The sequence below is a fragment of the Centruroides vittatus genome, unplaced genomic scaffold (genome assembly GCF_030686945.1).
Source record: "Centruroides vittatus isolate TY-2023 unplaced genomic scaffold, ASM3068694v2 contig_196, whole genome shotgun sequence".
Taxonomy (NCBI): Eukaryota; Metazoa; Arthropoda; class Arachnida; order Scorpiones; family Buthidae; genus Centruroides; species Centruroides vittatus.
The window spans coordinates 36,419-108,507 of record NW_027121205.1 but is presented as its reverse complement, the minus strand read 5'-3'; the positions used below and the strand labels follow the sequence as shown (position 1 = coordinate 108,507).

Genomic DNA, 72,089 nt, shown 5'->3' with positions numbered 1-72,089 from the left:
ATAGATATAAATCAATAAATAATTAAATTTCTTTATAAATATTTGTAACTTTTAGAAAGTTCAATAATTTATCAACATTTGGCCTCTGGCCCAAAATCTCTTTAATACCCGCATTTCCAAAATGTTGCCTACGAATCCGTTCAGAGGCAGTGCAATTGTTCAGTATGTGCTTAACACTTACATTACAATTGCAATACTGACATACAGGCTAATCATAACCCTTCAAAAGGTATTGATAAGTCAGTCGAGTATGTCCAATTCTCAAACGAGTAAGAATGACCTCAGATCTCCTGTCATAAAGTTTCTTCTGTGTCCAATTTTCTATCACAGGTTTGATCTCGTGTAGTTTATTGTGGACTTGTGCGTTCCACACATTTTGCCATCTCTCCTCTAGTCGTTTTTTAACAACTAGCTTCAAGTCACCTCCTTCAATATGCATTGTATGCTGAGAAGGACTTGCTGACTTTGCAGCTGCGTCAGCTTCTTCATTCCCTCTTATACCTACATGGCCTGAGACCCAACAAAATTTTATAGAGAAATTCCTCGCAAAAAGATGGCAAATCAGCTTACGAATTTTAATCACTATAGAGTGAAAACTAGGTTCATACAAGATCAAAGCCTGAAGTGCACTAACTGAGTCAGTGTAAATCACGCAGCAACGATGACCTTTCCTATTTATATACTTTAAGGCTAAATAAATAGCCTGCAACTCCGCAGTAAAAATAAAAGAATTCAATGCTATTTGTTCTGCCACGATTTCATCCTGGCAAACAAAGGCTAAGCCGACATAGTCATTTCATTTAGATCCATCGGTGTATATAGAAATTAAATTCCTGTCACGATGTTGAATTTCTGCGAAGAGCTGTCTATAAACGTAGTCTGGGGTGGTTTCTTTTAGAAACTGCTTTAAGCTTAAATCAACGTTTATCACAGGAATTGACCAAGGTGATATATTATCGACCTCGACCTGCGAAATGTTGCTTGCGTCCAAGTCAATCGTGCTGCTTACATTCTCCATTCTTATGTCAAATGTAGGGACACTACTTGGGCGAGCTGCAAATAATCTCCTCAGCTGACTATCTGAACAATCAGCTAAAAGTTTATTTTGAGATCTCTGTTTGATGTAATAAAAAAGAGACAAATGTTCTCTCCTAAGAGATAGTGGAGGCTCATGAGCATCCACATACAAACTTTGTACAGAAGAAGTTCGAAATGCACCAGTGCACAAACGCAATGCTTGATGGTGGATTGGATCCAGCATCCGAAGAGTAGATTCACGCGCAGAGCCATACACAACACATCCATAGTCCAGCTTAGAGCAAACAAGGGCCCTATAAATCCTGAGCATAAAACATTTGTCTGCTCCCCAGGATGAGCAGCACAATACCTTTAACAGGTTTAAAGCTTTTAAACATCTACTCTTCAAATTGCGCAAGTGTGGCAAAAACGTCAATTTATGGTCAAACACGACACCCAAAAATTTTGCTTCGTTGACCATTGGGATTTTAACCCCATTTAGGTGAATTTCAGGATCCAGGTGCAAACCACGCCTTCGGCAAAAGTGGATGCACGAGGTCTTCTCTACGTTAAAACTGAAACCATTGGTCTTGGACCAATTGTCTATTCGATTTAAGGAGGTTTGCAGTTGTCTCTCAATAAAACCCATGTTACTAGACTGACAGGAAATCTGAAAGTCATCCACATACAAAAAGTGTTTCACACTGGGATGGAGACAGTTAGTTATACTGTTAATTTTTATTAGGAACAAAGTTACACTCAAAATAGATCCTTGAGGGACACCCTCTTCTTGTGTGAAAGGGCTAGACAAAGTGTTGCCCATCCTGACTTGGAATCTTCGATTCTGTAGAAAGTTTTTTATAAAAATTGGCAAATTACCCCGCAATCCGAATTTGTGCAGATCACAAAGTATCCCATATCGCCAGCAGCGATCATAGGCCTTCTCTATATCAAAAAACACAGACACTAAGTGCTGTCGTCTAACAAACGCTTCGCGAATGGATGTTTCAAGATTTAGTAAATTATCTGTTGTACTTCTGTTCCTACGAAATCCACTCTGATGTAGTAAAAACTAGTTTTTTTTTTCTAAGAGGAACATCAGGCGTCTGTTTACCATTCTCTCGAAAAGTTTGCACAGACAACTAGTCAAAGAAATTGGTCTGTAATTAGAGGGATTCTTGCAGTCTTTACCTGGTTTGGGTATGAGAATAATAATTGATAGCCTGCAAGAGTCAGGAACAATATGTTCTGTCCATATTCTGTTAAACATATTCAGAAGGTTACTAAGGGAATTGTTGGACAAATTTTTTATCATGCTGTAGTAAATTTTATTTGGACCTACAGCAGTATTCCCCGAGCAAGCAATTGCTGTACATAGTTCTATTCTGCTGAATGGCACATTATATTCCTCATTAGATGGGAAGTAGAAGTTTAGATATTGTTTTTCAGTTTGGACTTTATAAGCCTGAAAATCCCTTGTATACATAATATTGCTGGATGAAGACGAAAATGTTTCACCCAACAACTCAGCAATACCTTTTATGTCACTGATTATTGTGCCATTACTTTCCAGCATGGACAGAGAGTGAGAAGCATATTTTCCATTGATTTTATGGATTTTATCCCAGACTGCTTTTGAGCTGGTGGAAGATGTTATGCTAGAAACATACTTCCTCCAAGAATCCCTTTGGCTTTGCCTTCTTATTTTTCTGGCATTTGCCTTTGCTTTCTTAAAAGCAACCAAATTGTTAGCAGTGGGGTATCTTCTGAAAATCCCCCATGCTTTCTTTTGCTTTTTAAATGCTGCCTCGCAATTCTGATCCCACCATGGTTTCGGATGTTTTGGATATCTGGTTGACGTTTTCCCCATTGTTTTTTCGGCTGCCTGAATAATACTGGAAGTGACAACTTCAACTGCATCATTGATATCAGCAGTATTGACCATTTCCTCAGTGACGTTAGCCAAAGATAAAAAAGCAGGCCAATCTGCCGTTTCAAGTTTCCAGCGTGGTAAACAGGCTGTTTCACAGCTTTCTGTGCCTTGGTATTTTAGAAATATTGGGAAGTGGTCACTAAAGAGTAAATTAGATCCAACCCCCTATGTAAATGCTGAAAACAAGTTCGAACTGGCTAATGAAAAATCAATGGCAGTGAATGTTCTTGTTGGGGCATGGAAGTATGTCACTTCTCCAGTATTAAATAAATATACTTACTGATTGCCTATAAATCTCTCAATGGCGCTGCCACGACGATTGATGTCGGGGCTGCCCCACATTCTATTGTGGCCATTAAAATCACTGAGTAAAAGAAATGAAGTTGGCAGCTGTTCAACCAAGTCATCCAATTCATTTTCATTGACTCTGACATCTGGTGGCAAGTATATGGAACAAACTGTGACAGTGACGCCCATAGATATTCTGACTGCCACAGCTTGCAGCTCTGTTGTTATTTGTACCGGAAAAGACGGGATGCGGTTTGAAACCAGTACAGCCACACCTCCACTGGCGCGAGTGTGGCTGTCGTCATCTTTACAGTAAAGATCGAATCCTTTTAAAAAAAGTCTTTCTCCAGGTTTTAAATGTGTTTCCTGGAGTGCCACGCAGAGAGACAAGGTAGAGTATGTCAAATGTTTAACGTCAGAAAAGTTGTTGCGGAAACCACGACAGTTCCATTGGATTATTTTATAATCCATTATGTGTTTGAGGTAGCATTCTTTGCGAGAGTATCCCTCTTTAATTTAACAGGGGGTCTCTCTTTTGGAGGTGACTTTGGTTTTGTAACCTCCGAATTAGTCTCTTCATCAGAAAAGTCAGAGAACTCACTCATAGACTGAGTCTCCGACTTTTTAGCTGATTTAGAGAGGGCAACTTTTACTTTTTGCTTGTTAAGTAAGTTTTTATTGGCCTTTTTTAAACCCACATTTCTTGTTATTACCCCTGTTTTAGGTAGGGGTGTCTTGGTCTTCTTGCTCTCCTTTTCTGGTGTTTGGGTAGATGGCAGTATTAAACATTTCGCATGGCGAGTAAAGGATTCACTTGGAGAGACAGAGATATCTGTTTGAACTGCACAAGTGTTTGTTGATTTCAAGACAGCAGCATAGGTCTTCTGCTTCAGTGGTGCACTTGAAGTGACCATGCGACGTGCCTCTGGGTAGGGTAAGTTGTTTACTGTTTTTACACGCTGTATTTCTTTTTCTCTCTGCCATGAAGGGCATTTCCGGGAGTATGCAGGATGGGCATCTTTGCAGTTCACACAGCATGGGGTACTTTTACATTCGGTACTCTCGTGACCTTCAGTCCCACACTGTGCACATACGCTTTTCCCGCGACAGGATGTTTGTGAGTGTCCAAACCGCTGGCATTTGAAACAACGCAGCGGGTTTGGGATATATGGACAAACTGAGCAACGTAGGTATCCTGCTGTAATTGAGGATGGCAATGTTGGCTTGTTGAAAGTAAGTATCAGGTGTTTGGTTGGTATCAACTTGCCATCTCGACGAATGGAAATGCGCCGAACAGCAACGACACCTTGATCTGAAAGACCGATCTGAATGTCTGATTCATCTTCAGACATCAGATCAATTTCAGATATCACACCACGTGATGAGTTTAGGCTTCCGTGTGGTGTGACAGTGACTTCCATTTCTCCCAGAGTCTTTGTTTGCAGAAGTTTTGCCGATTGTTGTGGGGAAGCTGTTTCCACCAGTAAATCTCCCGATCTTAATTTTTGTATTTTTTTCAATTGTCCAATAGTTGATTCAAACAATTTTTGAATCAAGAATGGAGATGCTTTAGATAGAGGTTTTTCTCCAGTCGCATGCACTATTAAGTAAGCAGGGTGGCTGGAGGTCTGGTCTTTGGTCGCTTGTTTTGTGGTTTTATGATCCATATTTAAGAATATATATTCAGCTCCTAGTGACCCCACCCACCATGGGGCCAACAAAAGGATGCCGTCACATGAGAGAATCCCATAGACCGTCACACCAGGGTTTCCCAGGAGCTATACCCTCACAATGCAGTCAAGTAGAGCACACCTTGTCTGACGTGTCTGCCCAATCTGCATCGATCGGTTGACTCCAGGCCGAGGTCAAGAATGACTCAACGACCAGCCGATTGACTCAAACAGAGCCTGATTTGAGCCTCCCGTTTATCCGAAGCAGGGGCCAAAGCAGTGTGTTGGGGACGTTATGTTGCCCCTCAACTACCAGAATCCCCCTTTCCGGCATACAAAAAACCACGCACGGCAAACACGTGGGTGAACGTTCAGATCCCAGGGATGGTAAAGAAGAGATACTAAACCATCTCTGGGAGGTCCCCTCACCACGGACAGGAACCCACATCAAGGGGCATGGACAGAGTGTGAAAAGCATATTTCCCATTAATTTTATGGATTTTATCCCAGACTTCTTTTGAGCTAGTGGAAGATATTATGCTGGATACATACTTCTTCCAAGAATCCCTTTGGCTTTGCCTTCTGATTCTTCTGGCATTTTGACTTTGCTTTCTTAAAAGCAATCAAATTCTCAGCAGTGAGGTATCTTCTGAAAATCCCCCATGCTTTCTTTTGTTTTTAAATGCTGCCTGGCAATTCTGGTCCCACCATGGTTTCAAATGCTTTGGATATCTGGTTGATGTTTTCCCCATTGTTTTTTCAGCTGCCTGAATAATACTGAAAGTGATGTTAGCCAAAAAAAAAAAAAAAATGCAGGCCAATCTGCCGTTTCAAATTTCCAGCGTGGTGAACAGGCTGTTTCACAGCTTTCTCTGCCTCAATATTTTAAAAATATTGGGAAGTGGTCACTAGAGAGTGGATTAGATCCAACCTCCCATGTAAACGCTGAAAACAGATTCGGAGTTGCTAATGATAGATCAATAGCAGTGAATGTTCTTGTTGGGGCGTGGAAGTATGTCACTTCTCCAGTATTAAATAAATACAGTTGGTGATTGCCTATAAATCTCTCTATGACCCTGCCTCGACAGTTTATGTCAGGACTGCCCCACATTTAATTGTGGCCATTGAAATCACCAAGTAAAAGGAATGGAGTCGGCAGCTGTTCAACCAAAGCATCCAATTCATCTTCATCAACTCTGACATCTGGTGGCAAGTATATAAAACAAACTGTGACAGTTACTCCAATAGAAATTCTGACTGCCACCGCTTGCAGCTCTGTTGTTATTTGTACTGGTAAGGACAAGATGCGGTTTAAAACCAGTATAGCCACACCTCCACTGGCGCAGTTATGGCTGTCGTCATCCTTACAATAGAGATCGAATCCTTTTAAAGAAATTCTTTCTCCAGATTTTAAATGTGTTTCCTGGAGTGCCACGCAGAGAGATGGGGTAGATGATGTCAGATGTTTAATGTCAGAAAGGTTATTGCAAAATCCACGACAGTTCCATTGGATTATTTTGCAATCCATTATGTGTTTGAGGCAGAATTCTTAGTAAACATATCCCTCTTTAGTTTTACAGCTGATTTTCCTTTTGGAGGTGAGGTTGGTGGTGTCACCTCCTTATTAGTTTCTTCATCAGAGAAGTTAGAAAGCTCACTCATGGACTGAGTCTCTGATCTCTTTGATTTAGAGAATGCTGCTTTCACTCATTGTTTGTTAAGTGGGTTCTTACTGGCTTTTTTAGAACCCACATTTCTGGTTGTTACCCCTGATTTACTTACGAATGTTTTAGTCTTTGTGTTCTTTTTTCTTCTGATTGTGTAGATGGGATCAATAAACATCTTTCATGGCAGATAAGATATTCACTTGTGGGTACAGAAATATCTGTTTGAACCCCACATGTCTTAGTAGATTTCAACACGGCCGCAAATGTCTTTTTTTGCAAAAGTGCACTTAAAGTGACCATGCGACGAGCCTCTAGATATGAGATGTTTTTCACAGCTTTTACCCGTTGAATCTCTTTTTCTCTTTGCCATGCAGGGCATTTCCGAGAGTAGGCAGGATGGGCATCTTCACAGTTTACACAGTGTGGAGTACTTTTACATTCAGTACTGTCATGTCCTTCAGTTCCACACTGTGCACATAAGCTTTTGCCTCAGCGAGAGGTCTGGGAATGTCCAAATCACTGACATTTAAAGCAACGCAGCAGATTTGGAATATACAGACAAACTGCACAGTGCAGATATCCAGCTGTTACGAAAGATGGATATGCAGGGTTGTTGAATATAAGAATTAAGTGTTTTGTGAGTATCATCTTGTCGTCTCGACGAATCGAAATGCGTCAGACAGAAGTGACACCTTGGTCTGATAGGCCGATCTGAATGTCTGATTCGTCTTCAGACATCAAGTCGAACTCAGATATCACACCTTGTGATAAGTTCAAACTTCCGTGTGGTGTGACTGATATTCCCATGTCTCCGAGAGTCTTCATTGACAAAAGCTATGCTGTTTGTTGAGGAGAAACTGTTTCTACCAGTATATCCCGACCTCAATTTTTGCGTTTTTTTTAAATGCCCAATGGTTCATTCGAATAATTTTTGAATCAAAAAAGAAGAACACTTGGCGAGAAGTTTTTCTCCAGTTGCATGTACCATTAACCCCTTCTGCTGCGTTTTTTTTTTAAATTTTTTGAGTTAATTATGTTTAATTACATTAAAAAATATTAAAAACGAAAAAAAAACGAAAGAAATGTGTTAATTTTGAAGAAAACACTTCAAAGTACAATTTCCTTTTTCTCGCCTTAGCGCGAAACTTGACACTGATGAGTCATTGTTTACACAGCTGGATGACCTTGAGAACAGCTGGTGTCGTGTTTCGCGGGACATTCTCATGAAACTCTCGGGAGGAGAAGGGTAAAAAGTAGGGTGAATACTAGATGGCTGGATATTTCAAAACTTTTTTTTTTAATTACGATTTTTATTGAAATTTCCGACCCCCCCGACTTAATTAAACGTAATTATAAAAAAATCTATTAATTAAAAAAATTAAAAAACTATTGGATGTTGTTTTTTACATCAGAAAATAGCTTTAAATAACTTTACCGAAGTAAAATCGGTGCGCTAGAAGTTTAGAAGGATAAATAAAGTTCTATAAAAAAATCCCATAAAAAAACAATTAAGCGTTAATTGCCCGTCATTAAGGGTTAATTAAAATCGCAATAAAATTTTTTCGCGCGGGAAAAAATTTTTCAAAAAATTTGGGGTCTGAAAATACATCCGAAAGTCCAAAAAAACATTTTTTTTTCGCCGATTTTTTTTCTCCGAGGGTCTAAAACACCATTTTCTGTGTAACGCTATGTAAACCAATCGAACTCAGTTCGATTGCGGGTACGAAGGGGTTAAGTAAGCAGGTTGGCTAAAGGTCTTTTCTTTGGTCGTTTGTTTCAATTCTGCTTGTTTTGGGTGTTACAATCGGCCGCTAGGGGTCAGAAGTGCTATGCTGTGTCTTACATGTGCTCCGGGTTTGATCGTCATTTTTTTAAATACCAAGTGGATTATTGCGGAGTATAACACATCATTGGTGTCAGGAAGACAAGCGCTCCCCGTAGGTACTAGTATCTTTTAATTTTGTGGACTTTTGACTGGTTTATTGGAGCCCGTATTTTCGGTCTCTTGCACCATCTTCCACGTGCTCGGATCGCCTTTTCTATTTCATTCTTCGTTAGCGGTTATTTCCTACGTAGTGCTACTGTAATTATCCTGACGGCGTGAAATTAATTAACCCTGAAACCCGATACGTTTCATCTTCTCCCCGCTGAACAAAGGGCTTTGTTCCCTACCACGTGGTAGGTGCAACCACTCGGCGGTGCCTCAACTCCTGGAGTTCTCACCGAAGGAACGTGCAACTTCTCTTTGGCGGCTCATCACAGTGACCTTCCACAGAACATTTCCTTCGGATTATAAAGTAAAATATTCGCAGTGAGTACCCCTGCTCTCTTGTTTCTGCTCTGTACTGCAGTTTACGCATAGTTGTTATTTTTTGGTGCCGGTCGTAAACTAGTGTGTTGGCCGGCTCTTCCATTTTCCTTGCGCATCTGGTGTAGAAGTGGGAACTGATTCACACTGTGTCTTAATCTGCAACCATGTCTGAGGACAATTTTTTAAATACTACCGACCAGCGGATGGCTGCATCCAAGGTCTTAGACGAAATCAAGGTTTATCTGGCTAATAATAAAGACGCCAAAATTGGCAAACAGCAACATCCTAAATATATCATCAGAAGCGTTGAACGTATAACAGACATTCTCGCCAACCACACTGGTATACAAAAATTAGAAGAAATTTCTGCCAAGCTAGACCAATTAATAAAAGACAAAAAGGACAGCAAAATTTTGGAAAGACAGGATAATATCCTAGAGAAGCTAAACACCATGGGGACAGCAAAGACAACTGCTTTTACCCAGCCACTATATAGGACAATGCTAAAATCAGGTATTAACGTAAACATGCCCTATAAAGCAAAACAAGCAACGCGTGCAGCTTCCAATAATGTCCTGCTGGTTCACAGCAAGGATGAAAACAGCACTAGTGAAAAACTTCAGAAACTGCTGCAAACAAAAATCCAGCCTTCTGCCTTGAAAATTGGCGTCGATCAGATTAGAAAGATCGCTGGTGGAGGTGTTGCAATTGACCTCGAAAAACAAGAAGATATAGCCAACCTTGAAATTAGCATTAGGGAAAAACTTCCTGACGTCAGTACTAGGCTCCCTAAGAAAAGGAAGCCTCACATGATTTTATACTCTGTCCCCAACCATGAGACAAATGAGTGCATTATAAAATACATGTACGATCAGAACGACCTCATCCGAGAAACATTCTCTGAAGAGAAATTTGGTCAACAACTTCGAATAAAATTTACCACTGGGAAAAAAGAAGCCGAATTTAAAAATCATGTTTTAGAAGTAACACCTAAATTACGAAAGTACCTGCTAATGATCGGAAAAATCAATATCGAATGGTCCCGCTGCAGGGTGGGTGACTTCTGCCCAGTCCTGCAGTGCTTCCATTGCTGCGCTTATGGGCATTCAACAAAAAACTGTGCCCACACTAAAAATACTTGTAGCCACTGCCACCAGGAACATTCATTTAAAGATTGCCCTAACAGAGAAAAGAAACCAGAATGTTGCAACTGCCTTCATGAGAAATCCGCCAACACTGATCGTAATGCTAGAGACAGCTCCAGCCCAGTCTATCAAAGAACCAAGCTAAACATTATCTCCAGAACCGATTATGGATCGGAATAATCAACAACAAATAAGTTTTCTCCAAATCAACTTGGGCAGAGGCATTAATGCCACTTCTCTCCTGACTGCCAACATCAACAAATACGACTTTATTTTCATTAAGGAGCCATATTGTCATAGGAACATCCCTGCTTGTCTTCCCACTTCCACTACTGTCATAAAATAAACAACAAACTATCCCTGGGCTATCTCTGTCATAAACAACAAAAACTTTCCAATTCTTCTTCACAGCCAGCACAGCAATGAGCACATTGTGTGCATTGAGACAAATATTAATAACAGCACCTTCATTATCATTAATGTCTACTGTCCCTACAATAACAATATTAACAGCTTCCTGGACCATCTCCGAGACACTATCAACAACTTTCAGTACAACAACCTTCTCCTTGTTGGTGATTTCAATTCACACTCCCCCGCCTGGGGGGCGAGCATCTGGATGACAGAGGGACTGCCTTAGGTGATTTTCTTGCCACCAATAACTGAATTCTCATAAATGATCCACATTCCCCACCAACATTCTACAGTTCTAGGGGCCACAGCTAGATCGACATTACTGCTGCCTCATTTCAGTGCTCTAATCTCGTCACGAGCTGAAGGGTCCTACAGGAGGATTCACTCAGTGAACATGCCTACCTCCACTTTACAATAAATAACGTAAGTACCACTGGTAACACCGACCTTCCACTACGTTATAATTTATCACGTACGGATTGGGATGACCTCACCAGCCTCCTTCGGACAAAACTCACCACTTACAACACCAGTGACTTCGATGACGCCAGTAATTTTCTTGACAGCTCTATTGAAAACATTAACATCGCCTGCAATCTATTCATTCCTCGTACCTCTCGTCACCACAGGGCTGTCCCCTGGTGGAATGCAAAGCTCTCCGATATGCGCAAAAGTGTTCGACACCTCCGAAAGAAATATCAATATTGTAGAAACGAACCAGAACGCAGCCACCTCAAAGAACAATACCTACAGAACCAGAAGATTTATAAGCAAAAAATAAAAAATGCAAAGATCACCTCTTGCAGGAGCTACTGTACAAAGGCCTCCAGCAACCCCTGGGGCTATATAACAAAGCTCTGCACGGGCAAGCTAAAAAGAAGCCACATCCTTGAAACTAGTAATAATGATAATTTAACAGACGTCATGAAGAAAAAATAAACACCTTCTGCCTCGATGACAACCCTGCGGATGATGACACATGGAAACAAGATATCAGAAAAGCAGACTACCATAATATGATCAATCCAAACACCACTCCTTTCGAACAGCATGAAATAGATAAGATAATCAGTGAGCTTCCTGCTACTAAAGCTCCTGGCATTGATGGCATCTCAGCAAAACTTGTGAAAAAGCTCTGGGACTCGTTCCCTACTTAACTGCTGCATATCTACAACATCTGCCTGCAGCATGGCATTTTCCCGAAAGCCTGAAAGGTAGCCAAGCTGGTTCCTATTCCCAAACCTGGCTCGTCCACGTGCAGGCCGATTTCGCTCCTTCCCATTTTGGGTAAGGTGTTAGAAAAGTTAATTACCACAAGGCTAACTTGGCACGTGGAAGCCACGGATAGGCTCCACGGGGCACAATTTGGCTTCAGACACCAAAGGTCTTCTACTGACGCAATCCATAATGTCACCACCAATATTCGTCAACTCCTCAACCAGTACAAATATGTCTTAGGCATAAGCCTAGACATCGAGAAGGCCTTTGACAGCGTCTGGTGGCCCTTGATCCTCAAGGGGCTCAACAACTTAGCCTGCCCCACCAACCTCTTCAATCTTATCTACCACTACTTAAACAACAAAAAAGCTATTCTCAATATCGGCAATCTCTCTCACCAAAAAACCGTTGTCAGGGGTTGCCCGCAGGGCTCTGTCTGCAGCCCCCTGCTATGGAATATCACGTTTAATGACTTTCTTAACTCTACATTTGGTCAGGATTCCCTAACCGTCTATGCGGACAATGTAATGGTCTTGGTAGGCGGCTCGTCCAAAGCAGATCTTAAAAGGAAGGCCTCTAGTATCCTCTATAACATCCATCATTGGGGCATTCGCCACAAATTACATTTCAACCCCCATAACACTGAGGGTATTATTTTCACCAATCCTCGCAAGCCCAATCTCTACAAAAGGACTCCAACCATCAAAATGGATGGGCACTCAATTAAAATTGAGAAAACCCTAGAATATCTGGGAGTCACACTAGATTACCATCTCTCCTGGGAGCAGCACATCAAGTATATCTGCGACAGGGTCAGCCTCATTTTCTACTCCTTTACCAGAATGGCCAAAAATAGCTGGGGCCTAAACTCAGAAGCTATGAGTATAATTTACGACTCAATTTTCGTCCCTATCATCACTTATGGATGCGGCACCTGGGGAGAGGCTGCTGCCAAATCCCACCCACGTCGAAGGCTCATCTCCGCCCAGCGGACAGCCCTGCTTCACATCGCAAAGGCATACCGTACCACCCCTAATGCCAGCCTTCAAGTAGTATGTAAAAAGCCTCCGATTGACAAAGTCATCAAGCTATTCAGCGACACATGGAACATCAAGTGGGGCAACAACATCGTCACCAGTACAGGTATAATTCAAGCCGACATGCTCGAGTGTCCTATTGACTTTTGTAAATCACCTTACCCGAACGAGTTAACTAACCTCTCCCACAACTCTCATTCTGAGCCTTCAATAAACATCTATACTGATGGGTCAAAAAGTGATAATAATGTAGGCTGAAGCTTTGTCGCCTATCAGAACAAGATGGAAATCTTTCATCACAGAGCCCGCTTGCATGGCAGCTGCTCTGTCTTCCAGTCAGAGCTGCTTGCCATCAAGTTGGCCATCAAGTGGTGCACCACGAACTACCATAACCTGAACGTCACACTCCATTCGGACAGTAACTCTGCTATTTCCCTCCTTCGTCGCAAGAATCTCCACCCCATCGCACAAGAAATCCACGAGGCCGTCAAATACACTGATAACTCTATTAGTATTACCTGGGTACAAGCCCACCAGGGCAACACCGGGAACGAGCAAGCAGATGCCCTGGCCAAATCTGCGACCACTGACGATACCTTACCAATCGACTACAGTAAATTTAACTTACATACCATCAAAAAGCTACTATGGACCGATCTTCACACAAACTGGCAAAACGACTGGGACTTAAATCAAAATATTACATATAAATTTTTTCCGGATATTTCTGCAATATACTCTTATAGATGGATCACACCCAACTTTCAGCTCACGCAATTTCTGACCAACCACGGCCGCTTTCACTCGTACCTTAAGCGTTTCGTCAACCCACAAAACAGTGGCCTCTGCCCTATTTGTAATAAGCAGGATGGCAGCCTCCATTACATTCTAGACTGTGTCATGCTGGAGCCTGAGAGATCACAGCTTCGCATCCTCATCAACCGCAAGCATGGCCACTGGCCAAATAATAATCACGAGTTTTTGAGTGACCTGATAAACGATATGGACACCTTCAATCAATTTGTACAACTCAGATACCAATACAACAGGAGGATTAACGTCCCCACTAGTAACTCAACTTCTAGGTAATATGTATTTCAGTTTGTATATACTGTACAGCCTCCCTTCCTGCTAATGCTGCTACATTTATTGTCGTATCTACCAGTACTGTGTTTTTTATTCTTTGTATTCTGTTTCCATCATTTATTCATTGTATATTATATGCTTTCCATTGTACATGTACTGTTGCTCAAATATCAACAATTAATTGTTACTTCATATATGCTTAATCATTCTACAACTGTATTTGCCTATTCTACGGCTATACTGACACGTTTTGTTCCTTTGTAAATGCCATGTATCATAAGTACTATTGCATTGTATTCACTAATTGCCCATTGCTTACTGTATCCACTTCAAAGTCCATATATTGCCCACGTTTACTTAATTATAAGAAATTGTCTATTTGCATTCTATTTTCTGTAACCCATGTCCAGTTATGCCTAGCAATGCTGGACATGAATTTTTTATGCATTAATAAAATAATTGAAATTGAATTGAATTGTTTGGGTGTTTGAAATCCATATTTAAGAGTTCATATTCAGCTCCTAGTGACACCACCCACCATGGGGCCCAACAGGGGATGCCGTCACATGAGAGACTCCCATAGACCGTCACACCAGGGTTTCCCAAGAGCTATACCCTCACAATGCAGTCAAAAAAAGCACACCTTGTCTGACGTGTCCGCCCGGTCTGCATCGATCAGTTGACTCCAAGCCGAGGTCAACAATGACTCAACGACCAGCCGATTGACTCAAACAGAGCCTGATTTGAGCCTCCTGTTTATCCGAAGCAGGAGCCAAAGCAGTGCGTTGGAGACAATATATTGCCCCTCAACTACCAGGATCCCCCTTTCCGGCATACGAGACACCACGCACGGCAAACACGTGGGTAGGCGTTCAGATCCCAGGGATGGTAAAGAAGGGTTACTAAACCATCTCTGGGAGGTCCCCTCACCACAGACAGGAATCCACATCAAAGAAACCACAGTTTGAAATAGCCCCCAAAAAATTTAAAGCATCACAACACTGGCTAAATAGTTTCCAGCAGCAAAGTGAACTGTCTTTAAGAAGATCCACAACACTGTTTGTAAGGAACTGAGTCTGAGCGTTATTTTTATTTTTATTATTATTTTTTCATTTTATTATATTTTGTTTGGGGCTTATGTTTATTTAGGACAAAGGTTCTCCACCACTCTCTTATTAGTAACGAAAAAAAAAAGATAAACCAACTCACGAAGGAACGAGCGCCGTAGGAAAAAAAATCTCGCGCACCTGCGCTGCCCAGCGGAAATGAACAGTCTGCAGAGAAAAAAATGGAGGGGGGGAATCCCCACACTCACTAGTAAAGAAATACTTACTAAACCATCATAACATCCCAGAAAATTGTGCTAAATACTTTGTAAACAATTTATAAGCTTTTGTTGGAAAATTAAAGCTTATAAAATGGTTGACTATTAGTCGATCGGTCGCGCAGCTCTGGAAATTGATCATTTGTTACGCCAGGACGTTCTATCTCTTAGCAAAGGCGTTTCAGGTGGACTGATCCGATTTGAGCCGTAATAGGGGTGAGGAAATCGAGCCGGAGGGACTTAAGCGTGCAGTCAAGCGCGCTGCAGGTTGACAAGACTAATCGCTCATCGCTTGCCTAACACTGCGTGTGTAACATTGGCCGTTTTTCTTTTAAAATTGTAAATTTTCCGCCACTGATTGTCAGAAATATGATTTTATCTGTTATCTTTATACTTTTCTTTCTGTATAATGTTTTATTTACGTTTATTTTCCTGTAATTTGAGACGATACAGCTTTAAAATAAACAGATCAGGTCTCACTTGCCAATAGATTATCTCAACTTTCACCGATTGTCGTCGGTTCCTTTGTAATCGGAGAGGAATAGGACTCTGTGACAATTTCCACTGTTAAGTGTTAATTGTTTTTGCGGTAATCTGAGTAGAGAGGAGAAGTTACTTAATAAACCGCCAAGTGTTTTATTACTGTTTAAACAACTGCTCCTTTCCCTGTCAGAAGTGAATCAAATGTCAAGGTTACTGTTTAATAGTATTGAACAGAATGTTGTCCTTGATATTTAACTATCATTTTGTCAGAACTCTTTATTTTGAATACTTTTCTTATAATTTATTTCCGCTTCGGTTATAAAATTGTTTTTATCATGTTTTAAATCCGCGCGTTTTATAATACACTTGTATAAAGTTACGAATTAAAATTGCAATGCACATTTTGTTGTTTTATAAAATATTTATTGATTATACAGAGTTTATGTTTGCAAAAATGTTTGCATATCTCTTCTTTGTCATTATATATATATATTAATAAAATATATTGCCAGTTTATAAACAGATCTTTTTGTATTCAATTATGTTTTCATTTTATCGATTATATATTCATATTATATTCGAATTGAACTTTTATACTTTGTAAATATTCACATATCACATTATATTTCATTTGTTTAATTCTATACTACTTGTAATTATGTAAAAAATATTTTTAAAACATTATTTTCTTTTTATGTTTTTAATTATTTTTTAAGCTTTTTTGACCTAATCTACGAACGGCAGTTTCATACGCATCACATAGAATTTCTATGGGAAAGCCATCATTGCACACGTAAAGTTGCCTCTAAAGTTGTTTATCCGGGAAAGATGCCATTCAGGAACCATTTTCGACATATTCAAACAAAATAAATATACACACTTTTTAAAATTTCTAATGAATATTTATTTCAATAATCAAAAGCTATACATTTTTCCACATCCCTCCTCATCAGTTTTTCCTTCTGAATTTTTCTTCTAAACTTGCCTTTTTTCCTTCGATACATTATGCAAATGAGCACTCATTTGCATAATGTGTTGCATTTATCAGAAAATTCGAGGTGAAGACCTGCAGTAATTAGAAGGAGACATACACAGTAAATAATGACAGATTTTTTTCTCTATATTATTTATGTCTGTTACCCTGAAATTAAATACAATTGCCGAGGGAAGCGATAGTATATAAAGCCTTTGCTGAAGTGCGGGATTAATACTTTCGCCATGCCGAAGCCTATAGTAAACGAAATTCGTCAACTGGTGATCAGCCATCAAGAGGATGGGAAGTCAATATCTGAAATAGCCGAATGCCTGCGTATTTCTCCAAGAAGCGTGTCGCGCATCTTAAAATTGTACAGAGAAACTGAGTCAGTGTCGCCTGGACACTCATCTGGCCGACCGCGCCTGACAACCTCCGCTCAAGACGAGCAACTCAAGGCGAAAGCCAGGCGGATCCGTTCGCCACGGCGTCAACCCTCAAGTCCCGAGTGAACCTGAACGTGTCAATAAATACAGTAAAGCGAAGGTTAGTAACATTTGTAGTATAATTTGTAGTATAATATTCCAACCTTGCAATGAAATATATTTCTATCGATAAGATGAACCGACAGACATTTCTATTAACATTCTCTTGCATATACAGAAATGTAGGAAGCAGGATAATACATATTTTTATTTTATTCATAGGTTGCGAGAAGCAAACCTCTTCGGCAGAATAGCTGCCAAGAAACAAGCCTTAAGCATAGGCAATCAAATGGACAGGGTTGGGTTCGCCCAACAATTTTCACAATGGACCACGGCAGATTGGTCAAAAGTAATATTTTCCGATGAGAAGGTATTCTGCTCGTGCAGCAGTGGGCCAATTTTGGTGCGTCGCCCATCAGGTGCTCGACATGATCCGAAATACGTGTGGCGCACCCAAAGAAGCGGGCGTTTTTCGTTAGGTGAGTGTTTTTAATGTGTTTTCGTGTATATATGTCATTATCTCTTTGAACATGACAACTTATCTGCTTTTTCTGTTTACAGGTGTCTGGGGATGGATGAGCGATGCGGGTCCCGGGGAGTTGGTTCGCATAGACGGACATCTCACCGCCGTGCAGTATGTCGAGATCTTAGATCAAGTATTACTGCCGACGGTGAGGGCCGTCTACGGTAATGACCGTTTTTTTTTTGTTCACGACCGCTCCCCGGTGCATACATCACGCATCGTTAGGCGGTGGATAGACGAACATCCACAAGTAGTGGATATGGGATGGCCGGGGAGAGGGGCGGACCTCAACCCAATTGAACATCTTTGGGCGAAACTCACCAAGGGCTCCATTCAGGCAGCCAATCCCAACGAACTTTGGGACATCGCCTCTGTTCGTTGGGAGAGGCTTCGCAAGGGCACGTTTTGTCACACTCTTGTGGAAAGCATGCCTGAGCGAGTGAATGAGGTCGTTGAAAGAGTTGGATTGTGGTCGAGGTTCTAAACCTCTCCCCTCCATCTGCGTTTTTTTTTTCCTTTTTTTTTTTCTTAGCGGGAGCTAACACAGATTTGTTTTGTTACGTGTAATTGCTATGTTCTGTTAGCAATTAAGCAACATTTTGATTCGTTATGTTCTGTTAACGAAATGTTTGTAAATAAAGTTAATAAATGTATTTACTCATTTCTAATTTGTGTTTTTCTAATTCTAATAAGTCCCAAAAACACTTAGCGCGTTGTTGTCATTTAGGGTGGGGAGTGGGTGGCAGCTCAGATGACACTCTGTTGCGAAAGTAATAAACTTTCACTGACCTTGACACACGATCTACCCCTCTTCAATTACTAAAAATAACAACTGGGGAGCAGTTGTTTAAACAGTAATAAAACACTTGGCGGTTTATTAAGTAACTTCTCCCTCTACTCAGATTACCGCAAAAACAATTAACACTTAACAGTGGAAATTGTCACAGAGTCCTATTCCTCTCCGATTACAAAGGAACCGACGACAATCGGTGAAAGTTGAGATAATCTATTGGCAAGTGAGACCTGATCTGTTTATTTTAAAGCTGTATCGTCTCAAATTACAGGAAAATAAACGTAAATAAAACATTATACAGAAAGAAAAGTATAAAGATAACAGATAAAATCATATTTCTGACAATCAGTGGCGGAAAATTTACAATTTTAAAAGAAAAACAACCAATGTTACACACGCAGTGTTAGGCAAGCGATGAGCGATTAGTCTTGTCAACCTGCAGCGCGCTTGACTGCACGCTTAAGTCCCTCCGGCTCGATTTCCTCACCCCTATTACGGCTCAAATCGGATCAGTCCACCTGAAACGCCTTTGCTAAGAGATAGAACGTCCTGGCGTAACAAATGATCAATTTCCAGAGCTGCGCGACCGATCGACTAATAGTCAACCATTTTGGTCGGGACTGTACATAGTAAATTCTATTTACTAATTAAATATATTTGAAACTTTTTTTGCTTTGACTTGATATTTGTTGCTATTCTTACTAATTTTTTTAGTGCATGCGTAAAAGCCCAGGCCTGGCAAACTAATCTCGAATCCACGTAAAGTACCCATTAGGTTAACGGAAGTTTTACCAGCCGCAGTTAGTGTCGGTTTCCTAAGATACTAAAAATAGTACTTTACATGTTTAGGCTGAAAGATGCTGAAATTATTAAAGGTGCATTAGCATTCAAGTCCTTTATTGTTGACAGTGACTTCTCTAAATACAATCTTTCCAACATGATTGCTATGGATGAAACTGCAGTGTTTATGGGCCAAGCATTCAAACAACAATTGATCAGCAGGGTGCCTCCTCAGTGTATATTCCCTCCACTGCTTATGAAAGTGCACATGTTACCTGTATTTTGGCAATTCGTCTGGATGGCACTAAAGTCCCACCTTTGATAATTTCTAAGGGCAAGAAGGATAAGATTGATCATGTTTCAGGTATTTTTATTCTTGAAACTGAAAAGGTCTGGGTCACACAGTGGGTCAATTTAATACTGCCGCTTGTTATGCGAAAAAGCCAAAGAAGTCTGCTAGTCAGGGATGCAGCCAGCACATACCACGCTAAAGACATGAAGAAATTTGTTCATGAAAGAAAAATAGATGAAATAATGATTCCCGCAGGAATGACAGCCTATCTCCAAACTCTTGATATTGCAATAAACAAGCCATTCAAGGACAATTTGCACATGGAAATTAATGACTACATTGAAAATAGAATGGAGAGAAATCAGCATAAAAACTTTGTGAAACTTAAACTGCAAGAGGTTGTAACTTGAGTGAAAAATTCGTGGGAGAAAATCATTGACAGTTGCATTGCAAATGCACTACAAACAGGCTACCTTGACAAGAAGTACTCATTTAAGGATGATGCTATTGCTAGACATGAGAGATTTGGGCCAATAATTCTGAAAGAAATGGAGTCACAAGAAATTCACCAGGAAATTCAGGGTTTGGATTGTTATGGTGATGTTCCAGAAGATAATAACATTACTGTCAATGAATAAATCTAGCTTTGTGTTCATAAATATTGGGATCGGTATATGTACCATAGATTGTTATACATGGAAATGATTGTAGTAACAAGAAATTCTTGATAGGATTCACAGTTTGTCTGGTTATTCTGGTTTGTGATGACAACTACTATACAGTATATAAATGTTCATTTTTTTGTTCAACAATAAATGTGAATTCTTTTTCATGGAAAAGTAAGACATTCCAAATTTAAAGCAATTTGCTTGTAAATATATATCTATGTTTGGGACTATCTATATGTGCAAACAAACTTTTTCCAGGATAAAGTATCTGAAATCAAAGTACAGGGCAAATTTATCAGATGATCATTTGCAATCATTGTTTATAATTGGTGTTTCAGATTTTAATCCCAACTTTAAAGAAATTCTTCAACAAAAAACACAGTTCCATCATTCCCATTAAAAGTTGCATAAAACAATTTTCTAATTATGTATAATTTAGCCATGTTTGTTTAGTATTAGTGTATCTGTAATTAACCGTAAAAAATAAAATTCAATGCTACCTTAGCCATAATGAGATTTTTTAATTTCCATATTCACATGGTCTGCTGCAAATGTATTTAAGTTCAATCTGGCCCTTGAGGCAAAGGCCTTGTATAAATTTAATAATTTTTTGAGATTATCACTCTCTCCAAAAAGAAAATTGAGTTTGAGAGTAAAAAGATGTAGTGTAAAAGTGTTGTTGAGGAGTCAAACCTAAGCATGCACACACAATCTTTTAAAATGTATTTTAGTGTTCCATAATTCTTTTAAGATGCTCAACACCTTCATAAGAAGCAAAAAGTACACTTCTCGTAGAATAATTATTGTTTGATATAATTTTGTAAATTACTGTATTTTATAATTGAATATATATAGCTGGCAGAAAAGGGGCATAAGCCTAGTGTCATGTAAAAATTACACTTCATTGTGTTGAATAAGTAAATATCACTTGTGTCACATGTTTTTGCAGGTTACGAATATTATGTAATTCAATCAGGACAATCGAAGGGTCAGAATTCCCAAGTATTAAGTCCTCTGTGGGGAGGCTAGTGGGCTAGAAAAAATAAATAAATAGAGGAAACATCCTCTGCTGGGGAACAACAGAAAATGTCATTTTACATGAGACTATGGCAGAAAGATTCTTGGAGCAGACAAAGTTTTAAAATGTAATTGCCAATGCTTAAGTAGTGGTGAAATAAAAGCAAAAAGAAAACTAAAGAAAACAACCATCTTTAAGATCACACTATCATCCAGAAGCAAATCTACACTGCTGGCCATTAAAACTCGTACACCATAAAGGCAGTAAGCAACAAATGCAAAATTTGCATGAAAGGTACAACATGCTGGGTGCTCCTTATCTCAAGATTATTTGTCAATTTAATTACGTCTTCCTCCTATTATACTGTATGTGTACAATAAACGTAATTCTGCTATTTGCTTTCCTTCCTTGTCTAGCAATTTCAATGACCAGCAGTGTTTTGCCTTTGCTGATGATCTAGTGCCATGATACTCAACCTGCAGCCTGCGGGCCGCATGCGGCCGGCTAAGCTATTGTGAGTGGTCCAGACATGACCCGTAAATAATGCAGTCAAAATATAAATTTTGAAATTTTTGCGGCAAAAAATAAATTCAGTCACTTCGCCCACACTGCTAAGTTCCTTTTATCCTATCTGTAAAAAAATGTGCTCAAAATTTACGTTGTTCGAATCAATGTATCTGCATGAAACGTCATACTAAAAAAAGAAAATATGCAAAGAACATATATATAGAAATCAACTTACTGATTCACACCTGGATGCCGTTTTATGAGTAGCATGCAGCAATTACAAGCCTAATTTAAATGAAATTGTGAAAAAATGTTTGCAATATCAACAGTCAGACTAAATTTCTAGAGTGAGTGAAAAATTATAAAAGTTTTTTATTATTATCGTTATGTTGCAGCCTGCGTGCAATAGCTATCATGTGTATGTGGCCCGAGGAAAAAAAAAGGTTGAGTAACACTGATCTAGTGGCAGTGACTGATATAGAATCCAAAACTGTTGAGAGTAAGGCAGAGTCCATTCTGGCCAAATATCATAACTGGGCATATCAATGCAAACTAAATTTTAACTATTAAAAATATAAACAGTCTAAAAAATACTTAAAATTCTTTAAAACTGACGAGTTAAAAATTACTCTGTTTTACCCGCGATAATATAAAAATATTATTGACCATGATAATATAAAAATATTGTATAAAATAGAAAATGTAGTTATAAGATGTATACTCTCAGAGATATGGCTACTCTCAGAGAAGATAACTGCATCAACAACAAAGACGAAATAGCCCTGTCAACTGCATGGCAAGCACTCTTAAACAAGAACTTGAGATAGCACACAGCCGGTAAAGGAGCGCATGCCTGGATGACGTCACCGATCCAAGCGATAGAATTCGGAATCGTATTCCAGTAGGATTTTATTCGAATTGCATTCGATTAACTGTCGTCAGTTACCTGAAGAAGAACTTAATAGTTCGAAAACGTTCGTAACGGTTTTTTTTAGTGAAGTACACCGGTAACAGGCTTAAAGTAAGTTTTTAGTTCAATCCGGTGTAGTAGCATACAATCTTTATAAGATGTATTGTGGAACATTATTGTATTAATAATTATGCAAATACCATTAATTTGAATACGGGAGTCAGCATAGATGCATGGTGGGAAGTGTTAATAGAATATAAAAGCACTGATGATGTTAAACAAAATAAACACTGATGAGGCTGTAAAGTGAAACGCATATGGTGAAAAAAAAAGTTTAATAAAGAGTAATTGTTAACTTCAATTCTTTCCACTTGGGTGTTTGATGTTCCTTCGAAGTCCGGTAAAACAGAGTAATTTTAAACTCATCAATTTTAAAAAATTTTAAGTATTTTTTTAGACAGTTTATATTTTTAAAAGTTATAATAACCAATCCCATTGCTTTTATTTATTTTATACCTTAAATTTTAACTATGATAAAACAAAATTATCATCACTACTAGACAGCAGATTTTAGGCAAATGCCTATTTTTTTCCCTTGACATATACATGGCCAAGATTTTGTATTAAAAACATGAGTTAAGTACCCCCACACCGGATCATAGAAAGCAAAAAATACAGAGTGTACATTTTGTATTAACACTTTTTATGAACATTTAGACTGAAATAATGGTATTTTATAATGTCTAAAAAATGCCTAATTTGACTTTACTGCCTCTTTTTGCATAAAACACAAACTTTAGTCTGTTTTCATATTTTAAAAAAGTTTTTAATTTTTGTTTCATTTTCCACAAAGGTTTACTTTGATTCTTAACATACTGTATTGCTTACATTCCAAAGTTGTTAAAATCTTACAAATTCTCCCTCCATCATACCCTCCAAAAACAGCAATTAACCACACCTAGTCTTTTATCACCAAGTCATAAAATCCCAACTTCTGCCAGAATAACAGCCTGACAGTCTACTGCAGATCAGTTTCATTTTTGTCTTTGAAGTATTCACTTGTAAATAAAATTGTAGTGAAAATGCCAAAAGTTAAAACATCTAAAGCAGCGTTTCTCAAAGTGGGTGATAACGCCCCCTTGTGGGCGATGAGTAAATCCAGGGGGCGCTGGAGGCAGGGTACTGAACGGTGACCAAAGGCAGAAGTTGGGGTCACCAACAGCAATTCCCTTTCCTCTGTTAAACGAATAAGAGGAAACATTGCGCTTAATGGTTTCCAGATGTTGAGAACAATGTACAGCTAAGAACAATGTATACTACTTACGTAAAAACTATTTTTATATCATTTAATTTATTCTCCTTTTATGTTGTCATGTTTAATGTTTTTAATTAGTTTTTAAGCTAATGTGACCTGACCTACGAATGGCAGCTTCCCTCGCATCACACAGAATTTCTACGGGAAAGCCATCATTGCAGGCGTTAAAGTTGTCTCTGTAATGTTGTTTATCAGGGTGAGATGCCATTCAGGAACTATTTTCAACATTAAAACAAAATAAACGCATTGTGAATACAAATCTTTATGCAAATGAGCCCCTGCAATAGGGGCTAATACAAATCTTTATGCAAATGAGATCTCATCATTGGCTCATTTGCATAAAGTGGCAAAGGAAGCAAAAGTATTTTATATAAAGTCGTTTGCTGAAGTCCTAAATATTATCGAAACAACATGCCTAAGGCAATTTCCAAAGATATTCGATTATTAATCATCAAACACTATCAAGAAGGTGTAACGCACAAAGAGATTGCTGCAATGTTTGACGTATCGACTAGAGCTGTATCTAGAATAATAAAATTACATCGGGACACAGGTTCTGTGTCGCCGGGAAAGGCGCCGGGCCACGTGAGAAAAACCACAGATGAAGAGGACGCTCCCCTGAAAAGATGCCGTGAGGCAAACCCATTTAGAACTGCTTCCGCACTTCGAAGGGAACTTAATTTAAACGTTTATACAGAGACAGTGAAACGAAGGTATGTAACATTTGTAGTATAATACTGAAACTTCCATCAAAATATATTTGTATCGATATAATGAATCGCCAGTGTGTTATGTGTTAACACGTTCTTGCATATACAGAAATGTAGTAAACAGGATAATATATATATTTGTTTTATTAATAAATTGCGACAATTCAACCTTCATGGGAGGAGGGCTGCCAAGAAACAGCTGCTGACAGTCCGAAACCAGTTCGATAGGTTGGGCTTTGCCCAGGCCTACAGTCGGTGGACCGTGGCCGACTGGTTGGCAGTCATTTTTACCGACAACAAAATATTTTGTTCCGAAAAAAGTGAACCTGTTTGAGTGCGCCAACCACCATCAACACGTTTTAACTCGGAATACGTGTGGCGCACCCAACAAAGCGGTCGCTTCTTGATAGATGAGTTTTTACATTTCGTGTTTCCGTTCAAGTTATAAATCACAACTTGATTTGACGTCTTCTGTTTGCAGCAATCTGGAAATGGATGACTGCAGGACCTGGGGAGTTGGTCAGGATTGATGGCCATCTGGACACAAAACAATATCTAGAAATATTACAAGATGTGCTGGTGCCATCTGCTAGAGCGATGTTTGGCAACACACCATGTTGGTTTGTCCATGACCGCTCCCCAGTCCACACGGCCCGCAAAACTCAAGAATGGCTGCGTGATCAGCAGTATCTAATAGACATCAAATGGCCAGGGAGAGGGGCAGATTTAAATCTTATAGAACACATATGGGCTAAGCTCTCTGACAGCCCCATTCAGGCGGCAACTCCTGACCAACTCTGGCAAATTGTCAGAGGTCGTCGGGAGGAGCTTCGTTCAGGCATACATTGCCAAAAGCTTGTGGCAAGTATGCCTGAACAACTGAATCAGGTCGTTAATAAAGTCGGAATGTGGACGAGGTACTGACCCTCTCCCCTCCATCTGCAATGTTTATTTTTTGTAAATATTACTGTATAAATATTATTCTGTAAATTCTTAAAGTTAATAATAAATGTAAATAGTCATTTCTAATCTCTGTGTTTTTCTAAGAAGTCATAAAAACGTTGCACACTTAACCTTGACATCTGACCCACTTCTGACAGAGAAAAAAGTTTTTGTTTACATAGTAATAAAACACTTAGCGCGTTGTTGTCATTGACGGCGGGGAGTGGGAGGCAGCTCACTTGACATCCTGTTGTGAAAGTAATAAACTTTAACCAACCTTGACAGACAATATACCCTCTCTAATTACTAAGAATAACAAGTGGGGAACAGTTATTTAAACAGTAATAAAACACTTGGCGGTTCATTAAGTGACTTCTCCCCTCTACTCAAATTACCGCAAAAGCAATAAACACTTAACACTGGGAATAGACACACGATCTCTTCCTCTCCTATTACAAAGAAACTGATGTCAATAGAGATAATCTATTGGGAAATGAAACCTGATCTGTTTATTTTAAAACTGCATCGTCTTTAATTACAGAGAAATAAAGGTAAATAAAGGGTAATAAAAAAAGAAAAGTATGAAAATAACAGATTCAATCATAATTTCTGATAATCAGTTGCAAGCGAAGTTACGATTTTAAAATAAAAACGTCCGATGCTAAGCATTAGAAAAGCGATAAGCGATTACTATTATCAACCGATGGTGCTATAACGCGTCCCTCTAATCGATTTCTGCGTCCCTATTGCATGAAATCAGACCAGTCCACCTGGAACGCCTTTAATGACAGGTAGCACGCTCTGACGTCACGGATGAGCAACGTCATGAGCTGCGCAATCGATCGACAACCTGACAACTTCATTGTTCTTAGCTTACAGTAAGGGCACAAAGTGTGAGATTCATAGAAAAGTTTTCCTAAGAATATATCCAATCCTTTCTCACACAAGAGAAAATGGGTTAGGGGGCGTTGGGTATAACTTTATAGACAAAGGGAGTGGTGGATCGAAAAAGTTTGAGAATCACTGATCTAAAGCTTCATTAATTCGACAATGGCTTCAAGAATATCCCCCATTACACATCAGATGGCAAGATTATTCCAAGTCAAGTCTGTAATAAAGAAATCAGTAAAAAAATTATTTTCATACATTAAAATATTACTGTGAATTACATATTGTATGTACTGTATAATGTTAATATATATAAAATATAAAGTACTTTAAAACAACCAATAACAACAAATAGTAAAATTTAATATTTTTTGTATTTGTCTAGTGAAAAAGAAATACCACCTCAGGCAACATGCACAAGGTGCTCTGCACAAATCAAACATTAAACGAAAATATAAAATGAAACAGACACTCTTGATGCAGACTTCAGAGCCTTCATTGAAAAAAAATAAGTTTAGTGCTGATTTGTGTCATGCTATTATAGCAGTAAATATTCCATTTAAAACTTTGGAGAACACTCATTTCAGAAATTTCTTGGAAAAATACTGCCACTAGAAAATCCCTTCAGAGTCAACACTTCGAAAGAATTATGTGAAACCTGCATACAAAAATGTTACTTCCAAGATAAGAGACTATCTTAAGGACTCTTACTTGTGGTTCTCTGTTGATGAAACAACAGACAGTCTTGGGCACTACGTTGATTGTTGGAAAGCTTGATCCTGATAAACCCTCCACAGCTTGTAAAGTACTTAATTTTAGTATCTTAGGAAACCGACTATAATTACGGTCGGTGAAACTTCCGTTAACCTAACGGGTACTTTACGCGGATTCGAGATTAGTTTGCCAGGCCTGGGCTTTTAAGCGTGCATCGAAAAATTAGTAATAATAACAATAAATATCAAGTCAGATCAAAAGTTCAAATATATTTAATTAGCAACTAGAATGTACTACGTACAAATATCAATAATCCAAACCAAATTTATTAACGAAAATCAACAAGTCAACCCGACAATAAACTCAGCTACTTAGCTTAACTTAATAGTAATTCCCCTTTGAATTTCGACAAATCAAATACTTAGAAACTATGAACAAAATCTCTTACTAATTAAACGTCTATCCGTCACCTCACTATACCAAGAAAATTATTTCCTCAATACTTTCGATATCGTCAAATCGTCAATCGAACTCCTCTTTAGCACTTTGGATCGTCCAATTATCAATCTGGACTTCTATCAGAAAATACTTTGCTTTCAAATCTACCTCGCTCTCACAGTCACCTCGATTTGAAATTCACCTCTCCTTCTTCGGTTAACGTACGGGTTTTATACTGTGAGGTGACGTCACACTTGAGCTGGGTTACTCCCCTTATTTACATACTTAGTTGCTAACATTAACTTTCTTTTCTGGCAGCTTTAAGTTTCCGACAAAGCTTATAAACCGTTTACAAAATATTTATCATAATTTTCTGGGATGTTTAAGACGGTTTATCAAGTATTTCTCTACTAGTGATTGTGGGGACTCCCCCCTCCATTTTTTTTTTCTGCGGACTGTTACTTCCGCCGGGCAGCGCAAGTGCGCAAGATGTTTCCTATGGCGCTTATTTCTCCGTGAGTTGTTTTATCTTCATTTTTCATTACTAACAAGAGAGTGGTGGGGAACCTTCGTCCTAAATAAACATAAGCCCCAAACAAAGATAATAAAACGGAAATAATAATAAAATAAAAATCACGTTTGGACTCAGTTCCTTACAAGCTCACCTCATCTACATGAAACAGTTGACTAAAATTATGAAACAGTGGCTCATTTTGTGAACAATGGGCTAAAGATGATTCATCCTGATGAAGACAAAGTTCTAGTAGCCATAACAGATGCTGCTTCATACATGGCTCCTGCCATGAAAACATTTAAAATTTTTTTTCCTGCTCTTGTCCATGTGACATGCTTGGCCCATGGTCTCAATCGAGCAGTAGAGCAAATCAGAGTAGAATATGAGAAAGTGAATAAACTCATCACCTCAGTCAAGAAAGTGTTCATTAAAGCCCCATCAAGAGTGCAAGCTTTTTGGCAAATGCTCCCAGAAGCTTGGCAGATCCTCCAGAACCTGTTCTCACTTGTTGGGGAACTTGGCTGAAGACTGTTAACTACTACAGTGAACATTTCTCTGATATAAAGAAACTTCTGGCCACTTTAGCAGACAATGCAGTTTACATAACTAAAGCCAAGAAAATTTTGAATGACATGTATGTTCAGAACGACTTGGTGTACATCAAGTCTCATTTCACGTTCATTGCAGATACTATCTATTACTGCTCTTGAAAGTAGTGGGAAACCTATATATGAATGAATTGATCTCCTCAACAGAGCAAAGCAGAAACTTTGTGATACACAAGGCACCGCTACAGAAAAAGTGAGGAAAAAATTGGATACAGTGTTTACTGGATTAAAGTCCTTGTTTGTTGTGGCTGATATTTTGAAAAGAGCAAAACTAAAAGTGAATTCCCAGTTCATCTTCTTCCAAGGTTGAAATACTGTCCATTATCTTCAGCAGATGTGGAATGCTCTTTCTCTTCATATAAATTAATTCTCAGTAACAAAACTTGCAACTTTTCTATTGAAAATTTGGAAAAAGTGTTTATAATATATTATGAAGCTAACTATGGGAAACAGAGTAAATGAAAATGCAAAGATAACTGTTTGTCTACTTTTGTGTTTGCATCAATCTAAATATGTGCATTTTTGTTTGGAATACGTATGTTAAATAAATAATTCATTGTCCTGATAAGTATGTTAATTGTTCATTGCGCAAATTTTGACTGCCTATTTTTTTATAAAGCCTAAACAAGGCAATTTAAGAGCCTATTTTAAGTGCCTAAAACACAACTTTTAAGGGCCTAAAATGTCTGTCTATTCATCACTAGAAAACTAAAAGCCATTAAACCTAGCTGATCTTTAATAGTAAAATTCTAAATACATAAACACAATTAAATATCTAGTTATCACATTATACAATAAATTATCCTGATTACTGCATATTGGTACTCAAATTGGGAAGGCAGAGTTATTGCATATTATGTTAAAATGCATCGTAACATTACATTGAGTGACTTCATTCCTCCTTGATCAACACTATTTATAAGGGAATGATACTGCCACAGCTTGGATATCTGTTGCTGTATGGAGGTATATCTTAAAAGACAAGAAATTAAGCTTGGACACTTTCAACATATTCAAAAAATGTGTCAAATTATATCAGACAAGTCTCCTAGACCAAAGCACATGCTGCATGTCCCAGAATCAGCTGGTCAACATCTTCACTTCTACAACTTTTATGAACAGATACATCATCTACTTGGTCCTCCCCTTTTCTCATGCTAAACATCTTCTCTATCATCGGTCTAAGCCGTTGGACATTTCAATGGTTTATGCAGACAAATAAAAGTGCTGTTACACAGTTTCTTTTCAACATTAGATTGCAAATTCAAACTGAATGTGAAACAGCACAACAGTTAAACAACCACTCTTCTTCCCAGTATGAGATACTAAATTATTACTTAAATTCAAAATTATTAGGAATCCAAATTGCAACTGCAGTTGCAATTTGGTTCCATGTCCACAGTTACCTTGTGCCACACATGATCAAGCACATAATTTATGACTACATGACCCGTGATAATTTATGACTCTATTGGACCCGTGATAAAGGAGACCTGTTGCTTTCCTATATGAGGATTACTCACGCGACCAATTTTGTTAAAATGCATAATAAATGACCAAGAAGGTTTTGCACTATTATACAAAGGCTTTTCATAATGCACTGGGCTCTACGGTCCCAAATTATTATTGAGATTTGGGTCATAATCCTGAAATGCCTAAACCCTCAATTCTTATGGAAAAAAACTATTTTTGAGCTAAATAAGAGGGACAGAAAGTAGAATTGGTAATTGGTGGCACTCTAGTTATTTATAGAAATTTGTTTTTGCTTGATTCAGGTTTGTTCTGTCTTTTTTTCATGCCATTTCTTCTTATTATATTCTTAATAGTGAAAGGTAAAGTTTAAAAGATAATTATTATTGGTGCTGCAAAATAGAAAGCCATTGTTAATTAGAAATAGAAAACCATTGATTAATTGTAATGGTCAAGCAAAAACCAGATTTTTTCAATGGGCAGCACATGCTTAAAAATTTGTAAACCCACAATCATTCTCCAAATACAAGTGCAATGAGTGTTTCAAAGATCACAGAAGTATTAAAAACTTAAGCAAAAAATATGAAAATATCTTGTGAAATTATTCAGTCATGTAACGTGTGCTGTTTCAGCAGTAATGGTCAGGTTTTGGGCTATACATAACTTTATTTTTATTTTTTTTGTTTGGGTTGTGTAAAGAGTTGACAGCACTTTAGAGGGAGGGAAAGAGTATTTAAGGAATTGCGAATTAAATGCACAGGGCTTTTTCCTTTCATGTGGCAAAAAGTCAAGTGGTGAATTTTGCTTGTTTGTGTGATGTTTTTTCTGATGACTGTGTTGCGAGTGGACAAAATCAAAATCTGTTTCCATCGAGAACATTAATTTTGGCTCTGTTAATCAGACACAATAGAACAATTGACTGACTTATGAGCAACATCCCCAGCCAAATATATACTGGTGTTTCTTTTTATGTGATATTCTTTTTTATGTTTAACTTTGTGATAAACTGTAGTGCATTGTGTTTAAAGTCTGAGTTCACATTTGTAACACAGAGCTCTAAGTGTGTGCAGAACTGTAAAATAAAAAATTTCTGAGTTTTGAATCATTAAAATTTGATTTTATTATTTACAAATAATGTCTTTATTTAGTATTTTGTAAACTTTCCTGTGTATATATTGTCTGTACATGAACTTATTGTTAAGTTGTCTTTCCTTTGTCTTCCTTCCCATGTGGTAATCATTCACTTTCACAATTATCTTAATACCGATTATTGTAATCCCGACATACAACTTCTGCCCCTTCACACGCAATGCCATGCTTGCCTTCAAAGAATGCACTTCAGAAAATTAAAAAAATCCGACAAGCTCAGTGACCTTCTGAACTAAAAACATTTGCTAATGTAGATGTTCTGCAAAGTTAAAATACACATAATATGGTGAAATATTCCTGGTTACAAGTTTGACTGCTGAAGAAGATACTTATATTCCACACTAAATCTAACAGAAAAACTAGCTCATGCTTCACATTAGATAATTGATTGAACTTTCAAAATTGACCCCAATGTTTTTTATCAACTACATACAATTCATGCTCCTGTGAAATCTGAAAATTCTTCAACTTATCTGCCCATTAATGTATTAATTACTGAAAAAAGCAAAACACTTTATAAACGCTTATTTTGATATTTGCTAAACTTTGAAGAATAAAGGAATTTCAATTAAATCCTCAAACCATAATGATAGATTTGGAATGTCTTTAAAAGATTTCATTATTATTTTTTCCAGGTTTCAAAATTTTAGTCTTTCAGAGTTTGATCTTGTGGCTGTACGCCATGTGTTTTGTATACATTTTATATTTTATTTTATTTCTTTTCGTTTCATTTTCACTTTTACGTGCTTTTCTCCCCTTTCTTTTCTTTGTCTATTGTCTTTTTTCTTTGGAATGTCTCTTTCTGAAATTCCTTTCCTTATATGGCAATCATACATACCTTAGAACAAAAAAAAGGTCGTCCTTAAGAAGACGAAGACAAAACCAGAAGGCGGTAGAGTCGTGGAAGAAAAAAACAAAAAGTCATGAACTGGACAGAAAAAAGTCAGCAACCCGAGAAGAGAAGGTAGTGAGACAAGCTTCTAAAGCATGTTCAAGCTGTTAGTTGTTAGTTAGTTCTAGTTTTTTGGCACAAGAGCCATACAGGCTATGCTGCGCCATGACAAATGGTAAAATAAACCAAGCTAAATATATATATCACAAAACGTCAATACAACACAAAACACAAACAAGTGCAAACAAACAAAACAACACAAATATAAATATATAATAAAAAAATAAATAAATAAATTTCCGAAATACTGTCTGCGACTCTGGTCAAAAGCAACACAGTTGCAAAGTATGTGTTTAACACTTAAAGTACAGTTGCAATACTGGCATACTGGCTGGTCATCACCCTTCAAAAGGTATTGATGAGTAAGCCGAGTATGTCCAATCCTCAGACAAGTAAGAATGACTTCAGATCTCCTATCATACTGTTTGTTGTGTGTCCAATTTTCTATTATAGGTTTGATCTCATAAAGTTTATTGTGGACTTGTTCGTTCCACACATTTTGCCATCTCTCTGCTAGTCATTTTTTAATGACTAGCTTCAAATCACCTCATTCCATAAACATTGTATGCTGAGAAGGACTTGCTGACTTTGCAGCTGCGTCAGCTTCTTCATTTCCTCTTATACCCACATGGCCTGAGACCCAACAAAATTTTAAAGAAATTCCTCGCAAAAAGATGGCAAATCAGCTTACGAATTTTAATCACTATGGAGTGAAAACTAGGTTCATACGAGATCAAAGCCTGAAGTGCACTAACTGAGTCAGTGTAAATAACACAGCGACGATGACCTTTCCTAATTACATATTTTAAGGCTAGATGAATAGCCTGCAACTCTGCAGTAAAGATAGAAGAATTCAATGCAATTTGTTCTGCCACGATCTCATCCTGGCAGACAAAGGCTGAGCCAACGTAATCAACCGATTTCGATCCATCAGTATAAATAGGAATTAAATTCCTGTCGTGGTGTTGAATTTCTGCAAAGTGCTGCCTATAGATGTAGTCCGGAGTGGATTCTTTAGGAAACTGCTTTAAGCTAAAGTCAACATTAATCACAGGAGTTGACCAAGGTGATATATTATCAACCTCGGCTGTGAAATGTTGCTTGTGTCCAAATCAATCGTGCTGCTTACATTCTCCATTCTAATGTCAAATGTAGGGACACAATTTGGGCGAGCTGTAAATAATCTTTTCAGCTGAGTATCTGATACTCTACAATAAACTGAAGGTTTAGCCAGAGATTTCTGTTTAATATAATAGAACAAAGACAACTGCTCTCTCCTGAGAGATAGTAGAGGCTCATAAGCATCTACGTACAAACTTTGGACAGGAGAAGTTCGAAACGCACCAGTGCACAAACGCAATGCTTGATGGTAGATTAGATCCAGCATCCGAAGAGTAGATTCTTGCGCAGAGCCATACACGATACATCCATAATCAAGCTTAGAGCGAACAAGAACTCTATATATTCTAAGCATTGAACATTTGTCTGCTCCCCAAAATGAGCAGCATAATACCTTTAAAAGGTTCAGAGATTTTAAACATCTACTCTTCAAATTGCGCAAGTGTGGCAAGAACGTCAATTTATGGTCAAACACAACACCCAAAAATTTTGCTTCGTTGACCATTAAAATTTTAACCCCATTTAGGTTAATTTCAAGATCCAGGTGAAAACCACGCCTTCGGCAAAAGTGGATGCACTAGGTCTTCTCTGCAGTAAAAGTAAAACCATTGATCTTAGACCAATTGTCTATCCGATTTAGAGAAATTTGCAGTTGTCTCTCAATAAAACTCATGTTAGTAAACTGACAGGAGATCTGAAAGTCATCCACATACAAGGAGTGTTTCACACTGGGAGGAAGACACTTAGCTATGCTATTAATTTTAATTAGGAACAGAGTCACACTTAGAATAGAACCTTGAGGAACACCCTCTTCTTGTGTGAAAGGCCTAGACAAAGTGTTGCCCATCCTAACTTGGAATCTTCGATTCTGCAAGAAGTTTTTTATATAAAATTGGCATGATTACCCCGCAATCCGAATTTGTGCAGATCACGGAGTATCCCGTATCGCCAGACAGCGATCATAGGCCTTCTCTATATCGAAAAACACAGACACTAAGTGCTGTCGTCTTACAAACGCTTCGCGTATAGATGTTTCAAGGTTTACTAGATTGTCTGTGGTACTTCTGTTCCTACGAAATCCACTCTGATGTGGTGAGAAGTAGTTCTTTTCCTCTAAGAGGAACATCAGGCGTCTGTTTACCATTCTCTCGAAAAGTTTGCAGAGACAACTAGTCAGAGAAATTGGTCTATAATTAGAGGGATTCTTGCAGTCTTTACCTGGCTTGGGAATGGGAATTATGATAGATAGCCTCCAAGAGTCAGGAAAAGTATGTTCTGTCCATATTCTGTTAAACAGATTCAGAAGGTTACTAAGGGAATTGTCTGACAGATTTTTAATCATGCTGTAATGGATTTTATCCGGCCCTACAGCAGTATTCCCCGAGCGAGAGATTGCTGTACATAGTTCTATTCTGCTGAATGGCACATTATATTCCTCATTAGATGGAGAGTGGAAGTTTAGATATTGTTTTTCACTTTGGACTTTATAAGCCTGGAAATTTGTTGTATACATAATATTGCTGGATGAAGACGAAAATGTTTCACCCAACAAATCAGCAATACCTTTTATGTCACTGATTATTGTGCCATTATTTTCCAGCATGGACAGAGAGTGAGAAGCATATTTCCCATTAATTTTATGGATTTTATCCCAGACTGCTTTTGAGCTGGTGGAAGATGTTATGCTAGAAACATACTTCCTCCAGGAATCCCTTTGGCTTTGCCTCCTTATTTTTCTGGCATTTGCCTTTGCTTTTTTAAAAGCTATCAAATTCTCAGCAGTGGGGTATCTTCTGAAAATCCCCCATGCTTTCTTTTGTTTTTTAAATGCTGCCTCACAATTCTGATCCCACCATGGTTTCGGATGTTTTGGATATCTGGTTGACGTTTTCCCCATTGTTTTTTCGGCTGCCTGAATAATACTGGAAGTGACAACTTCAACTGCAGTCATTGATATCAGCAGTATTGACCATTTCCTCAGTGATGTTAGCCAAAGAGGAAAATGCAGGCCAATCTGCCGTTTCAAATTTCCAGCGTGGTGGACGGGCTGTTTCACAGCTTTCTCTGCCTCGATATTTTAAAAATATTGGGAAGTGGTCACTGGAAAGTGGATTAGATCCAACCTCCCATGTAAACGCTGAAAACAGATTCGGGGTTGCTAATGATAAATCAATGGCAGTAAATGTTCTTGTTGGGGCGTGGAAGTATGTCACTTCTCCAGTATTAAATAAATACAGTTGGTGATTGCCTATAAATCTCTCAATGGCCCTGCCTCGACGGTTTATGTCGGGACTGCCCCACATTGGATTGTGGCCATTGAAATCACCAAGTAAAAGGAATGGAGTCGGCAGTTGTTCAACCAAGGCATCCAATTCATCTTCATCGACTCTGACATCTGGTGGCAAGTATATGGAACAAACTGTGACAGTTACTCCAATAGAAATTCTGACTGCCACAGCTTGCAGCTCTGTTGTTATTTGTACCGGTAAGGACGGGATGCAGTTTGAAACCAGTATAGCCACACCTCCACTGGCGCGGTTGTGGCTATCATCATCCTTGCGGTAGAGTCCAAATCCTTTTAAAGATATTTTTTCTCCAGGTTTTAAATGTGTTTCCTGGAGTGCCACGCAGAGAGATGTGGTAGATAATGTCAGGTGTTTAACGTCAGAGAAGTTGTTGCGGAAACCACGACAGTTCCACTGAATTATTTTATAATCCATTATGTGTTTGAGACAGCATTCTTTGCAAAAGTGTCCCTCTTCAATTTAACTGATGATTTTCCTTTTAGAGGCGATGTTGTTTGGGTCACCTCCAGTTTATTCTCTTCGTCAGAGATATCAGAGAACTCACTCATCGACTGAGCCTCCGATTTTTTGGATTTGGAGAGTGCTGCTTTCACTCTCTGTTTGTTTAGTGGGTTCTTACTCGCTTTTTTGGAACCCACATTCCTAGTTGTTATCCCAGTTTTTGGTAGAGGTGTTTTTGCTTTTGTACTCTCCTGTTCTGGTGTTTTCATAGATGGGAGTATTAAACATTTCGCATGGCGTGTAAGAGATTCACTTGGGGAGACAGAAATCTCTGTTTGAACCCCACATGTGTTAGTAGATTTCAACACGGCAGCAAATGTCTTTTGTTGCATAGGTGCACTTAGACTGACCATGCGACGAGCCTCTGGATATGAGATGTTTTTCACAGTTTTTACCCGTTGGATCTCTTTTTCTCTTTGCCATGCAAGGCACTTTCGTGAGTAGGAAGGATGGGCATCTTTGCAGTTCACACAGTGTGGCGTACTTTTACATTCAGTACTGTTGTGACCTTCAGTTCCACACTGTGCGCACAAGTTTTTGCCTCGACAAGAGGTCTGGGAATGTCCAAATCGCTGGCATTTAAAGCAACGCAGCGGATTTGGAATATACGGACGAACTGCGCAGCGCAGATATCCTGCTGTAACGAAAGATGGCAATGTCGGGTTGTTGAATGTGATAATTAAATGTTTAGTGGGTATCAACTTGCCGTCTCGACGGATCGAAATGCGTCGGACAGAAGTGACACCTTGGTCCGAGAGGCCGATCTGAATGTCTGATTCGTCTTCAGACATCAAGTCAAACTCAGATATCACACCACGTGATGAGTTCAAACTTCCGTGTGGTGTGACCGATATTCCCATGTCTCCAAGAGTTGTAATTGACAAAAGCTTTGTTGTTTGTTGAGGAGAGGCTGTTTCTACTAGTAGATCCCCTGACCTCAATTTTTGCGTTTTTTTTAAATGCCCGATGGTTGATTCAAATAGCTTTTGAATCAAAAAGGAAAAACACTTAGCAAGGGGTTTTTCTCCAGTTGCATGTACTATTAAGTAAGCAGGTTGGCTGGAGGTCTTTACTTTGGTCGCTTGAATTGAGTTTTTGCAATCCATATTTAAGAATGTATATTCAGCTCCTAGTGACCCCACCCACCATGGGGCCCAACAGGGGGATGCCGTCACATGGGAGACTCCCATAGACCGTCGCACCAGGGTTTCCCAGGAGCTATACCGTCACAATGCAGTCGAGAAGAGCACACCTTGTCTGACGTGTCTGTCCGGTCTGCATCGATCGGTTGACTCCAAGCCGAGGTCAAGAATGACTCAACGACCAGCCGATTGACTCAAACAGAGCCTGATCTGAGCCTCCCGTTTATCCGAAGCAGGGGCCAAAGCAGTGTGTTGGGGACGGTACGTTGCCCCTCAACTACCAGGATCCCCCTTTCCGGCATACGGGCCACCATGCACGGCAAACACGTGGGTGGGCGTTCAGATCCCAGGGATGGTAAAGAAGAGATACTAAACCATCTCTGGGAGGTCCCCTCACCACGGACAGGAACCCACATCGAGGGGCATGTTCAAGCAGCTGAGAGAAGGAAAAGGTAGAGTTTCTAAGACGGACAAAGGATCTTGTAGTAGAATTTGGATTATTCACTGTAAACTATCGCATCTGAACATTTAACAAGTGATCGAACTGAAGTTTGAGGAGAATCATATCATTTCTTTGTGTAACACCCTCACTAAGAACATTAGAGAGGGGATCAACTTTTGAAGACCTAAAAGGCCAATACTGGGTACCCCTTTCCAATTTATTACATTCTCTTTTCTATCCTTCACTCTCCTTCTTTAGTTTAGTATTAATGTAAGATTAATTTTAATGATTTTTCATCTGTCGCATAATATATGTGAGGGTTTTGTATGTATAATAGTATAAGTTTTGCTGATACAATTACTTCCACGTGTCGGCATAGGAGTTTAATGGCATCTGTATAAACAAAACCTGTAGCTAAAATTTCTGAGTTAATTGAAGTTTCCTTTTCGTTTTGGTTTGTTGTTGAAAGAAAACAATTTTGGTTGTGTGTGTCTTTCCTTTTTTCGAAGGAAAAAAAAATCTATTTTCACAATCTTTTGGAATTATGATCGGCAACACTTTATTAGCTGCAGCACCCATCTTCTATCAACATCTTTCTATACACTCAAACCTGTTTTCATGCGGTCTATTTTCGTGCGATATTTTATTTGTAAGATTTGTTTTGTGTGATTTTTTGTGTGCGGTATATGAATTTCAATCAAATTGGTATACCGCACAAAAATAATTGCACAAAACACATTGCACGTATAAAAAAATCGCACAAAAAAGACCGCATAAAAACAGGTTTGAGTGTATCTATCTTTAATCTCTTCCCAACACTCAGCTTTTCTAGCCACACTCCCTGTCTAAACACTGGTTTTCTCCCACTAAAATTTTGTCTTTGATCTTTTCTGCTGAACCAATAAAACTCACAAATACATATTAATTCTACACTTTTAGAACACACACGACTCTACTGCCTCTCCACCACATTCCTGTAGGCTTCTCTACTGCCTTCTGCCCTCTTCTAGAAACATCCACATATATTTTCACCAACACCCATAGTAAATTTTCTACTAGATAAAACTGTTTAATCTGGCAATCAAAAAATACTTATTGATATAAGTTCTTTTATAAAGTCTGTAGTCATCCTTGGAATTTGCCTAACGTGGCTTTTGGAACTGATTATACAAAATGAACTTATGAAAATCTGGTATAACACACAAAACCAGGGATGTCCAACCTGCAGACCACTGCCGCACCCTAAATTTTTTAGTTATATTTTCATGTATTTTGGTAAAGTATATCATACAAATTGTTTCACTGAATACATTTTGATGTTGGAAAAATATAATTGGTGACATAATATGTAACTGAACAATGAAAAAAGTTGGTGACGTGGTCTGTCATTTTAATTGTGTTTCAAAAATTTTTGTAACGAAGTGATGTTGTTAGTCATCCTTTCATCAAGAAGATGAAAAAGACACAATATCCCTCTTTTCGAAAGAGTGCTGACATTCTTTTTAAGAGAGACCATTGTTAGAGATTCGAAGCTAGGTCTAATGAAAGGGGCTAATTTATTCTTTATTTTTTTCTACAGGTATATGATACAGACATAGGTCTGTCTATATATTAGTTTTGCTAACAAGAATTTAAATAGTTTCAACCTCCAATTATATTCATAATTATTTCATCAACTTTAAATTTATATTCTAATAACCCAGGATTTGATCATGTTATCTAATACTAAGAAAATAGAAAATTCAATATGTTTTAGACAAAAAGTATTTTGTAATTGAAACATGAAATATTATTATCTGCCTTATTTGTCGGGATAAAATTGCCATGTGTAAGGAGTATAATATTACGCGTCACTATGCTGCCGAACATGAGTCAGAATACAATAAATTAAACAAGAAAGAAAAAAATTTAAACTATAGGAATTGAAAAAGCAGTTTATTCTCTACAAAACATTCTCAAAAAAATCAGTTGTTAAAACTGATACATGTACAAAAGTTAGCTATTTAATAGCTAAAAACTTGGCTCAGAAAAAGGTAGATGGTAGATGGTGAATTAATAAAAAAATGTATTGTAATTGCTTTTAATTTATATTGTCCCAAGAAAGTGAATTTATTCAATAAAATGAGTCTCTCACGTCAGACAATTGGTAGAATTGATGACATAGCTGATGGTATTGCAAGTACATTGCAGACCCAATTATCTAAATGTGTTCATTACAGTTTAGCATTGGACGAAAGTACCGATCAAAGTGATACTGTACAACTGATTATTTACATCAGAGGAACTGATGTAAATTTTAATATAATTGAAGAAATGTGAACTTATGCCATGTGAAGAATATAACAACTGGCAGGGACATACTTAAGCACTTTAATTTAGCCATTGAAAAATTCAATATTGATAGAAATAAAATTTATTTGATTACAACTGATAGTGCTTCTGCATTAATTGGTAAAAATAGATTTATTACTTTATTCAAAGAATCAGTTAATCATGATACACTCAACTACCATTGCTTGATTCATCAACAGCAGTTACATTTAACTTTTGAGCAACAAAGTGCTCAAAAGTTAAATACGAATCAGTTGATGACAGATCTTGTGAAAGTTGTGAATTTTATCAGATTATGGGGCTTGAGCAATGATGAGTTCAAAGCATACTTAGAAGTTGGCAGTAAGCATAAAGCAGCAACTTTGAAAAAATTTCAATTATAAATCAGAAACCGCACACTGGGTTTACCTGAAGAAGAACCCAGAAGGGGTTACGAAAATGTTTGTTTTGGAAGAATAAACTTTCTACACACCAGTTAAAGGTTCAAGTAGGTCTTGATTTGTTAAATTTCAATTATTGTTACCTGAAATAAAAGAGTTCATGCAAAGCAAGAAGCAACATGTATATTTTTTAGAAAACAAAGAACACTTAAATGATCTTGATCAAATGTTGTCTAAACTTAATTTGCATTTAGAAGGAAAAGACCAGTTATGCTACACAATGTTTGAACAAAAAATAGGTTTTACTAGAAAGTTACGACTTTTGATAACACAATTCAAAGCTACTGAAATTGTGCATTTTCAGAGTTTAGTAAAAAGAAAAGAAGAATTTCCTGTGAATTTTGAAAAATACAGTAAATTATGTGAAGTTTTGTTAAAAAATTTAACAATCAGATTTTCTAACTTCAGAAAAATAGAAACTGAATTAGAATTGTTTAGTGATCCATTTTCATTTAATTCTGTGGAAGCACCAGTCAATTACCAGCTAGAACTCATTGAACTTCAAAGCAGGAAATCTTCGATAACATACAGAATATTCCCTTCTTGAATTTTATAAAGAAGTTTTATTCTTTCAATGAATTTAATGAAATTGTCAATTTATCTAGAAACCTGTTCTAGACATTCTGTTGTGAACAATTTTTTTCATGCATGAAAAACATCAAATCTGCTGGAAGAAATAAATTGAGCGATTTCCATTTAACTAACGTTCTTAAAATTATGACTAGTATCATAAAATCAGATATTGACAACATTATAAAAGGAAGGCAATGCCAAAAACTGCCTTGAATTTATTTTATTTTGTGGGAGTATAATTTCTATTTTTAGTGTCAGTAATACAGTATTTTTTGTAATTACATATATTTATTATTAAAATTTGATATTCGTATTTTGAACTTTTTAAAAACATATATTTATATAAAGTACCTTTGTGGCCCACTGAATATACCTAAATTTCTAATTTGGCCCATTAGGAAAAATGGTTGGACAACCCTGCACACAACTGTTATTTCTCAGTGTGTATGGTATTCATTTTATTACAAGTTATATATTCCAGTTTTAATTTTGGACTTTAGCATATATAGAAACACCAGACAAGATGTATAAGAACTCTGTGTTAACCTAACAAAAGTCAAAGATAAACTAAAATTCCTTTAGGAATGAAAACTCAATAAGGTCGTCCATATGAAAGATAAAACTACCTAACAGATGCCAATTCCTCCTATCTAAGCTGAGATTTGCCTAAGTAAAGCTTTTAAAACCTGTAAAAGAATGATGTATCACAAGTGAACAGAAAGGTTATCAGACTGGAACAACAAGCATGAGCCCACGGGCCTGAGCGTGAGCCTTTTCCCTGATTTCACGCAAGTTTACGAAATTTGTCATTTAATTTCTTAACACAACCGTTAGAAAAACACATTACACCAGAATGGATTGAATAACATTCTCTGTAAACAAACAGATGAAAATTTTAACAAGGTATCAAAAGGCAAACGTCCAATTGTGAAAGGAGGACAGCTATAATCAAGCATCGTCGATAGAAATCTTACTCACACCTGGGAATTACCCTTCGACTCCGTCAACAGTCGATCACATGATCATTTTTCCATGCAAACTGCATAAAAGGTAGAGACACCGAAGTTCCAGGCATTCGTCCCATAAAAAGTCGGAAAAAAGGCGATGTCTCAGAAGGTATTAATTAGTGCCCAGTAGTAGTCGATGACAAGGTGCCAACATCAACAGACATCCATAAACTGACAGCCCCAGTCCATACAACTTGACAAAAGAGAAGACTCCCCAGTCGTCGACCTCGAATCCTTCTCCCTCCAATCAAACAAACGTCATATCCTCGAATAACAAAACTAGCGGTATTTGTAGAAATTATTGTAAACTCTCTCCCACGAATTAGCATCATAGATAGGTCAAGGTCGTGCCATGCGAGCTGAATAGAGACTATTTTTGCTCCACTCTTTAGTAGTGTATCATGTAACTGCATCTAATCACATATCCTGTAGAAATTGGCATATTTTGTAGAATTGTAGTGTATTTTAGAATTAGTTGTAAAATAAACTGTTTTGTTATTTGTTAAAAACCTGTCTTCTACCTATTTGGATAACAAACACCTATCAACTTACCCAATGCGACCTCCCCACTCGAAATTTAGCCCTCATAAGCCATCTGACAACCTCGTTACCTTTTGTCTAGCTGGTGTTCTTCTATCATTACTCCATTTATTGGAGAATTGTCACATAACAATTAATTAGAGAGGAGTCAAGTAGTATGGTTAACAATTAGCAGACGATTAATCTGTACATCTCAATCATAATCAAAGATTCAATTTTGTGAGTTCAATTATATTAATAATTTAATAGATAATAATAAATGTAAAAATCTAAATAAATAATCTAATAATAATTAAATGTAAAGACAATGGCAACATCTCAATATAAAAATTTTCTGATCGACTTTCTTACTAAGAGCAATAAAGCCGTGCACATTCCTTTGTGCAATAACAAAGATGAATTGGAATTTAATGTTTTTAATTTTTGAATTATAATGCATATAAATTAGAAGTTAAATAAAAATTGTTTGCTTCAAAACATTACAAATATTTTTTTGTCTTAATTTTTACAAGAGTTTTATTCTATTGTTGTGGAGTGTGGTTTGTTTTGCCTCTGAGCAACACCTATGATCAATCTTGTAAATACATAAATAATTATTTTTAATTTAAACTCACATTTACTTATTTTTAATAATTGATTAATATTGAACATAACTGACTTACCTGTGAATATGCAAATCAGTTTACCATTTCAGCATTTTAAGTTAGAGTCCATCGAAGAGAATAATGTATTTTTTCCTACATTCAATTTGATCATCACTGATGATCATTTTTTGCTGGCATATTGTACTGGACATTACATTCTTAACATTTTCTAAAAAAAAAATCAATAAAATGAAATTACTGTGTATTACAAGTGTAAATATTCAATGTGGAATGTAACAAATAAGTTTACAGTTTTGATATTGGTGTGCAAACTAATATATGGATGTACAGATTAACAGTTAGTTTTGTCGCTTACTTTAGATTTAAACTTTGTTAGATATAGAAATTAATGCTATCCAATATTTGCATGCAATATTTAAATGTGATTCATTATTCTTAGTGAAGTAAAGTAAGCTGTATATTAACTTTAAATTGTAATTCTATTAGTATTAAGTTTTCATGCAATTATAATATAAAAAAGCAAATTAATTGTAAATATTTTACATATATCTTTGACAAGACTGTCTCGTTTATAAAATCGTACTGCCAACTGGGTAACCAGCTTAGAGGTATGAAGGAATACATGTTCAGCAATTTGGCATAGAGTATTAAGTGCCCAAATCATGCGCACATAAAAAAAAACCAGACTTGTAGGTATTCAGGGGACTAAGAACCAAGTCAAAATAAAATACAAAATGGCAACACTCTCTACGAACAGGCAGTAGCGCGAGATTTGTGCATGCGTTGCTCATTGAGAAGTTGGAAATACAAACATTGCTAAATCAAATTATGACAAACAAATCTTTGACAAAACCCATTTATCTGTCCCGTGTTATTCCCCACATATCGCTGGTTGCAATGTGCTGACCCTGACCGGTTGACCCGAGATATCTCATTTCAGCAACAGAACATTTTTGAAGGTAGATGGGACTAGCCATTATAATTTTATATTAAAACTAACATCCGAAATATAATTTGTTTTCTTTTTACATTTATTAATATATATATATATTTTGTTTGTGCAAAATAAAAAAATAATTTCAGATGATACAATAGCCAGGATTATTTTTTCAAAAACAGGAAATTTTCAATACGCATCAACAAAAATTCAACCCAGGGCACAATGGACAGAAATTTCGAAATTGGACAGGTCAAATTTCACTGAAAATGCATCATGGACAACTTCTGAAGCCAGCAAAGTTTGAACGATTGCGCTCAAAACCAGCGATACCAAAGATTGGAGAATGAGAACAAGACCCACCTTGAGCATCAAAGTGATCCCGCTTAGCAGTGAGATTCAGAGACATAGTCTTGTCCCAAATACGGCTTTGCCGTTTTACTTGTTCTTGTTAAATTCAAATAACTTTTGATTTTAAATTTTAGAATAGCATTCTTTTTTCACTCCAATGTGAAATGACTGTGATGTGGCACAACACTGTAATGTGACATACAAGATAACATGACATATGAAGTGAGGATTTAATGCACCAGAACTGCGATAATAGTAACAATAATTTTCCTTGGTCTTCTCATTATAACATGAAAAGACCTAAAAAATGCCATCTTCATCTGTAAAATAACCCAGAACCAATGTAACTGCAACAAGAATTTATCATTTATTACTTCTCATCCTTTTCCATTTTGGATTCTATTCTTTTAGGTATGTATTTTTTAGCTATTAATCCAGACATACCACGAGTTCTTAGGAATCTTAACTTAGTTTTTTTCTTTTTATTTTATAGTAACTTTAGACCCCAGTTTTTTTTACGTTTCTTCAGTTGGAGTATTACATTTGGATATTAATATAAAATTTTAAACATTTTTCTACATTAAGTAAGATTTTCTTCTTTTTTAACAGTATAATCTTGTAAGTAGACTATCTTGAAAATTTGCTTTTTGTTTTTCACATACAATAAAGATTGTAATTTATGTATAAAACAAAAATAAATCAGCCTAAAGCCTACTTACAGGTGCTATAGGGAGTCATGCTATGACCTCCACTAAGCTTATCGCATGTTTAACAGTCAATACAGCATGGTGATTATTCTATCAATATTTATCAAAAAGGAATGAAGAAAAGTCCGACACCCAACCCTGTGCAAGATATTTGCCTCCAAATGTGGAACCAAACAGCAGCAGTTCCAGTTGCCATCTTGCTTGCAAACATCATGCTTGCAAGCAAGTTACGTTATAGGCATGACAATCAGTGCCTATAACAAATAATAAATGCATTAACTTCTACAGTTTTTCCTGTGTACCAAAATTATTGCCTACTCTGCATGCTCTGCATTGTCAAGGCTTGCTATTGCTTGCCCTGGCAATGCAAAGCATGTAACCATGATTTCGGTGCTCACGGTTACTAGCATCTCAGAGCCTGGGTGGGGTGAGCTTCCATACTCCCCTAAAACTATATAACATCAAGTACTCTGCAAACAGTTAAGTGGACTATTAGAATACAACATAGTCATGTGGGCTAAATAGTTAAACGTGATAGTCTTAGCGGAGTGCGTGATGCAACTCACGATCACGTGTGACCAATTTCCGGAAGCTATATCCCACAGAGAGTTACATTTAGAGATATGGTTCCTTTGACTCTTATGCTCTGACGGGGGGAGTTGGCAGGTAGTCGGCGCTGTTGGTGACTTTTTGTCAGAGCTCAGTAGTACAGTTCGAGTGTTTCAATGTTTAAGATTAAAAGGATGATTTATCGGATAATCTTGATAAACACGAATAGACTATGTTTTAGGCTAATTAGATGCTTGTTGATTATCGCTGGAATAGAACCCAATCCAGATCCCTTGACTAGATCACCTCAAGCTACAGAGTGCAAAGATATGCAAAAACAAGGGCATGAAAGACCCCGAAAAAGTAATATGAGTAATACTGATAAGAGCAATTTAATGGAATTTGTAGAAGAAGACCATGATCAAGATGTAGAATCCTTTTCGAAAGGAATAACTGGGACAATAAGGGACGCGAATATCCAGGACTATTTTGTGAAGACTTCGGAAGTAGAAGAGCATGAAGCTGATAAGTCAAAGTATACCATTAAAGCGATTTACGACTTGATACAGGAAAAGTTTAACCAGCTAAACTCTGATTTGTGTACAATTAAAGCCGAAGTAATATCATTGAAGAAGGAAAATAAAGACTTGAAGGAGGAGTTGAATAGGGTTTTTCAAAGAATGGATACACTAGAACAAGATATCAGGACGGGCAAACAACTGAGAGGTATGTTAGAATTTCAGATAGATAAGTCTATTAATGAAAGAAAGTTAAACAACATTATAATTTTGAATTACCTGTTTGAGACAAATGATCTTGCCGATGAGATCTCCCATTTTATTAAGAATGAGTTAGATCTGACAAATTGTTCTTTGGAAAGTTTAGTTAAAATTTCAAGATCTGATAATAAATCAATAGTCAAAATTATGCTTAATTCTATAATTGAGAGAAATTCAATTTTACGAGAATTTTGGAAAGCAAAGTCAAATAGACTTAAGAAGTTTAATGGGAATTTGGTGTTTACTGCCGATTTATGTAAACGATCTAGGATTAAGAGGAAAAAACTAATACCAATTATATCCCAAGAAAAATCTAAGGGTTGCAAAATTACTGTTAGAGATGACTATTATATAAAAGAGGATAACGTGTTTACCTACGATATCAACTCAAATGAAGTTATCCTGGTAGATCATTTTTTATAGGGACACAATCTTCTGGCAACTTTGGTCATACATTGGATGAGGAAGAGAAGATAATGTTGAAAACTTTGAAACGACTATTAATAATAATAAGGATGTTGAGGCGAAACTTCCATGCCCACGCACTAATAGTACCTGTACAGGATTTAATAAAATATGTGTAAGTTTCTGGAACATTCAGGGCATTTCCAAAAAAACGAATGATCATTCTTATATCAATATCTATCGTTACACAAAGTCGTTGGATTTACAGAGACGTGGATGGCCAATAATACTAAATTGGAAAATTTGGAGCTGGAAGAAGAATGTTAGGTTTTATGCAGCGAGGCACTTAGGACTCAGAAGTTTGGTCAACCAGCAGGCAAGTTGTTGTTACTAATTAAGAAATCATTTGGTTATATAATACATTCTCAAGTTATGCCATAGTATATTTTGGCTTTGGTAGATTTGGATTCAAGACTCCAAACTTTATGGGAAGCAACAAGGCTAGGGATATTATTAATATATATTCAATCTTCCACAAATAGTTCCAAATATTATAATGAATTACAAACAGTGATCGTCCAGTGGAATAACTACGTAGACTTATGGTTGCTGGGAGGCGACTTTAATAGCCGCATTGGAGAGAGATTGGATACGGCCAACAAAGACGACAGGGTAAAACTTGATAATAAAAGATTGTCTAAAGACAAAGTGATAAACTCATTGGGCGAACACCTATTAAAGTTTGTTCAGGATAATAACTTCTTTATACTAAACGGTAGGGTAGCTGGAGATATCCCAGCTGAATATACATTCCTAAGTCATGTTGGTAAATCAGTAATACATTACTTCATTTGCTCAGAAGAATTGCTTCGATTACAAGTTAAGATGACAGTGCTTGATCTGGAGATGTCAGACCATTTCCCAGTTAGGCTGGCTCTACTGGGTTATGGAGAGAATAACAATACGTCAAAATTTAATACACATAAATACAATGTGTCCAGCGTAATAAGGAGCAAAAGATTTAATACACGGAAACTATCAGAAGAAATTCCTAATATGTTGAATGAAATATTATATCAGGAGAGAAAATTTGGTCCGTTAAGAAATTATGAAAAATTAATTGTGTTGTTAGAAACTTGTCGCGTCAATTATTGCCCTGACAATTTATGGCAGAGATACAAACAGGCATGGTATGACAACAGATGTTATTATTACAAAATTAGGAAACAGAGGAGTTTGTCATGTTTCAGGAAAACTAATCTCCAATCAGATTGGAAAAGATATGTAGAAAATAAAAGAATCTAAGAAGTTTTTTGAAAGCCAAAAAGAGATTTTTTTCTGATTTAAACAACAGTCTGATAGAAACAAAGGATCCGAAAAAGTTTTGGGGTATAATAAATAGGTTCCGCCGACCGGTTACCCAGAGGAGGAGGCCTGTGTATATATCAGATAGCATATGGCAGAAGTATTTTGAACGGTTTTCTGCAGAGTATCGGCCTAAGAAAAATCAAAATTTTATGGATAATTCACATGTTGATATAAGTCTCATGGAAAAGGTTTTTAATGTTCAAGAAATACAACGCTGCATTGGGAAGCTCAAAAATAGAACTGCAACCGGAAGTGACGACATTCCTAATGTAGTGATCAAAAAGTTAACAATACCAATACTTGATTACCTGGCCAGACAATTCAATGGTTTTTATAATAACGAAGTAGTTCCTGTTGAATGGAATAAGGTGATATTTCATATGTTATATAAAAAAGAAGATAGATCGGACCCCAGAAATTATTGTCCTATCGCCTTACTATCGGCGTTCCGAAAACTCTTTACATCAGTGCTAGTGACAAAATTTAATGAGTGGATAGACCAAGGAAATTTGAAGAGTCCAACCCAATTTGCCTTTATTAAGAAAGGTGGCACGCAGTTGGCCTTATTTATATTGTTGTCAATTGTTCAAATACAGCTATATAGGAAAAGACAAAGTATTTGCATTATTTCTAGACCTAGAGAAAGCTTACGACTCAGTAAGTATCAGAGACTTACAAAATAAAATGTCACGATATCGAGCAGATAGTTCAATAGTGAAAATAGTTGGTTTACTTGTCGGACAATACGAAGCAATCATTAGACAGGATAATAAACAGTGGAAACCTTTCAAGATAGAACGTGGTTTGTTACAGGGAGACCCCTGGTCTCCACATCTTTTTAATTTTTATACCTTTGATCTAAACAATAGTTTTACTAATGAGGACGATGGATTTACCTGTTGATGAGACTGTTATCCATTCCATTGCTTATGCTGATGACATTGTTATCATTGCTCCAACAGCAGCTGCTCTGAGGAGAAAAATTCAAGCAATTACTAAATATTTTAAGGAATTAAAATTAAATATTAATCCAAAAAAATCACATGTTATGGTATTTATAAATGGGTCTAGACTGCCCAAAAGGAACATGTCCTTTCACATCAACAATGTAGAACTAAAAATGGTAAACGAGATTAAGTTTCTTGGAATAATTTTAACTCCCATGATATCCTTTGACAGACAAATCAAGGCAACGATGGTTAAGGCTGACAGATTAATCAATGGTGCAATTAAGTTATTTGCTATAACTAATTTAAAAAATATCCATGTACAGTTTAACTTGTTTAACTCAATAGTTTACAATGCAATAAGCTACACTTCACCTATCTGGTGCTTATCTAATTACCAGAAGTTAGATGTGATTCAGAACAAATTTATCCGTAGAATGTTCTTATTAGAGTTCAAAGTGCCAGGTAGCGCTTTAAGGTTAGAGTTAAGTAAATTCAGTCTCACTGCACTATTTATTAAAAGATGTATGAAATTTCTTATAAAACTTATGGACAGTGGTTATATTGCATCTAGGCTTGTACATTTATTGTACCGTAAATCATTACTAAAAGTTTAAATATATTTGGAAAGGTCTTAATTTATATAAAGTCATACATGAAGACAACATTTCCCAGGAGCCCTTCAATTTGAAGAAATATAGACTTACATAAAAATAATTGAAGAGTCGTTTCTATTCTCCTGTTTCACAGACTAATCCAGAAGTAACAGTCAAAATACTCGAAAAAAAAAGTTCTTCTAAGATATCAAAAATAGAATATTAACGCTGATTCAATATAACGCGGTCTGCTTGACGCCTAAAAAACGCTCAAAATTTACGCTGATTCAAATTAACGCGGTATTTCATTGATTCGTATATAATAAAATTACAGTAGGGAGTCATTAATCTGAACCCTGGGAATCCGAATCGCCGGTAATCTGAACAATTTTCAGTCAGACTGTGTCATGCTGAATCAAACGTTTTTGATACTAGATTTACTTCTAAAGTATAATTTTCATGTTTTTATATTCTTCAATATATTTATTTTATTTGTACAAAATAAAAAAATAATTTTTAACGATACAATAGCCTCGATTATTATTATAAAAATTTTCGTTAGGCTTAAAATCGATGAAAATTCAACACGAAGCGACATGCAACGGAGAAAAATTTAAACATCGGACAGGTTAATATATTTTTTTGTACATAATCGATAATCCGAACAAATCACTAATCTGAACAACCCCGGTCCCCAATTGATTCGGATTAACGACTCTCTACTGTATTCCCAAACACGAACCATCAGCAAAATGTGGAAATTCGTCGTAGCGCTCTCTCTTAAATCTATGTTTCTTTTGTGCAATTTTGGAAAAAATATAACATCTTGGATGCCGTAAGAAATATATCGACTTCTCTTGGCAAGAATTAACTGATAAATGCATGAATGGAGTGTGGAAGAAGTTATGACTGAAAGTATCCAAGAATTCTCATCGAGAAGAGCCTATCGCTGCATCGTTAGGTTGACCAAATTGTCAACTTATCGATAAAGCAGATGTAAATGAGCAGGATATTGGGGAGTTACTGCAGGTCTCTGGTGAGAGCCTTACCAATGATGACCTTCAAGAACTGCAGAACAAGAAATTCGTGTAGAACTGGAAAATAGAGATTCTGAAGACGAAGAACCCAAAAATTTTCTCAACAGTTTTCCTTAGCAAAAGTCTGGTAACGATAACCAAAATCGTTGATCAAATTGTACCGAACGATCCATATTTTGATAGGAACGCCAAAGCAAAACCAAGAATTTTGGATGCGATCTTCCGCTACCGACATTTGCTTAAGAAAAGAAAAAGAAAGCAACCAATAAAACTAATTACACGACTTCATTGCAAAACACAAGAATTTCAGAAGAGCCAGGACCTTCGTCACAAAATATTAACTTCACATTTCTGTGCGCATATGTTTGTGTGTTATTTAACATATATTATTATTCAAAAATTTATATAAAAATAACTTAAAATTATAGTAAAATTTGCTTATTTTTTGGTCACGTGTTCCCCTATCTCTGTATACTCCATGTTAAAATGGTCTCGTTTAACGCTGTTTCGCTTAGTGCTTTGTCATCTAGGAACGTATTCCCCGTGTTAAACGGGGTCTTACTGTATTCCCCAAAAACATATGCACTACATTCTTGAAAGAGTCCCATGCTTCTTTTTCCTTTTCTCCCATTGTTTCCAAAAAGAGGGAATCAGATAAAAGTTTTATGTTGGGACCAGTCAAAACTCCCTCTTTTAACTTGGCTTCAGATAGTTTTGGGAACTTGGAACACAGATATCTGAAACAATCCCCATCTCTTGGCAGTGAATTAACAAACTGCTTTATGAGCCCCAATTTAATATGAAGAAGTGATAATAACACTTTTTCTGGGAGAACCAATGTCATATTGATGATGTTTTTTCGCCGAAAGTTAAACTGTCTCGTAGTGGCCAGTCAGTTTTTGTCCAGTGCAGCTGTCTCGCTCTGCTATTTCATAAACAAAAAAAGCAAGGATATTTTGTATAACCTCCCTGCTGACCCAACAACATGGTTAGTATTTTGAAATCTCCAAAAACCATCCATTGATGCTCTTGATATTTGATTTTCTCAAGAATCACAGCCAAGTCAATATAGTTTTCTCCCATATGAACCAAGTGTCCCTTAGGAAGAGATGCAAATACATTTCCATTATGCAGCAAGACTGCTTTGAGACTAGTTTTAGACGAATCAATGAATATGCGCCATTCTGATTAATCATATTCTATTTCAATGCACTTCATGAGCCCATGAGCATCAATTACAATAAACCAGATTTCCCTCTTTGGAGAAAAACTGAGTAAATTCTCTCTCTTGATGCCTGTACCATGAAAATGAAGTCCCAGATGATAGAAGGTTTTTGTTTTTAGCTTTGATCCTAGCAATTCGGCTGCATCTTTTGAAAGACCTAAGTCTCTTGCTAGGTCATTGAGCTCACTCTGAAAAAAACGTTAAGGTCCTACGTCAACAGAAAAATCTGAGCTAGATTTGTCCTGGGAAGCTAATGTGTCTGAGTCCTTTGACTCACTCAGGATGTCATCTAAATTAAAAGGTGGCCATGGAACTGATATTTCAGAACCATGGGACACTGGACGAATAGCTGAGTCAAGGTTAGGGTAAAATATTTTCTTTTTATTTTTTGTATTAAATCCCTTAACAACTACCAAACAGAAGTAGCAGTCATTTGTGTGATTTTTCTGTTCACGCCACATCATAGAAATGCCAAAACGAAATGAGTTTTTCTTAACCATAAACGAAGATCTTCCTCACATCTTCTGCACACCTTATGCAGAGCCCATGTTTTGTCTTAATTTCCAAGTTCCAAATTGAAACATGCAAAATAAAATTTCTTCACAAACTCACTTATGTTTCTGTGTTGACTTTTCACTGTGTATTCACCACAAACAACAGAAGCTGTCAGGAGAAATTATGCAACCTAAATTTTATGCTAATTACAAACAAAAACTTGAGTGTAACAAAAAAAATTGACTAGATGGAATTTTTTAGTATTTTTTTCGTTTTTACCAAGTTAAAATCTATAAGAAAACATATAAAAATCCTATGCAGTTTTTTACTTGCAGACCTATGTAATATATAACATCAAGTACTCCACGAACAGTCAAGCGGGCTATTCAAATCTGGCGCAGTTGCGTGGACTAAACAGTTAAACACGACAGTCTTTGCGGAGCGACACAACTTGCAATCTTGCGCAACCCCGATTTTGGGAAACCGTATCTCTCAAAGAGTCATTTGTGGAAGTACGGTCCCATTTACTTTTTTGCTCCTACGGATATGCTCTACAGCTCCGATAAGGTCTCAACCATCTCGTTCAGAGCTTGAATTGAGCCTTCAAACTGTATGAGAAATGCAGATATTTAGATTATGCCAATTCAGAGGTCTGTTTTGCACCATATATTGTAAGGAGGAGTCATAAGAAGTTGTGGCTAATGTTACCTTAGGTAGCTGTTACGATATGTACTGGTGGCGACACCAGCGGTCAACGAGGTCAGTCGTAGTCGTCAGTCATGCAACTCACCACGTGTTGTGTTCACTTGTAAAATATCTAATAGTTAATAATAAATAGTTCTTAAATACTGATCGTCATATATATATCCAAGAGTCAACAACATAACATGGTGTCAAAATTATAGTCGTCGTCGTCTTTCTACTAGCAGCAGCTCGAAATAATGAGTTCACCGGTCAGTAACAAAGGTCAGCCATCTTTAACTTTGTCTCGTTTAAGTGGTCAACAGGAACTATGCGGCAATCCAGTTCCATCGTTAATATTAGAAGGAAATCTAGCTCATAACTGGTCAATCTAGTATCAGAAATTTAAAATATTTTTGCGGGCTAGTAATTTAGAAAGTGAAAGTGATTCCCGTAAAGTCGCCATATTTTTACGTTATGTCGGAGAAGATGCGTTACAGGTTTTCAATTCCTTTAACTTGGATATGGACAATTGTCAATATTTGGATGTAGTAAACAAATTTGAGTCTCATTGTAAACCTAAAACTAATCTCACGATTGAGAGATATAATTTTTTGACCAGAAGACAAAAACCAGACGAGTCAATCGAAGACTTCGTAACTGCACTGAAGAACCTAAGCCTAACATGTGAGTTCGATAATCTCCGAGAGAGTTTGGTCCGAGACATGTTTATCGTTGGTTTATCGTCAAATAATAAAGTCATCAGAGCTAGGCTACTTCAGGAACAAGGCCTAAACTTAACAAAGGCCATCAGCATAGCCAAAAGCATCGAAATTACTCATCGTCAGGCGGAGCAAATTGAAAAGAACAGTGATGCTCAGATACTCAAAGTCGAAAAGTTCAATCACAGCAACATTCGTCGTGGAAATCTACAAAATAAAACAACAAGTAGCGGAAGGAGGACAGTCATAGGTGGTCATCGAGAATCGTCATCGTCAAAGTTCTCAAGGTTTCGTCAAACAGGTCAGGACAATCAATTATTATGTACGCGTTGTGGACAGGTACACCGAAATAAATGTCCGGCTATTAATGCTGTCTGCAAGCTTTGTAACAAAGTAGGTCATTATGCAAAATGTTGTTGTACTAGACAAGTAAAATATGTTAATGTTAGTGATAATCGCGACCATGATAGTAATAAGTCGGATCTCTTTGTCATTGGATCTATTAATAGTTATAACAATCGGTTAAGTGAGCCGTGGATCCTAAAACTTAAGATTAATAACAAAGTGTTAGAATGTAATTTGGATACGAGTGCTCAGGCTAATGTAATGTCATTAAGAAATTATAAAAATTTAAAAATTGCTAGAAAAATACAACCTACAGCTGTAAGGCTTACGTCATTCTCAGGAAATGATATACCAGTTTTGGGAACGGTGATAGTCAATGGTGTAATCAATGATAATTTGTCAGCCAATATTCATTTTGTAATTACCAATACTGATAGTCAGACCATTATAGGGCTACCTACAATCCAAAGACTAGGCTTAGTCAAAAGAGTATTTAAAATCAATAATCATGAGTCAGTCCTGTCGCAGTATAAAGATGTATTCAAGGGTCTTGGGTGTCTACCAGGTGAATATGAAATATCCGTTAACAAAGATATAGTGCCAGTGATAGAACCGCCTAGGAAAATACCATTTATGTTAAACGAAAGATTTAAAAAAGAACTGGAACGTATGCAATCTTTAGATGTTATAGCAAAAGTAAGTGAGCCTACCGAATGGGTAAATTCAGTCGTTATTGTTGAAAAGAAAGATAAGTCATTGCGAGTCTGTCTAGATCCAAGAAATCTGAATAGAGCAATAAAGAGGTGTCATTATCCATTACCAACTGTAGAAGAACTGAGGTCAAAATTAGCTGGTGCTAAGTATTTTTCAACTTTAGATGCACAGTCTGGGTTCTGGATGATAAAACTGAGTGAAAACAGTTCCAGGTTAACCACATTTAATACGCCTTTTGGTAGATTTAGATTTAAGCGTCTTCCTTATGGTGTGTCAAGTGCTCCAGAAATTTTCCATAAAATCATGACTGATTGGTTCTCAGACATACAAGGAATCATGATATATCTTGATGATATACTGATTTATAGTCAAACATTAGAATCCCATAATGAGATACTGCAAAAAGTCCTAGAAAAAGCTCGTCAAATTAATTTAAAGTTTAATAAAGATAAGTGTCATTTTCTAATGACAGAAGTCAAGTATTTAGGTCACATTTTTAGTCAAAATGGAATGTGTCCTGATCCAGCTAAAGTTAGTGCAATATGTCACCTACCAGCACCTAAGGATATAACAGAACTTAAACGTTTTTTGGGAATGGTAAATTATTTGGGATCTTACATTGATAACCTAGCTGATAAAACCGTCAACCTACGTCTGTTGTTAAGAAAGAATATAGCGTTTCATTGGTCAGAGAAACAGCAGTCAGAGTTTCAATTATTAAAGGAAGTAATAAGCAATGCCCCAGTCTTAACTTATTTTCATCCTAATCAGCCTTTAACATTGTCTGTGGATAGTTCAAAAGCGGCAGTTGGTGCAGTCATACTACAAAACAAGAGACCCATAGCCTATTCATCAAAGTCATTGACTGAGTGTCAGTCACGTTATGCACAAATAGAAAAAGAGCTGTATGCAATTCAGTATGGTTGTAACCGTTTTCGTCAATATATTTACGGTCATAGGGTCATTGTGGAAACTGATCATAAACCTTTGGAGACATTATTTAAGAAACCATTGTCTGAAGTGCCAGTGCGTCTACAGCGTATGATGCTGAATCTGCAACAATATGATCTGAGTGTTACATATAAACCAGGCAAATTCCTGTTCATAGCAGATACTTTAAGTAGGGCTCCAGTAGATCCACCCGATGCAGAGGATTCTCTAGAGGAAGATCTCCGTATACATGCAAACTTATTGATGACTAATCTTGCAGTGTCCCCTGAATGTCTAGAAGAGATCAAACTAGCGACTCTGAAGGATGCAGATCTTCAAATCATTATGAAATACTGTCTTACTGAGTGGCCTACATCAAGAAACAAGCTTGACTGTCAATTAAAACCTTACTTTAATATACGTCAAGAACTCCATGTCATTGATGGATTATTGTTTAAAGGTCGTCTACTTGTAATTCCTTTAAGTCTTCGTTCTAAAATATTAGAAATTATTCATGAAGGTCATTTAGGCATCGAAAAATGCCAAAGACAAGCAAGAAGTGTTGTATATTGGCCAAACTTAAGTGTCGATATAAAGAACAAAGTAGAACAATGTCACGCCTGCATTAAATTTAGAAGAGCAAACAATGCAGAGCCTCTTATTCCACATGAGCATGTCAACCTCCCATGGCAAAAAGTAGGCATAGACTTTTTTTATTATAATAATATTACTTATTTGCTAGTCATAGACTATTTTTCTAAATATTTCAAATTAGTCTCAGTCAGTTCCAATAATGCTAAACTGGTCATAACAAATTTAAAAGCAATCTTTTCACGTCATGGAATTCCTACAGTCATTGTTTCTGATAATGGTCCACCCTTTAATTCAGAAGAATTTAGGTTATTCCTAAAGTGTTGGGACATAACTCACAGAACATCAAGTCCACATTATCCCAAGAGCAATGGTCTTGTTGAAAGAGCTGTCGGCACTATTAAACATCTTTTTAATAAATGTCATGAAAATAATTCAGATCCATACATTGCAATGCTCCAATATAGAAATACGCCTTTGCCTTGTGGATATTCTCCAGCACAACTTCTGATGTCTAGAGCACTGAGAATGAAACTCCCTGTCAGCGAAACAGTGTTGAGGCCAAGAGTCATGGATATACAACACTACAACAAAATCCGTGCAGAAGTGAGTAAAGCAAAAACCTATTATGACCAGCACACTAAAGTCTTATCTCCTTTAAAGGAAGGTGATGAAGTATACTATAAAAAGAGTCCAAAAGAACCTTGGTCACCTGCATCTGTTGTCAAAGTAGGCCCGATGCCCAGAACATATGTCATTACAACACCAGACGGAATTCACTATAGAAGAAATAGACATCATTTATTGAAGACTCCCAGAACAACAGAAGTGCCAACTGGGAAAATAAAAGATACAGTTAACAGCATGCCTACATCTAGCCCAACTACTCCTGAGCAGACAAGCAGTCAAACAGAACCTGTCTCAGCTCAACCCCGTGTTCTGACGACCCGCTCTGGCAGGCAGATAAATAAGCCTCGCAGGTTTTCATTTACTGAGAATGACAAAGTCCAGAAAAATTTGTAAACATATTATATATTGTCAATGTTTGTATTTTCAAAAAAGGGGCGTGTTACGATATGTACTGGTGGCGACACCAGCGGTCAACGAGGTCAGTCGTAGTCGTCAGTCAAGCAACTCACCCCGTGTGTGTTCACTTGTAGAATATCTAATAGTTAATAATAAATAGTTCTTAAATACTGATCGTCATATATATATCCAAGAGTCAACAACATAACAGTAGCCAAGATGGCGGCTCGTCTCTAATTCCAGCAAGGAAACAGTGGGACGCACGTTCTAACCTAACCTATTCTAAAAATTACCATAATTATTAGCAACCAAATTGTTAGAATAGATTAGGTTAGAACGTGCGTCCCACTGTTTCCTTGCTGGAATTAGAGACGAGCCGCCATCTTGGCTACCTAAGGTAACATTAAACGAACCGGTTTAATATTTCTACGGATAAAGGGAGTAAGTATAAAGGGTCGAGATAAATTCCCTATTAACTGAAATAGAGTAATTTCAAGGGGGAAAATACGATAATTTTATCTGGTAAGGTTGGCAACGTACGCTGCTCCCAAATTACGACGCTTCTTATACTTTATTACATTATCATACGTTAATCATTTAATAGTAAATAATACGAATTTACAAGAGTTTAAAACTTACCCGAATGCTAATCGGCTTCTTACGACATCGAAAAGAATGCGAAATAATTTAACGTTCTCTGATAAAATAACAGCCCACTATTCAAGCATCCGCCATTTTGTCTACTCTTCCCGTGATTCTTTTCTAACGGTTATTTTCGTTTTTGATCGGATCCTAAGTTCGTAAATACAAAATATTAATAATTACTATTATAAACTTATTATTTTTAATAGTACTGTTTTAAACTAAAAGCTTCATTGTAATAAAATATAATTTAGTCACGTGATTAAATGATACGTAAGTCATCGAATGAGTCTATCTCGTTAATATGGAGGTCATTGCGTCGTCGCTTATTCGGCGGCTCGCCAGTGGCCGAGTGGACTCAGTCTCCTCTCATTCGGCGGACACCAGACCCTAAACACTGGGAGTTCGGTCGTGGGTTCGCTTCTCGCTCGGGCGGGCTGGCAGCATGGAATTTTCTGGGTTTTCTCCATGTCGATGACGCCTGAATAGGGGCCAGTTTTCCATAAAAGTCCTCCCGGAAGGCATTCATTCCCCCTCCCCATTAGGCCATTCTATACGGTTTGCCTATCGATCAACCACAAGTCTCTCGGAGTAAAAGGCGAATAGCCACAAAACTCCATATGAACCACCACCTACGAAAGAAAAAAAGTCGCTTATTCGGCCGTAGCTTTTTCGCTTGACCATACGAAATTACTGTCGAAGAGCTGGGGAAATTCCTTCCAGGAGATTTTTTAAGAGTAACGGGTCCCTATTTAGGCGTTAGACAGGTAGAGAAAACCCGAATACTCCACGTGGCCAGCCCGTCCTTGCCAGGAGCGAACCCACGATCGAAGTACCGGTACCGTTGTCCGGGGAACGGAACCACTTGGATGGGCCATTGAATGACGTCGTGTAGCTACAGCGAATTTATACAAACATATTTTGTATCGGAATAAAAAAACATTACAACATTTAATTCGGAAAAAATGCATTGAAAGGATACAAAATTTTGTGCCGTTTTATAAAAGTGAATTTTATATAATACTATAGGATTTCGCCTTACTAGAATGCCTACAGCAGCCCAACGCCCCACACGATTCGTACATTTATTTCCAATATATGTCGTCCATTTTGCTTTTAGTCAAATGGGGGCTTTTCTTTGTGTAAAGGCAACTAGTTAAAACATTACAACTCGTCGATAATACCCTCGTTGTCATCAACAGCTATGTAATCATGATCACAGCCACTCTATGTAGTATATTTTATCTCGTTGGTGGCAGCACACCGCTTTGGCGGGACTCGGAATCAATTCCGGACCAGTGGAACAACCCAAGGAATTTTTCGGGTGGTCCGTCGGAAAACTGATGGCTGGTAATTATAACATCTTATCCGTACTATTTCAAATTTTTCAAGATACCAGTTCAAAGTTTGAAATATAAAATTGTTATTTATTATAATTCAACATTGCGAATTTGTATATACAGTATTAATCTCCGTGCACGTTACTTTAATATTTTTAGTCTGATGTGTATTGTTTTTGATATCATCGCAGAAAAATTTGGGTGTCCTTTTGAAGACAAAATGACACCCAAGCTTTTTAATTAAAATAACGTTTGTATATGCACATACGATAAAACGGGTGTCAAGAAGAGTTAAGAAATTCAACAATCGCTACAAGTTTCGACATTATTCGACATCAACAGCAGCAGGAAGTAAGACGAAGACTTAATGTCTTTTATTTTCTTCATTGAAAGTATTTTTGCTGCAGTGGCAATTGCTCTCACGTTCGAAAACTCAGTCACTGAATCTGACTCTCAGGCTGAATTTTCGGGTACTGTTGCATTACAGACTTATTCTGACCAGATGTTGTTTATCGCCAGAAGACTTATTTAACAGAACCTTGCGCTAACTCCGAAGAAATACAAAAGAATTGTGCTCCAAACCAAAATTTATTATCAGACTGACCCGCAATTGCCCAGTTGAAAACGAAATTCTATATGGTTCTAACTCACTTGTGTGGAATGGATACGGTGACCATAATTTTTGGGGGAGAAAATAACAGACAAATCGGAAATTGTTTCAGAAAAAAACGCAGGCTAGAAACTGTATACAATTCGTGTTAAGCTTATATTTGATATAAATGCTTTCTTCTAATGTTTCTGTTTTTAAACTGGGGGTTATCATTGTTCCATTAATTGTTTACTAATAAAATTGCTCTTTCAGTGGAAGCATTAGAGCCAGAGAGACATGCAAACTTCGAACAGTTTTAAAATGGTTTTAAAAGATACATGTTTATCCGTGAAATATTTAACAAATTTAACTCATGTACTGTACGTTGGTAGGAAGTATTGTTTTGCCGACATTCTTATATCTTTTTATCTGATGACATAACCTTTAATGCACACAACTTCGTGTGCATTAAAATTTTCAAATGTACTAGTTCTTCCAATGCTAAGTAGCATACCGGGCAGCAATTATCTTCCATCGATTTCGATCATGGGCGATGGCTTCAGCTTCCCCCTACGTCATATTGAGCATCTTCAAATCTTAAAGAAAAGTTTTACGCCAAATATTGTTGGGACGTCCTCGTGGTCGTTTGGCACCAGTGAGAACCTATTTCATGGCTTTCCTACGGATCCTGTTTCTTCTCCGTATGAAAAATGTGACTGGTCAGTCGGACTCTTCTGCGGGCGATAATGATATGAAGTTTGCACATCCCACTTCTTCGGAGAACCTGTTCATCGGTGATATGATCTAAATATCGGATTTTCAGGATTCGTCGTAGCATTTCTGTTGGAAGACATCGAGCCTTTTATTAGTGTTTCCTGATGACTTCCAAGACTCACTAGCATAAACAGCTATCGGAATTACGATGGAGGTGAACAGGCGGAAATTAGTTCTCAATGAAATGGATGGCGAGGACCGGATGTTGTTTATCGCCAGAAGACAGTCGCTGCTTTTCCGATGCGGCACTTCACGTCCATTTCCGCGTCGCCATTTTGGGAAATAACACTACCCAAGCAGGTAAATCTCTCCACCTCCTCCAATCGTTGTGCTTCAACAATTACTCTTCGCGTTTGGGTAGTGTGACATGCATAATTTTCGACTTCACGGCGTTTATCCTGAGGACAATTTTGTGTGCTTCCAGAGTCAGTGCTGCCACAGCCGAGCGGTCAAGATGGCAGCCTGCCGCTCTGGGATACCCGGGTTCGAATCCGAACGGGTCGAAATATACTCAGGAATTTTTCGGGGGTGGTCCTTCTGGATATGTCAGGTCCCGTCTCTCACCACCCGGCCGCTCCATTGTGGTCTAGCCAAACCCATAATGGGCTTGCTAAAAAAAGAGGCTTTCTTAGTGCCCACAGCGTGGAAAGAGTTAAAAAAAAAAAAAAATTCAATGCGACCATGGCATGCTGTCGCATTGTCTCACTTTCCTCTAGTAGGACTATATCGTCAGCAAAAACCAAATCTCCACGACGGTCCTGGTCAGTCAGACCAGCTCCAATGCAGGCACCGGACTCTTCTACCCGCCTCATGACATAATCAAGGGCGACGAGGAAGAAGAAAGGGGACAGGACACAATTCCTGTCCCCTTTCTAAGCTGACAGCTGTCCGTATAACAGACTTCAGTCTTGACGCAACACTTGTGTCAAATAGCCATTAAAAATAATAATCAAATAAATTTAGAAGACAGAGCAGTGATTTAAAAATTACTATCACAGTTATACACAATTATAGCTAAAAACTAAGGCAAAACAGTGTTTGAAAATAATTCAGAAATCTAAATTGTACAATTAATATATATATATATATATATATATATATATATATATATATTAATTTAATTGTATGATTTAGATTTATATGTCTGTTTATCTTATATATAAAATTCTCGTGTCACAATGTTAGTTACCTTACTCCTCCGAAACGGCTTTACCGATTTGTACCAAATTTTATATGCATATTCAATAGGTCTGAGAATCGGCTACTATCTATTTTTCATACCTCTACACCATTTCCCCCCTTTCAAAAATATATTTATATATGGATTAAGGCTTTTATGTCCAACAGATGGCGCTAACTTCCGACGATCTAAGTTTGCTTTTCTGTGAGGCATTATGCTTTTCTGTGAGAATGGACTGAAGCAGATCATTTTCTATCGATCTATATAAATAAAATATAACGTTCGTTTGTTCCTACCGATTCCTTTGAAATTTTGACACAACGTTGCATTCGAATACGCACGTGTTTTTATATAATATACGTGTCGAAATTCCCCCCAGTGGGGGAGATGGACGGGATTAAGGCTTACCGTGAAGAACTCGGCTTCTATTATACTATTTTACATGCGGATTTTTGCGTTTTTAATTGCGTTTTAATAGGTTACGTAAACAGAATATACACTAAAAAGGGATTTTTCGATATTCCCCAGCGGGAAAAGTGACGGGATTAAGGCTTACCGTGAAGAACTCGGCTTTTATTATACTATTTTAGATGCGTTTTTGATTGCGTTTTAATAGGGTACGTCAAGAGAATGTACACTAAGAAGGGATTTTTTGAAATTTCCCCACGGGGGAAGTGTTATACATTTATAATAGATACATTTTGAGCCACAACAACGCGTGGCCGGGTCAGCTAGTTTATGTATAAAGAGTTAAGAGTTCACGCGTCAAGAGTAACCTAGGCAGGAAGCAGGGCCGTGTTCAGTAACGCAGAACATCTAAGTTAGAATTTTGAGTGGCTTAGTGGGCGGAGCTAAGAATAGATAAAGGAAGCTAGTGGTGGGAGGAGTCAAGCAGTAGTTAGAAACGAGTTCAACATTACAGCATAACAAGACTTAGCAAGAATTCTGCGTTACTGAACACGGCCCAGCTAACGGATTCGGGCTTACATGACTTAACAGATGTCGTTTTGGTCATTAACCCCTCCCCCTTTTCTCGATTGTTTACACCCGACACTTGTTCGCGACCACCTTGACAAAGCTCCCTTTCTCTCCGTTGACATTCTCCTCTGTCGTTTATCATCGCGTCGTGTTCGTTTTAAAATAAGTAAAGAAGTTTCCTTCTTGTCTGATCTACATCACCAACATGTGTTCCTGACCCGATTTGACCTCCGAAACTTCCCTACCTAGGAACGTTATAGTTATTCGTAATTTTGACTCGATTTTAGGGACTTCACATGATCGACCAGAAAAATTCTAGATTTATCAGGAAAAACACATAAACAAATTCATTACTTTATCTTTCATCGATGAGACAAGTACTTTTAATAGAAATTAAATCCATCTTTTCCACGGAGAAATCTTTTAATTATTGGCTTTGGATTGGTAAAGCTTCATAAGATATGCGGTGAATAGAAAGACGTGCCCTTTGTGTCAATGGTCCTTGTTAGGTTATATTATTTTAGTAATTGCTTTGTTGGGCCTTAAGCAATTACAGTAAAGTGTAAAATGAGCGATCCAAAACAGAAAAAGTTATAATTTCTGCAAAGGAAAAAAATAAAATTCTTTTTAGTTATAATAAAAAATAAATGGTATTGTTTGATTCGTATTTTAGTGTATTTGCCAAACAGAGATAACCTAGAACGTTAATTACTTTGCAATAAATAAATAAAACTATGTTTATCAGCTATATATTATAGTGTAATAGTGTAATATATATTATAGTGTAATAGTATAATATAGTGTATATTATAAATTATTCTAGAACACAGATATGAAGAAGATGCTTACAAATGAACGTTGTTTTTAGTTAACAGAAAATTAAATCTTTAACATTTAATAAGCAGTTTTGTTAGATACGGCTACTAGAATTGTATTTTTAATTTTTTATGCGATATATTCACGCAATTATCAATTAATGGTTTACCTAAATCCAAAAATAAACCTGAAAATTTTACAGAAAACCTTAATATTTTGCTGATTGTTAAAAGTAACTGGAATTTGGCTCTCACTGTCACTATCGGTGTTTGTTGTGTAACAATGGAAAATACGGAATAAATAGAGAATACAAGGAATGCTATTTTCGTGTGAATAAACTTATTTTAAATTATTCTTCTGTTTCCCATCGCTCATTCAGATATTGATATAGGCTTTGATAATGTTTCAACTGAAAATCTCAAGTATTAATTTGTTTCGTGATGCCCAACTCTACATATTGTTTGTGGGAGTTCTGCAGGAGTGCCCGATAAACACTAGTATTATGTTTTCGAAGAACTGAACACATTGTTTACTACAGTTTGGACGTTACAGTACCTAAGGGCGAAAAGAAGAATGAAAGATGTGGGGATTTTATTCTTAACGTCTTTTATTAATAAGGAATCATTCAGCGTCTTAAATTTGTTTATAAAAGGCGAAACAAAGCATACTCTAGCCCGGGCCTCATACGGCTTTGCTCAAGATATTTGAAGATATTCATTTGTAGTGTAATTAATTTTACAGTTGTATTTTTATGAAAAAAGCCAGTCTTAAGACGAAAATATTTACCATAGCTAAACTTATTAAACAATTAGGGTAGGGTAGAGTAGGCATTGTTGGTGATTATCAACTGTCTTATATGAAGAAATTACAAGCGGTAAAAATTTCTACTGTAAAGAGTGGTAAGGTACGACATTCTGAAAACGTAAAACCAACCAAATTTTCTAAAACAAAATGTTCATTTCACTTAATTAGTTGAAGTAGAATGAGATTTTTCTCTGTAGGAACAAGTGATGTGAATTCAGATAATAATGATTTCCGTGGACAATAAAATAGCAGTTCCGCGACACTAAACTCTACAGTATGTACACTACATAATTGTATAAATAAAATACACAGTGTACGAAATCAAAGAACTTAACCGACTTAACGTAATCTACAGTAACTGTACACGAGCTAAGAAGAGCAGAGAACATAACATTAACAACGTAACTATGCGAAACGAACTGCAATGATCGCTACGTAACCGAACCATTCTTTATTGTAAGCTACATAAAATGTAAATTATTGTTTCATTATTCTGTTTATTACAAATATAAGTTATGGATAATAAACTTTTCGTTTTGCCTATAACTACTGTATTTCTATTCTATGACTGATTTCCATTCAACGCATTACATTGATAAATCTACAAAGATGTTAAATTTTTATATTCATATATAAGCCCTATACTAATTTAATAAACCAAAGAACTATTTTCAGTTCCAAAGAATTAAGATGTTGAGCACGGGTTTATCTGTGACCCATAATAAGTTACCCATGCGATATTTTCCGTGGGCTTATTACGTAGAATCATTGTGTCAATGTAAACCTCTCGGTTTTGTCCAGAAACTCGAAAATGCTTAACCAGGGTCAGATGAACCGTTCAGAAGCCGTTACCCCCCTCCGTCACAAGACACAATGCTTACTTTTAGTAGTACGTGGTTTCTGATTCATTTATTCCATAGATAAATGTTAATTATTTTATTTAAATTAAAATTTTGGAGAGTTTATAAAAATACTGCAGCGAAACCCCCTATTCGAGTTATAAATCCCTACGGTAGACGATTTCGGAAAAAATGACTTCGAGTTAATCAGGTTTTCTCTGTATCTAGCTGTAAAAATTACATAATAGTCAATCGTGGAGCTTGAACATTATGTAAAGAAATAAACATGTTTAACTTATACTTTATAATACTTTCACAATTATAACATACAAAAAATACTTATATCAACCAACTGAAAGAAAGCACAGGTATAAACACAGTCAAATAAACCAAAAGATAGGCAAATAATAAAGAAGAGTGGAAGAAATTGTTGCTGAGTTACCAGTCACACGGCTGATGCAACTCATCATCATCATACTTCCAATTTTTTGGAAAATTTCCATTTGTGTAATAATACCGACAACATAATTTGTATAAGTCATGTATTGTCAGTAAATACATACTTTAAAGTATTTTGTTAAATTATTTTACTTTTATTATCCTAAACTTTGTTTAGGATAATAAAACAATTCTCTCCAGATTTTACGATCAGTACAGTTGATCCGACCTTCGACCTCCCGCAGCTTAGGTACGGAGACGTGATTGCATGCAATAAAAAAATTCTGCGAGCTTCTGAATGATAAACATTGATCGAACTCATGCGAAGTGCCTTCGTGTGCATGTTCTTAATTAATAGATAAAGAAACTTTTAAATTTCGAAATGATAGCTTGAATTCCGTATTTAACTTTCTTGTGGGGGACGGGGGGAAGAACATTTTAAAATGGACTGTTCTTATTGTAGTAATGGTTGCCAGATATCAACAACACCCTCTTAGTGCCCGCAGGGTGGAACAACAAGCAATATAACTTTCTTTTAAATTATTTTTTTCCAAAATAAAAAAAGCACAATTTATTAATGTTCATTAATTCAAATTTTAAAAATTATATAGTAAAATAAGCTATTTCTGTGAAGTGAAGAAAAATTTCTCGTTGTCTACGTTTGAATGAATATAAAAAGGACGGAGGTGCAAAATATTCTGCACACGTTGTCCGTCGGTCTGGATTTTTTCACACCCTTTTTAAATAGCCCATAAAATCATTACCCACTCCATACGAAAATATTGGTGCCATTCCGGTTATTATTTACATCTACAGAGAAGTCTGAATAGAACGAATTTATAATCAGTTCTATGTAGTACACAGATGTATTAATATATACAATGCATGTAAATGTGAAATAAATGTACAGTATATATTTTTAATCTGTAGCTAAGACACCGATGATTAATGAAATTTATTTGTTATTTTTTTAATTATACATAAGTTGATAGATTCAAAACACAAACATTATGTAATTACATTACGCTGTATTTTTATTAATACGGTTATATAAACTACAATATTTATTTTTTTAGCAATTAAAGATAATAGTAATTTATAATAAACCCGACTTTCGTTAGTAGTGGTGTTTAGTTAAATTGGGAATGCAAAACAGGAGGTGGGACAGGCCCCACTTCCTGTTTTGCATTCCCAATTTACCTAAACCAATAAAAAAAATTCATAGACAAAAACTATACGAAAAAAATGATAAAATTCATACATAGTATTTTTAATATAATGTTAGGTTAACCTTGATTTTTAAATGCGTGTATTTTTTTATCTATTAAATGCTGGAAAATAATGTCATTAGTACCTTCCTTGATGTTACTGAAAATTGCACTGAAAAAATTTCAAATTTGTACGAAATTTATTTTTCACACGAAGCCACACCAGAGTTCCCAGAGTAACCGCTGTTCCCCGGCGTCGAACTTACCAATTCTCGATTAGATGCGCTAATCGAGGAGGGGTAAGTTCTGAAAGAACGCTCATTGCTTGATATCGGGTCAGTCACGATAGAAGTGACCAATTAGATCATAGAAGGCGTATAAACAAGAATTTTTAAGCCAATTAACGGCAAGAAGGTCTTTCATAGATTTAGTAGTGGGAGGTGGAGTTTCCCGGGAATATTTATTGATAAACGGTTTTGAAAACATGTTTATTCGCCTAAATACTGTGAAACAACTTTTCATTAGCAAATTAGAAGTGAAAAAACGATTAAATCAAGCGATTTTATAGCGATTGTTTACATAATTCAAAGATGGTGATCTGAGGGGGGCGTGGCATTTCGCGGCTATCGTTTTTACACTTGGATGATTCGTTGATCTAATTAACAGACAAAGAAATTAACCAATTACAGTGTAAAAGAAGTTTATTATCGATGTTATGAGCCAATAATCTGCCTTTTTACCTCTAATTGCTGTAGAATATTGAAGGATGTGTTTACCGAAATATTTTTGGCCCGGGGTTGGTAAAAATACACTTATTGTCTTAAACAAAGTAAACCCACTTAATGGAAAGCGAATCGGAGCTTAAATTTCACGATCCACATACCACCAACTTACCGCTAATTGCATTACGGTCAGTCTTACCCGAAATATTTACGGCCCGGGGGTGGTGATAAAGCATTCATTGATTGAAACAGTTAAAAGACACATACAAGAAAGCGAATCAGAACTTAGATAGCAACAGACTTGTTTACAGTTTGTACAAAACGCTTCTAAAGCTGACGATTTTTTAAATAAAAATTCCTGAAACGTATACTGGCATGAGATTACTCAACTAACATCACAAAACCGAATAAAACTATGATTTTTACAAAATTGATACATGAAACAGGACAACGGGAGTTCCCTGAGCGCCAAACATCACGATAATGACCTTGCGCGACCCCGCAGGGCTTTTGAAAGAAAACCATTTTAAAAATTGTTTGTAATTGTCTATTAGTTTTTATTTGTAATTGTACTTGGTTTTTTATGTACAAAAAAGTATATGTGATTAAGATGTGTTTTTTAAAGAAATAAACACATTTTAAAAAAGTATATATTAAATATTTTAAAATATAGAAAAATGTCTTTAAATATTTTATTAAAAATGTTCAAAATTAAGATTAAAAGACATCGTCTAAAAGATTATTTATTAGCGTTTGTTATCCCGTGTTCGTACGTGACGTCGTGAAGTGTGTCCAATTGAACACCTTATTGCTTCTAGCACATAAATCTGTACACGTGTCCAGTCATGCGGATTGGTCAAGACTAGTGTTACTCATTTCCCGGTATCCCGGGCAATTCCGGGATAGAATTAATTATTTTTAAGATATACAAAATATCTAGAAATCAAATGATATAATTATTTTTCATTTTTTAAAGTAATTTAAGACAGCATCGGCGCAATTTTTCCAGATATTATAGGATTTGACAAGTATAGAATTTTGAGTCCTGCCACAAATAAGCTACATGTCGATTATTGACCATTTGACATGTGACATGTGACATGCCATAACGAGCAAAAACTTAAAAAACTAATGAGTAGGTTTAAAATTAATAAATACAAATGTATTCCGACAGTTTATGAGTTAATTATACTTTACGAGTTAATTATATTCGCAAAATTTGCTCAAACTTAACACAAAATAAGAAAAATGTGAACTTTTAAGAAATTTGCGGGAATTCCCGGGATATTTCCTGGGTTAAAAAAACAACCGGGATCCCGGAATCCCGTTTGAGAAACCCTATTCAAAAGTTACATTACGTATAGTCCGTTTACTCATGGCTAGAAGTAATTCGGTTGCCTTTTCTCTTTGCCAGGCAAAATCCTTCCGGAGTTTCTCATTCTTGTAGCATGACAAAGGGCATCGCTCAGGGGGGCAGGAGGGGCAGCTACTTTCCCTAGAAATTCGAAAAAAATTATTTAAATGCTAAGTCATTTATTGCCCGATTTATAATTCCCGCACGATGCGACCCGAAACGCACACCTATGAGTGTTTATGTTGAATATAAAAATGATCCCATGCATTCCGCGCTGTTGCAGTAGTGTGTATGAGTGTGTAGGTGGTATACTCTAGACGGGGCGAGCGACGAATGAAGTAGAGCGACCGACTGACGAAAGCGTAACACACACGCACGTACAGTTCACGCTCACCCCTGTCCGCAGTCTCTGTTGCCACACACGTGTATTGTACTGTACAGTACACGGCGATTCGATAGCAGTTCTAACATTTTTTTTTATTCAACGGATGTATAATTGTGACATTTTATTAAATCTGCGAAGAAAACCGTAAATTTTTTGGGTCTAATTATAATATGAACAGAAGAAAGTTTTTTGGTGAGTATTTTTGCATTCATGTTATTCATCATAGATTATCAATACCTTAAAAACAGATGCAGATGCAACACATGTTCATTACGTAACAGACAGACGAGGGGCGAAAGCGCGAAACGCGTTTCTGTAAAGTTTATGAAATAAATATCGATGAATCTTGCCAAATGTCTTTAATTAAATTCACCAAGTTGTGACATTAAACATAACAAGAAATAGAAGACACGGTTTCGACAAAACTAATAAACCTTAAAAACGTATTTAGCTTTTTTGTGTTAATAATTAATTTATTCACCATCGTGTATTTATTTATTACCTGCGTATTGACACTGATCCAATGCAGTGGTCCTCACTTCTAGAAAAATTAATTAGCATTAATTTTATTTATTTATTATTTATTTATTGGGAATCGGCGAGCGCTATTTTGCCATTGTCAAGTAAATTATATTGTCAGGTTTTAAAACAGTTTATATTTATTGTCTTTATGCCATCCATCCACTTAAAACATTTTTTCAAATCAAGCGCGGATTAGTAAATTCGTCGTTAAGTTTCCAATAAGACGCCGGTGCTTTATTTTATAGGTTTTTTTTTTTTAGAGTTTTGGAGTCAATCCACGAACGAAGATATTTTGTGCTTTTATTTCACTACCTTCATACTGTTCGGGATTATTAACGTTTAAAAAACAAAACAAGAGTACTTTTGTACAGCAAATATCACAATGAACTAATAAAAAAAACATTAAAAGGAGCGGTTGGAGCTCAGTCGACTAAGGTGCACGTATTAGTCTGTGCAAGAAACGACTGCTCAAGTGAGACGTGAGTTCGAATCCCGACAGATGTAAAAACTCGGAAATTTTTCTGAGGTTTCTTTCCGCTGGAATTTGTTTCCGGCCTCTGCGACTGGTCCTGGTGAAGGTCCTTTTCCCTTATAGAAGAGGTTTTCCTTCATCACAGGGTGCCTGTCGAACCTGCTCCAGATCGCGGAACTAGGTTGGGGAAACAGGATGGGTTCAGGATCAACACCCTCCACATATAGGTGGTGGTGGGTGCTCGTTAAAACCATAGAAGTCGATATACGGGTAGGAAATAACAGTAAATAAATTAATTAAAAAACATTAAAATAAACAAACACATCTCACATTTATTAATTTAGTATTGTATTTATATTTGTTTGGTTTTTCAGTAAATTTAAAAAAAAAAAAAAAAAAAAAAAGCTGAAGATGAAAAAAGTGACAGCGATGAGCAGAATGAAAAAGTTAAAAAGAGAAACAAAATGGAGGTTGCGTCGTATGATTCTAGCTCGTTCACGGCAACGGAAGATGCTCAGTATCAAAAAGTAGATCAAGATCCTAATGCTGATGCACGTCTTTGTGACGATTGTGTAGGTGACAGGAAGCAAATTCTACGATGGATGACTGCAACGAAATGACATTGGTCGATTTGTTGGACAAGCGTCCATGTTATTACACGAAAGGAAGAAAGAATTGCTTGAAAAATTGTTGTACGCCTCCTAAAGCTTACAATTTTGTAAAAGACGCCGAGGATTTAAAGAGAAAATTTAATTCTTCATGGTTGGAAACGTACTCGTCGTGGTTGATATATTCTGGATGCCAAAAAGGTGCCTTTTGTAAATATTGCACATTGTTTTCGCCAAATCCGAGTTCCGTTAAAGGTGTATTAGGGGCATTTATCGTAAAACCATTTCGTAAATTTAAAGATGCTCACGATCAATGCAAAAACACACTTCCATAAGGCGGCACTGAATGTTGCTAGATCATTTTTAGGAAGTTTGCCTGTGGACGTGCAACTCAATAAATACTCTCAGAGACGTATTGGGCAAAACAGAAGAATTGTAACGTCGATTGTTTCTTGTATTACATTTTGTGGATCCAACGGCCTAGCGCTTCGAAGTAAACGTTATGGTGAACGAATTCTTGAAGACTTGTACAAGCTCCGAATAGATGCGGGAGATGTGGTTTTGAAGAAACACATCGATCACGGGGAAAAAATGCAAGCTATCGATCGGTTGATATTTAAAATAAAATTATCAGCATTTGTGGAGACGTGCTTAAGGAAAATATTAAGAAAGAAGTAAAAGAAGCACAAGCATATAGTCAGTGGTGATATTCAACGGGTTCGCACAGGTTCGCCCGAACCCGTTGGTAAAATTTCCAGTTTTCCG

At 36.9% G+C, this 72,089-nt stretch overlaps 1 protein-coding gene and 1 long non-coding RNA gene across 2 annotated transcripts; both read right to left on the bottom strand.

Annotated features, from left to right (window-relative positions):
* Positions 1–3,708: 3,708 nt before the first annotated feature.
* LOC136970416 (uncharacterized) lies at positions 3,709–4,905 on the bottom strand. Its single transcript, XM_067264856.1, has one exon. It carries the CDS (start codon positions 4,903–4,905, stop codon positions 3,709–3,711), a length of 1,197 nt encoding a protein of 398 aa, XP_067120957.1.
* Positions 4,906–21,744: 16,839 nt separating this feature from the next.
* Positions 21,745–43,431, bottom strand: LOC136970419 (uncharacterized). Its single transcript, XR_010879977.1, has 3 exons — positions 43,306–43,431; positions 21,868–21,917; positions 21,745–21,756 (listed from the first exon to the last, which is right to left on the bottom strand). It is a non-coding gene; the product is annotated as an uncharacterized lncRNA (long non-coding RNA).
* Positions 43,432–72,089: the final 28,658 nt, after the last annotated feature.

Coding starts and splice junctions, on each gene's coding strand:
- LOC136970416 (XM_067264856.1), bottom strand. CDS start 4,905: ATGGATCATAAAACCACAAAACAAGCGACCAAAGACCAGACCTCCAGC.